The sequence below is a fragment of the Tamandua tetradactyla genome, chromosome 1 (assembly GCF_023851605.1).
Source record: "Tamandua tetradactyla isolate mTamTet1 chromosome 1, mTamTet1.pri, whole genome shotgun sequence".
NCBI classification, from domain to species: Eukaryota; Metazoa; Chordata; class Mammalia; order Pilosa; family Myrmecophagidae; genus Tamandua; species Tamandua tetradactyla.
This window is the reverse complement of record NC_135327.1, coordinates 149645994-149718082: the sequence shown is the minus strand read 5'-3', so window position 1 is coordinate 149718082 and position 72089 is coordinate 149645994. Positions and strand designations below refer to the sequence as shown.

Below are 72089 nucleotides of genomic sequence, written 5' to 3'. Positions count from 1 at the left end.
CGGAAAGAAAGAAAAAAAAAAAAAGAAAGAAATTAACACAACATTTAGAAATCATACCGTTCTACATATGCACTCAGTAATTCTTAACATCATCACATAGATGCATGATCATCGTTTCTTAGTACATTTGCATCGGTTTAGAGGAACTAGCAACACAACAGAAAAAGATATAAAATGTTAATATAGAGAAAAGAAATAAAAGTAGTAATAATAGTAAAAAAAAAACCCTATAGCTCAGATGCAGCTTCATTCAGTGTTTTAACATGATTACTTTACAATTAGGTATTATTGTGCTGTCCATTTTTGAGTTTTTGTATCTAGTCCTGTTGCACAGTCTGTATCCCTTCAGCTCCAATTATCCATTATCTTACCCTGTTTCTAACTCCTGCTGGACTCTGTTACCAATGACATATTTCAAGTTTATTCTCGAATATCCGTTCACATCAGTGGGACCATACAGTATTTGTCCTTTAGTTTTTGGCTGGACTCACTCAGCATAATATTATGCTGAGTCAGTGCATTTTTCAGCCACCTGCATTCATCAGGGATCGTGTACAGTGACCAAAGCCCATAGTCCATCAACACTCTCAATTTTAAATAATTTCATTGTTCCCAAGAGAATGAATACCAATAAACACACCCTCCACCAAATAGGAAATCTAAACGTCCTCTTAACTCTTGTCCTTCCCTCCCATTATTTACCTCTGCGGTTGCTGTGGTAGTACTGATGTTTTCCTTTTGAACGTAGCCCATAGCATGCAGTAGTAGTTTTCCCTGTACCCTGGACTTAAAAACTCTTTATACACAAATCATATCTTTGAAGTAATTCTTGCAAGAATGAATTCACATTTCCATTGTTAACCAGTGAAACACGCAGGTGCATACAACCCACCTCAATCCCACCAGCCTCAACACAGCAACACCACTGATAGACCCAGTAGACAGCCACTTTCACTTCTATTTCCTTACATTGGAGTTCAACCTCATTAGGTAACCATTTACCCATCTCTAGCTACTATGTATCTCTAAATCCCCTACATTCTGTATGATAAGCTTCTGATTTTATCTTTTCCATGGTCATAAAAGTGGAATCATACAGTATCTATCCTTTTGTGTCTGGCTTATTTCACTCAGCACTATGTCCTCAACACTCATTCATCTTGTCATGTGCTTCTGGCCATCATTTTGTCTTACTGCTGTATAATATTCCATCATAATTATATATACCACATTTTGTTAATCCACTCGTCTGTTGATGAGCATTTGGTTTGTTTCTATCTTTTGGCGATTGTAAATAATGCTGCGTGAGCATCAGTGTGAAAATGTCTATTTGTGCCATTGCTTTCAGCTCTTCTGCATATATACCAAGTAGTGCTATTGCTGGGTCATAGTGCAACTCATATTTAGTTACCTATGGAACTGCCAAACAGTCTTCCATGTGGCTGCACCATTATATATTCCCACCAGCAGTGCATAGTGTCCCAATTTCTTCACATCCTCTCCAACATTTATTGTTTCCTGTTTGCTTAATAGCAGCCATTCTTATAGATGTGAGGTGGTATCTCATTGTAGTCTCTATCAGCATTTCCCTTATAGCCAATGGAAATCAGCATCTCTTCATGCACTTTTGAGCCATCTGTATTTGCTCTTCAGAAAAATGCCTATTCATATCTTTAGCCCATTTTATAATTGGGTTGTTTGTTCTTCTGTTGTTGAGTTGTATGATTTCTTTGTGTATACAGATATCAAACCTTTGTCCAATATGTGAGTTCTAAATATTTTCTCCCATTGAGTTGGCTGCCTCTTCAACTTTTTGACAAAGTCTTTTGAGGCGCAGAAGCATTTGATTTTGAGGCATTCCCATTTATCTATTTTTTCTTTTGTTGTTTGTGCTTTGGGTGTAAAGTTTAGGAAGCTACCTCCTATTACTGGGTCTTGAAGATGTTTCCCTACATTTTCTTCTAGAAGCTTTATGGTGCTAGTTCTTATATTTAGTTGTTTGATCAACTTTGAGTTAATTTTTGTATAAGATAGGGGTCCTCTTTCATTCTTTTGGCTATTGATATCCAGTTCTTCCATGCCCATTTATTGAAAGGGCTATTTTGTCCCAGTTCAGAGGATTTGGGGGCCTTGTCAAAAATCAGTTGACCATAGATTTTGGTGGTCTATTTCTACACTCTTTATTCAATTCTACTGCTCAATGCTTCTGTCTTTGTGCCAGTACCATGCTGTTTTGACCACTGTGGCTTTATAAAAGGTTTTAAAGCTAGGGAGTGTTAATCCTCCCACTTTGTTCCTCTTTTTTAGGATGATTTTAGCTATTTGGGATCTCTTTTCCTTCCAGATGAATTTGGCCACTAGCTTTTCCAAGTCTTCAAAGTAGGTTGCTGGAATTTTGATTGGTACTATGTTGAATTTATAGATCAATTTGGGGAGAACTGACATCTTAACTATATTTAGCTTTTCTGTCCATGAGCAAGAAATGACTTCCCACTATTTAGATTTTCTTTGATTTCTTTTAGCAATGCTATGTAGTTTTCTGTGTACAAGTCCTTTTCATCCCTAGTTAAGTTCATTCCTAAGTATTTAATTCTTTTCATTGTTATTTTGAATGGATTTTTTTTCCTTAATTGGCACCTCAGTTAGGTCATTCCTTGTGTATAGAAACATTACTGATTTTTGCACATTAATTTTATGTCCTGCCATCTTGCTGAATTTGTTTATTAGCTCAAGTAACTTTGCTGTAGATTTCTCAGGATTTTCTAAGTATAGTATCATGTCATCTGCAAATAATGAGAGTTTACTCCTTCCTTTCCAATTTGGATGACTTTTTATTTCTTTGGCCTGCCTAATTGCTCTAGATAGAACTTCTAGCAGAATGATGAATAATAGTAGTAACAGTGGGCATCCTTGTCTCGTTCCTGATGTTAACGGGAGAGCTTCTAGTCTCTCTTCATTGAGTATGATGCTGGCTATCAGTTTTTCATATATTCCCTTTCTCATATTGGGGGATTTATCTTTGAATCCTATCTTTTGAAGTATTTTTATCAGAAATGCATGTTGAATCATGAATTGAGATGATCATATGATTTTTCCCTTTCAGTGTGTTAATGTGCTGTATTACATTAATTGATTTCCTTGTGTTGAACCATCCTTGCATTCCTGGCATAAACCCCCACTTGGTTGTGGAGTATAATTCTTTTAATGTGCTGTTGAATTCAATTTGCTAGTATTTTGTTGAAAATCTTTGCATCTATGTTCATTAGGTAGATTGGCCTGTAGTTTTCCTTTCTTAGAGCATCTTTACCTGGTTTTGGTATTAAAATGATATTAGCTTCATAAAATGAGTTAGGTAGAATTCCTTTTTTCCTCATTTTTTTTGGAAAAGTTTGAGCAGGATTGGTGTTAGTTCTTTTCAAAATGTTTGATAAAATTCCCCTGTGAAGCTTTCTGGCCCTGGGCTTTTCTGTGTAGGAAGATTTTTGATGACTGATTGAATCTCATTACTTGTGATTGGTTTGGCAAGATATTCTATTTTTTCCTGAGTCAGGGTAGCTTGTTTGTTGGTTCCAGGAATTTGTCCATTTCATTTAAGTTGTCTAGTTTGTTATCATATAGTTGTTCATAGTATCATTTTATGATTTCTTTTATTTCTTCGGGGTCTGTAGTAATACACCCCCTCTCATTTCTGATTTTGTTTATTTGCATCCTCTTTCTTTTTTTCTTTGTCAGTCTTGCTAGTGGCCCATCAACTTTTTTGATTTTCTCAAAGAACCAACTTTTGGCTTTATTGATTTTTTAAATTATTCTTTTGTTCTCCCATTCATTGAACTCTGCTTTAATCTTTATTATTTCTCTTCTTCTATTTGCTTTGGGGTTAGATTGCTGTTCTTTCTCAAGTTCCTCCAGGTGAGCAGTTAGGTCCCTGATTTTTGTTCTTTCCTGTCTTTTTGGGGGGCACTCATCTGGGAATCAAACCCAGGTCTCCCACATGAAAGGCAAGCATTCTACCACTGAACCACTCATGCACATTTCTTGTTTCTTAATATAAGCATTTAGGGCAATAAATTTCCCTCTCAGCACAGCCCTTTGCCACATCCTATAAGTTCTGATAAGTTGTATTCTCATTTTCATTTGTCTTCAGATACCTACTGATTTCTCTAGCAATTTCTCCTTTGACCCACTGGTTGTTGAAGATTGTATTATTTAATCTCCATGTATTTGTGAATGTTCTCATTTTTAGTGGTTATTGAAATCTAGCTTCATTCCATTGTGATCAGAGAATGTGCTTTCAATAATTTCAATGTTTTTAAATTTATAAAGCCTGTTTTATGCCCCAGCATATGGTCTATCCTGGAGAATGTTCCATAAGTGCTAGAGAAGAATGTATATCCTTGTGTTTTGGGGTGCAATGGCCTATATATGTCTGTTAGGTGTAACTTATTTATAAAATTGTTTAACTTCTCTGTTTCCTTGTTGCTGTTTGGGCTGGTTGTTCTATCTATAGAGGAGAGTGGTATATTGAAGTCCCCTACTATTATTGTTGAAATAGCTGTTGCTCCCTTCAGTATTGCCAATGTCTGTCTCATGTACTTTGGAGCTCCCTGATTGAGGATTGGGAACACATACATTTATGATTGTTATATCTTCTTGGTTAATTGTCCCTTTAATTGATATATAGTGTCCTTTGTCTCTTATGATGTCTTTACATTTAAAGTATTTTTTTTTCAATATTAGTACAGCTACTCCTGCTTTCTTTTGGTTACAACTTTTGTGGAAAATCTTTTCCCATCCTTTCACTGTTAATCATTTGTATCCTTGTGTCTAAGATAAGTCCCTTATAAGTAGCATATAGCTGGATTATAGTTCTTAATCCATTCTGCCAATCTGTATCTTTCAATTGGGATGTTTAGTCTGTTAACATTCAGTTATTACTGAAAAGGCATTTCTTGAATCCACTATCATATGTTTTTAATTTTATTTGTCAGATCTATATATTCTTTTCCTTCTTTCTCTTTTTATCCTTTAAGTTACCCTTATTGGTACTCTTCAATTCAGTGACCTCCTCCAGACCTCCTTCTCCTGTGTTTTTTTTGAACTGGCAGAACTCCTTTTAATATTTCCTATAGGGCTGATCTCTTGTTGACAAATTCTTTTAGGATTTGTTTGTCTGTGACAATTTTAATTTCTCCCTCAGTTTTGAAGGACAGTTTGGCTGTGTATAGAATTCTTGGCTGTAAGTCTTTCTCTATCAGGATCATAAATATATCATACCACTGCCTTCTTGCCTCCATGGTGTCAGTTGAGTAGCCTGAACTCAGCCTTATGTGGTTTTCCTTGTATGTAGTAGATTGGTTTTCTCTTGCTGTTTCCAGAATTTTCTACTTTTCTTCAACATTTGATAGACTGATTAGCATGTGTTTTGGGGAAGGCTTATTTGGATTTATTCTTTTTGGAGTTCATTTGGCTTCTTTGATTTGTATATTTATGTTCTTTATAAGGGTTGAGAAGTTTCCCAGATTATATCCTTAACTACTCTTCCTAGCCCTTTACTCATCTGTTCTCCTTCTGGGACACCAATGATTCTTATATTTGTGCACTTTGTTTTGTTTATAATTTCCCTGAGATCCAATTCAAATTTTATCCATCCTTTTTGCCATTTGCTGTTTTGAGTGTTCAAAATCAGTTATCCTGTCCTCTATATCACCTATTCTTTTTTCTGTTTTTTCAAAGCTGCTGTTGTGTGCTTCTAGTAGAATCTTTTATCTCTATGATATCTGCTATTTTTCCATTTATTCTTTCAAATTCCTCTTTATGCTCTTCTACTATCTTCTTGATCTCCTTGATGTCATTAGCCATCCCACTTATTTTATTATGTAAAGTTATATGAACAACTTTGATTAGTTGCTCCAGTATCTGTGTCTCCTCTGGTGTTTTATTTTGGTTATTAGGCTGGGCAATACCTATCTGTATTGTGAGATGCTTAGTGATCTTCTGTTGTTTTCTTTGCATGTAAATATCTTGATAGACTTACTTTGGGAGTTGAGTTTTTTCAGTAGTCTAAAGCCTTGTGTTTGCACAGTGGGTGTGTAGCTGGATGCAGGGTATGGGGCAGGGCACAACAGTGCAGTGATGCATTGCAGCATAGGAATAGGCACAGGTTGGGGATGTTATGCTGGTGTTTGTCAGTTGGGTGCCCAGTGGCCAGGGAGGATGTAGCTGTGTGGGTGCATGGGTCTGGGTGGTGTATCCCTGGTATACACTGGACTAGGGTGTGGGGCCCTCTGTGTGTGTGTGCAGAGCTATGACAGCTGGTTGGCATTATTCCTTCCTGGGCTGAGGGTGGATGTACCCTGGCTGCATAGGTCAGCATTTTCTCAGAGCTGGGAAGCATGTCTGAGGGCCATGTGCATACACAGGTCTAGGAGTGCCATAAACTGATGTTCCTAGAGCAGAAGGATGTGATTGGGGGCCATGTACATGCACGGGTCTAGGAGTGCCATAAATTGATGTGCAGAGCTCAGGGAGGGGTGGGGTGAGGCTGTGCGACACGATGGGTGGGTGGCAGGTGTAGCCTGGGTATGGAGGTTAGTGCCTTCAGCCTTTATGTACTGGCAACAGCCTGTAGGGAACAGGGAGGGAGAGGGAGTACTCAGGAGGGGTGCAGGAAAGGTGGCTTTGGCTTCACTTGAGGTGGAGATGTGGGGTAGGTAGCGTGCTCTAGGTTGATGGGATGGGGTCACTTGGAGTGCAGTGAGTCAGTGTGGGTGACAGGGTGCATGGGGTATGAGGTGAATCGCGAGTCATGTGGCTGCACTGATGCAGGTAGTGCATTCAAGGAATGCGGCTTGGTTTACTCCCTAGTCCCTGTCTCCCTATCTGTGCACTCTTTGGGCTCTGCACTTCCATGTTAGGCTCCAGTTTTCTTCTCAGCTCCTCAGCCCCTGCAACCAGGGTCACCCTATGTGGAGCAGAAGGCTCTCTCAAGTCAATTGCACTCTTGAATTGCCATCGCAGTCACCCTCCCGTCCCTTCTCTAATGTTTCCTTGGAGCAAGACTTAACTCAACCTACCCTATTTGGCCATCTTCCCAGAACCCATCCATTTTCTCTTATTCAGATATTTGATTTTATTGGTGTCTTTGTCTATCCTGATTTGATGCTCTTTTCTGTCTCTCCTCCCAAACAGCTCTCACTACCTTCTAGCTGTATAGTCTTCCTTTCTAGGCTTCAAATCTACCAAATACTTTTGTATTTTAGTCTTGGTACTTGCAATTCTCTCTCTGAAAGTTTGACTCCTTTTTTGGCACACTTCTGTTTCTCTTCAGTTCTTTAGATCTTTCCAGTTTACAGAGTGTCCACTTCTCACTCAGTTGTTCTTCATTGTATCTTCATCTTTGCCTTTATAATGATTGCACTGTGTAATTGCCTACTTGTTTATTTTACATCAACTCATCTCCTCTGTCCTCTCTCCCCAGAGTAAACTTTTTAGGCACAGAGAGTTGGTCTGTCTTGCTCACAATGATATTCCAAGGAACTAGCATAGTTTCTGGTGCATAGAAGGTACGCAACTGAAACTTGAATGAATGCATGAAAAATTAGGCATAACTACATCTGGCTCTCTGGGATAACAGACTTTATTTTCCATTTATGTGAATAAAACTTTTTCTTTCTTCCCTTTTTCTCTTTCTTTGAAGGAGAGAATGCTAAGAGAGTATTAGCAATTAGAACAGTATAAGGGTACATTGAGATCTTTGTCACATTGAAATAGATTGTAATCTAAATATATTTGGAAACTTCTGTATAAAGGGCTTATTGTTCATCATTGAGGAAGTGTTAATGTGTTTCTTGTATTTCCTCAGACCACAAAAATAACAATTCACAGCTCAGCAGAACCTGAAACAAGGCTAATTTTTAATGTAATACTTCCAGATAGATGAAGATTCAGCTGCAAGAAAATGATGATCAGAGTTAATGAGGAGTTAACTGTGCAAGCCAATCTATTGAAAAGCCAAACGCAAACAAATATCTAGTCCAGGTTGTCTGTAATACTGAAATTCAAAAAAACTCTGGACAATGAAAGTTTTGTTGAAAGTTCGAAGCAAATCCTTTTAACAACCAATCCTGACCTGAACTGACATGAAGCAATTTTGAGTCTTTTATTTATCTGAACATTCATATATGGTCCTTAAATCAATGTTTTTAGTCAATATAACAAGATATTTGTAGCTTGTGTGCATGCATGTCCACATCTTTCAGGTGTTATAAAGGGCTTTCAAAAATAGCAGTCCCACACATTCTGGGCTGGACTCAGAATGGTTCTTCTGTGGTGTTCCAGAATCATTATTGTTGGATTCAAAATAGGCCCTACTTCATTTCATCACTTATTATATAAATAACGAAAATATTGAATTATACCTGAAGCCCGTGATCCTGGAAAACAGCATAGGTTAAGGCATGCCCCAGTCATTGTATTACTGACCAAATGACCTTAACATCTCCTTAACTTGACTAAACTTCAAACAAGCTTCTCCTTGCCTCTAAGCCCCTGACCTTGGCCTTTTAGAATCCGGATAGGGTATGTTCTACCAGGCCTCCACAGTAAGCTCAGGAGATAACATCATGCATTGGAGACACCCATTGTTTGACTTCCCCCTCCATTTCTCCTCCATCAGCTCATCTCAGTCCTTAAAAACTCTCCTGCCCTCTGCTTTAGCAGAGTTGAGCCCTCTCTCTCCCCCCTACTGTGATAGCCTTCTGGTCTCTCTCCCTTTATCAAAATAGCCTTAGGTTTCTCTCGTCTCTATTATATATAGCTTTGAATAAAGTCATCTTGGCCTGCTTCATGTAGTCCAGTGCAAAATGTTTTTCTTTCACAGTGTGTACCTGTTAGGGAGAGAAGAAAAGGTTTTTTGTTCAGAAAATTAAAACATGCAAACTTCTGATGCAATTTATTTGGGCCAAGAAAATAAGTTTCTTTTTGGTAAGTGACATGAATAGCTATATAGGAGATTGCAGTGGATAGAGGAGGAGGTAGTGCATGGGGTTAACAAGTCCAGGCAGTAATAAAACAGCTCTTATAGTCTGAATGGCTCTTCAAATGAGTGATGGGTAGTGGCAAAGTTTGGGGAGGATTCCAAATTGAACTAGCCATTGCTAATTGTCCGGCGCCGTCTCGCTCAGCTTCTGGTCCCCGGCCGGCGGAGGGAACAGGAGGGAGAGAGAGACAGACGCAGACAAACCGACTCAAGTGACAGACACGGGTTCGAGACACGCTGCAGTTGTGAGCACAGACCTTTACTGGAGCTAAGCTTGCAAGCTCTGTTACAAATTCCGCGCGGGACAGAATACCCCGCGGGGGAACAACCTCTATGCGGCCGTCAGGTACGGCTCCCTATGGGTCGTCTCCACCCACCCTGTCCGGGTAACCTCTTATATACTGTGCCCAAACCCAATAGGTTAGTGCCACGTATACAGAGGTGATTGGAAGATAGGGTTGGTGGGCGCGTACGTCATACGCGGAAACAGGATGCGGGCGCCATCTTGACTCACTCGATGGGCGGGGGGAACTCTAGAGCAGGCCGCAGCGTGTCCACTAGGCCAGACCCGGGAGGCGGCTCTCCACATCTCCCCTTTTTTTATTTATTTTGACCCAGTGTCTCCATTGATGAGTGTGCTCCCGTGGGCCTGAGTGGCCCACTACATGTTTTGGTGCTTTGGGGAGTCTGGACTAGGCTTGCTAGGCACCAACCAGAATGCCACCTCATATAGAGACCGGAGAGCCCGTGAGCTGGAAACCACGTGACTCTCCCTGCAGTGCTTCGCCTCTCAACTGGGTTATGTAGGGGGGCAGGAGAGCGGCAACCAGAGTCGAGAGTGTCGCTAGGTGTCTCTGTGCAATGGCTGGAGTCTAGTCTGGCCAGGACTGCGACTTCGCCTAAGAGATCAGCCTACGACCAAAATTATGACTGCTGGTGCCGCCTTTTATACCCGGGACACAGCCATGGGCCTTGCAGCGGGTCTTGCTTTCGAGCGTCCCGCCCTGAGTGGCCGGGACGGGCCACGCAGTGGGGGGGAGGACAGGGCTACGGTGCGGGTGTCGCCAGGGGCATCAGGGGCAAGTGACATAGCCAACATAGTGGTGACGCGTAGCTGTTGCTGCGTCTGGAACAAGCGTTCTAACAAACATTTAACAATGAGCAGAGTTACTAAGAGTCCCACTGCTAAAAGAATCCAAGTGGTCAACCTGGGCCAAGAGAACCATGAGGTGACTTGGTCCCACAGTAGCTCGTAGTGGGAAAAGTGGGGTTAAAGCTAGTTTCTCTTCTACTCGGTCGGAGGGTCACTTGCACTGTTGTTGTCATCTTTTCGGTCGTCGCCATCATCAGTAGGGCTGGAGACCGGGCCTGATGGTTCAGGTCGAAAGCTTGCTGACAGGTCGGGCAGCAGTTTCTCGGCGCCCCCGGGCGGTGTCACGGTTCTCACCAGTCTCTCCGGAATCCACACCGGCTGGCGTCCTGGTTCCTGGGGAAAGACACAAACAGAGCCTCTGGCCCAGCTGAGCACCGGGTCAGGGCCTTTCCATTGCCCCGACAGGACATCCTTCCAACGAACTAGATCGATCAACGGAGGCGCGTCTGCCCCATTGGTCTCATCGCCATCTGACTCTGAGTCAGAGCTGTCTGAACTAGTACTTGACTCCTGTGGCTTGCCCTTACAGGAGCCGTCCGCAGACGAAACTGACTGAGTTTCTTGGAGCGCGTGCCGTGCCTGTAGCAGGGCGGGAGACAGACTGAGGCCTGAAGTAGACTCTGCCTCAAGGCAAGCACGGACGGTTTCCCAGATAGGGACCAGGATCGGGTCCATACAAAGGCCCGTCCGGCGCGCCCGTTCTATGTCATTACCAAGTTTCAGCCAAGAAGGCAGGCTGAGGCTCCCGGAGTGGGCGAACCAAGGTGCAAAAGTAGCAACATCTTCAAGGAACCGCAGGAGGGAACTCTTCCTAACCGAGATGCCCCGCTGCTTCAAAAGGGTTTTTAAAGGGGGTAATAAAGGTGAACTTCCTGACTGCCCCATGCTTGCAGTTGGCACTGGACCTTAACCAATCGGGGAGCTCTCCCGACTCACTGGGGCTACCTGAACGCCCACAGCCCTTAACTCTCACGTAATAGGAAGCACTTACCCTCTCACGTTGATCAGGCGCGGAGGGTCCGCCGCGAACCTGAGAAGCACGTCCTCACCAGCTCGGGGAGAGGCAGCAGAAGGAGGTTCCCCGTACGGGCCACCACTTGTCGGTAGCCGTCTCGCTTGGTGTCAGGTCCCCGGCCGGCGAAGGAGACAGGGGGAGAGAGACGGGCACAAACAAAACGACTCGGGCGGTAAAAACGGGTTCGAGACACACGGCGGTCGTAAGCACAGGCTTTTACTGGAGTCAAGCTTGCATACTCTCAGGCAGATTCCGCGCGGGCGAAATATCCCGCGGGGGGACAACCTCTATGCGGCCGTCAGGTACGGCTCCCTGTGGGTCGTCTCCACCCACCCTGTCCGGGTAACCTCTTATATACTGTGCCCAAACCCAATAGGTTAGTGCCACGTATACAGAGGTGATTGGAAGATAGGGTTGGTGGGCGCGTACGTCATACGCGGAAACAGGATGCGGGCGCCATCTTGACTCACTCGATGGGCGGGGGGAACTCTAGAGCAGGCCGCAGCGTGTCCACTAGGCCAGACCCGGGAGGCGCTCTCCACAGCTAATTACCAGGTATTTTGTTTGTGCTTGGCATTCATACAGATTGGCTTGCGATATGCCCAGATTCAGTCCATTGCAAACTCGAATTCAACATTTTCCAGCACCCACAACTCTTCATCAACTCTGACCATTATTGCACTGCAGCTAAATCTTCATTTATCTGGAGGGGAAACATGAGGAACCAGCCCCGTTTCAGGTTCTATTGAGAGATATTTATATCCTGAGTTGCTACCACTGGAATTAGTCAATCTCATGTTTGGTATTTCTTATTTCTAAGGGTTCAAGACTGCATGTTTGATGGCCAGTAGAATGTTTGATGTCTGATATTATAGCAAGCAGTATTTGTTCCAAGGAAAAAATAATAGACTGTCAGTGTGTTTTATTTTCTTTGTTATATTCAGTGCTTTATTCCTTTATTCTTTTTCTGCTTTTTCAATCTATCTCTAATAGACCCTGGTGAACTTAGAAATAAACAGTTAAATAGGAGCTTTCAAGGGCAAAGAAGAGAAATTTACTTTAGGTTGGTAAATATAATCTGTTCTAAAGAAGTGAGAATAAAGTGCTCGATCCAGAACATGTAAATGGAATTTATGAGTTTAGTGTATTCAAATGACAGACTCCTAGATGAAAAAACAAAACAAAACAATTGTCTTCTGAATGAAATACGAAGAACAGTTTACTGTTTCCTCTATTCTATTATGTGTTTTCCAAGAACAAAGAAAACAACCTTTTTTTTTTTGGATGGGCAGGCACCAGGTATCAAACCCAGGTCTCTGGCATGGCAGACAAGAACTCTGCCACTGCGCCATCATTGCCCACCCAGAAAAAGATCACAAGGGATCTTAAATACAATCGCTGTTATTTTTTAACCCATACATGGGGCCTTGGTAAAAACCAAGACCTTCAAAAAATTGAGTAGTGACTCATAACCGTTTCTCTCCACGGAAATCTTTAGTAAAAGGCGAAAGATTTATACGATTTGAAGAGAAACTAGAGTATACAGTGAAATGACTCTTAAGTGAATACTTCAACGAGTTTTGATAAATGCCTAAACCCATGTAACCCATACCTCTATCAAGATATAAAATATTTCTATCAACACTGCAAGTACTCACTTTCCAATAAATCCCCTATTCCCAAGAGGTAACCACTGTTCTGATTTCTATCATAATAGATGAGTTAAAAAAATATATTTTTATTGATAAAACAACATACAAAACACAAACATTCTGAACATACCAACATTCCATACATGGTGTACAATCAATGGATCACAATATCATCATATAGATTATATTCATCACCATGATCATTTTTAAAAAAAATATTTTTATTGACAAAATAACATACAAACAAAAGCATTCTTAACATATGAATATTCCATACTTGGTGTACAATCAGTGGCTCACAATATCATCACATAGTTGTATATTCATTACCATGATCATTTCTTAGAACATTTGCATCACTTCAGAAAAAGAAATAAAAATAAAAAGAAAAAACTCATACACATCATACCCTTACCCCTCCCTCTCATTGACCACTAATATTTCTATCTACCCAATATATTTGGTTCCTTTTTTCCCCCTATTTTTTTCCTATAACCCTTACTACTTCCTTTCATTGATCACTAGTATTTCAATCTACTCAATTTATTTTAACATTTGTTCCTCCTGTTATTTGTTTATTTTTTATCCATATTTTTTTACTCACCTGTCCATACCGTAGATAAAAGAAGCATCGGACACAAGGTTTTCACAATCACAGTCACGCTGTGAAAGCTAAATCATTATACAATCATCTTCAAGAAACATGGCTACTGGAACATAGCTCTACAGTTTCAGGCACTTCCCTCTAGCCTCTGTAATACACCTTAAACTAAAAAGGGGATATCTATATAATGCGTAAGAATAACCTCTAGGATAACCTCCGACTCTGTTTGAAATCTCTCAGCCGCTGACACTTTATTTTGTCTCATTTCTCTCTTCCCCCTTTTGGTTGAGAAGGTTTCCTCAATCCCTTGATGCTGAGTCCCAGCTCATTCTAGGATTTCATTCTAGGATTGCCAGGGATGTTAATACCCCTGGGAGTCATGTCTCACATACGGAGGAGATGAGTTTTATCTATTCTTAAACTTCATATAAGCAAAATCATATGTGGGGTAGCCTGAAGCTGTATGTACCTAGAAAAAAGGCATGTCCTTAATGTTAACCCATTCCTATGGGTGTGGACCCATTGTAAGTAGGATCTTTTGGTGAGGCTACTTAGGATGTGGCCTACCTCATTCAGCAGGGGTCTTAATCCTCCTATTGGATTCCTTTATAAGAGAATGAAATTCAGACAAAGAGAAAGAAAGCCTCAGAAGTAAGAAACTGAAAGGAGCAGAACCTGGAAGCAAAAGGAGAGACAAGAAGACACCACCATGTGCCTGGCCATGTGACTGAGGAGTCCTGGATCACTGGCAGGCAGTCTTCAGGAAGAAAGCATTGTCTTGATGATGCCTGGTGTGATAGTTTCCCCAGAAAAGATCATGTTCTTTTAATCTATTCCTGTGGGTATAGACCTATTGTAGGTGGGACCTTTTGATTAGGTTATTTCAATAGAGATGTGACCCACCTTAATAATCTTGGAGTCCTATACAAGAGGATGAAGGACAGGAAACAGAGAGAAACACCCAAAGCTGCTGAAAGAGGAAGCCACTGAAGCCAGAAGCTGAAAGCAATGAAACCTGGGAGAGAAGAACCAGCAAACATTGCCATGTGCCTTGATATCTGACAGAGGAGCTCCAAATCACCAGCAGCCTTTCTTCAGAGAAGATGTCATACTGTTGAAGCCTTACTTTATACATTTTCATGGCCTTAGAACCGTAAATTGTAGATGAAATAAACACTCATTGTAAAATCCAGCCCATTTCTGGTATATTGCATTTTATTGGATTTAGCAAACCAAAACACCTAGATTTGGACATTATTACAGCTTCAAAACTGTAAGCTTGTAAGCTAATAAATTCTTGCAGTTAAAGCCAACACATTTCATGCTCTCTGTTTTGAGCAGTTTAGAAAACTAGAACAGTATGGTATACAGTTTTGTGTCTGGCTTTCTTTGCTCAACATAATGTTTTTGAGATTTATCCATATTGTTTTGTGTATCTGTAGTTTTTACATTTTTATTGCTGAGTAGTGGAACTATAACACAGCTTTATTTTTAAATGTATTCTCCTCTTAATTGACATGCGGGTTATTTAGTAGGATGCTGTGAGCATTCTTGTAAAAGTCTTTTTGTGTATTTATGTTTTTATTTTCTCTGGGGGAATATCTACAAGTAGAATTGTTGGATCACAGGGTAAGTATATGTTTAACTTTATAAGTAACTGCAAAACAGTTTTCCAAAGTGGTTGTATCATTTTCTATTCCTGCCAGCAGGATATAAGGATTGCAATTGCTCTATATACTTACCCATTCTTGTCAGTGTTTTTTTCTTTCCTGATAGTTTTAATTTGCATTTATCTGGTGAGTCCAGGGATGGCTTCTACATCACTGCTGTGACATTGGCAGTAGAGGTTCATAGAAATAGATAATGTGAGAGGAAAAAATGGGAAAGACTTTAGTTTTGAATATGTTAGGTAGTTGGAAATATGACACTGGATTTCAGGAGAATTTAGGAGACACAGGTTTAGAAATCTGTGAGATGTTCATGGTGAAAGCACATCAGAGTAACAGGGCCAAAATCCAGTTTTATAATTCTAAAAATTGTCACAAAATAATTCTTTCCACCCTTTCTCTTCCTCCCATTGGATTGAAGAGGCTTCTGGTTAGGAAAAGAAAAGCTCTTGTTGTGTTAAGGGTGTGAGCCTTCAAATTATCTGTGTCCCTTAAAGAGAATAAAAGACATAAGTTTTGCAAAGAATAAGCCCTTTCTAAATTAAAGTCTGAATATTTAAAATTGTTCCTTTCCAGGACTCAGAATTCCCTGGCAAAGATGACCTACCAAAAAGTATGTGATTCTCTCAAATGTGGGCTTTTTGAAAAGCCCTAGCACTTTTTCCTGTCATTATTCTCCAAACTTCCCCCTTACCCACTGTTCTCATTTGCAAGTTGCCAGAATGCTATATACTAGAAATTGAACGGCTTTTAAAAAGGGGAATTTATTACATTGCAAGTTTACAGTTTTAAGGCCATGAAAATGTCCAAATTAAGGCATCAATAAGAAGTTACCTTCACTCAAGAAAGGCCGATGAAGTTCAGGGTTTCTTTCTCAGTTGGAAGGGCACATGATGAAGTCTGCTAGCTTTCCCTCTTGACTTCTTGTTTTATGAAGCTCCACCGGGGGCATTTTCTTTCTTCATTTCCAAAGGTCTCTGGCTGTGTGGGCTCTGCAGCTTTTCCCAAAATGGTTACCTCTTAAAGGGCTTGAGTAAGCAACCCCACCTTGAATGGGTAGAGACACATCACCATGAAAACCACCTAATCAAAAGTTACCACCCACAATTGGGTGGGCCACATCACATGGCAACAATCAAAAAGCTCCCACCCAGCAATACTGAATGAGGATTAAAGAACTTGGCTTTTCTGGGGTTCACGAGAGATTCATTCTGGCACACCCACAAAAGCTTCTTCCATCAGGTAGTAGATAGATAGATTGTTCTCAAATGCCACCTCTCAACAAACCATATGTGGAATTAGATAAAGAGGAAATTCATGAGCCTCCCAAAATCTTAATTTACTGGCCATGAGATCAGATGTGGGGATCTAAATTTTAATTAACTAACCACAGCTAATTCTGAGGCAGGCAACCTGCAGAACATACTTTAAGAAAAAACGGTGTTGATAAATAATGAGAAATTTTTGTTCTTGTTCCCTTTTGACCTTTCTTCTTTTGATACTCAGAGAGTGTGAAAGTGAATCTCGTAGGATTTCATATCCTGATATCCTTTTCAGTTCCAGCTCTTCTCATATTAAAATGTCACCTTCCCTTTATAATTAAGAATAAACTAATGCAAAAAGCATTCCACCTATTCTAGTGTTCATCAGAGGCCATCCCACTTGAACCCTAGGAACAAGTTTTGTTTCTCCGGGCTTTGACCAGGACTGGGCTCAGCCCCTTTGTTAAGAGCTGAAGTGATGAAGTAAAATTCACCCAGGATAATCTCCCTTTTGATGAACTCAAAGTCAACTGCTTTGAGTCTTTATTTACATCTTCGAAATCTCCATATCTTTTTCAAATCATGTAGCCTTGTGCCAGGAGCAAAACCTGTCACATACACAGGTACACAGTTTATGTACCCCAGGAGGTAGGGATCTTAGAATTCAGGGCCATCTTAGAATTCTGCCTGCCATACTTTCTCTTGATGGCTAGTTAAATGACTTATCTTTGTTTAGTGAAAATAAATAACTGATTGTTGCTAGGGAACAGTTGGTCAACAGGCAGATAAGTAACCCTGTTAGCATGTACCCTATATCGTACAGATACTATATTTCCCAACAGATGAAAACATGACGAATACACTTTTGCATTATGAAAAAGTGTCAGTCGCTTTTATCCCTTCACAAGTAAACCATGCAAACTGCAGATGATTTATTGTAAAGGCGATAGAATTTTAATGCTGGAAATATGAGGAGATATTTGTTTTTCTTGTTATTATTTGTTGGAAACTATTTTATGTAAATAATTTCTGATGTGATCTTTTGTGACATCAGATAGATTGATCTCACAAGTTTCTTGCCCTGAAAGTATTCTTTAGAAGATGTCAGGAAATACTCCTGGTGATGGATGCTCACTGAAATTTTTAAAGAAAAAAAGATGCTTACATCATTTGCCTAGGAGAAAATGTTTTTTAAGCATCTTCTAAAATTCTCATCAATAATTCTTTGGCACTTACTTTAAAAATGTTCAAACACTTTACAGCTGCATATTAGACAAGTAATTATGCAGTATTGAACACATCTTAAAATTGAGTGGAGGAAACAGTAAGAAACAGTGATCCAGACAGAGACATAGCTTTAACACTCATTGTTAAATAATTTTTAATTAAATGCATTACATCATGCTGATTACTTGGCTCTCAAATATGAAATTTTAATTAAACAATTGAGTAAAATGGTGAAAATACTGGTATTTGGAGGGACTTTGAGTAGCACTCATTTCTTGGTGGTTTTATAGGCTTTATGCATAGCAGTACTAGTAGCAGTTCATAAAACTTTGCCCTCTAGGTGATTCACCTTATGTTACAAAACTGCAACTTAAGAGAAGACAACAAATATCAACAACAAATATAAAAGAATAAGTAACACTTATAAAGATTTTAAAGTTGCATACATAACACTTTAACAGGTTTAGGGGAAGAAATAAAGGTAACTGAAAATTAAGTATCCTCTTTCCTTTCACTGTTTTCATTTCTTGTCCCTCTGCCAGTACAGCTAACATCATTTCTGTAACAAAGGGTAGTTGTAGAGATTCATTAGCTACAGTGGGGGGGGGAGGGGGAATGGGGCTGGATAATTAAGTATTTGAAGTGAGAGTGGGCATCAGGATGTTTGTTTCAGTATTTGCTCGTAGCTTTTCTAACAGTGAGGGATTATTTATTTAGTGTATCTTTATATGGAAGGAAAACATGTAGAAAAGGAAAAAAAAGCTGGAAGCACTAAACAAAAGAGAATAATAGTAAGTTTTAATTTTTCCCTTTCCTAATTAGAGGTGTTCAGGGGGATTCAGCAGTCACAAGAAGCAGAGGCACTGGGCAGTCTCATAGTGATAGAAGTGAGTGTGGGTCTTTGGGTTTGTCTTAGTTTTCCAGGGCTGCTAGGACAAATATCACACAGTGGGTTGGCTTAACCAACAAGGATTTATTGGCTCTAGCTTTCCTATTTACAGTGAGTTTGCATCCATAGGAACTCAGAAGATTGAGAACATACCTTAGCTGATGTACATAATTCAATCTACACAGCATTGGAAACTGGACGTGGAAACAGGGCCCAGGGAGAGCTTGGGTAGCCGGGACCTGGGTGAGATGGGCCCAGGAATGGTCTCAAAGGGCCTGAGTGGGGCAAGTCCTGCTGGCTGCTCTCACTACATATGGTGAAACAGGGTAGGCAGCTTTCAGTTAATACTTGGAAAAATTGTGCTTGTCAAAGTTGTAGTAGATACAGTCAAAAGATACACTCCATAATGTTATTCGTGTTTAAAGGGAACATTATGGACGGGAAATTAAGATTCTTAACTGGATATGAAGGCTAAGAGACATGTCTGCTTTCCCTGTCATGGTGCAGTGTGATGAAATCATTGCATGTTTCTTTTTAGTTCCTTATAAGAAGTTACTATTTCCATAACATGTTGTCACATGTATCAGGATGCATTCTATTTATGGCTATGTAATATTCCATTAAGATTATATACCACATTTTGGTTATCTGTTCATCAGTTGATGGATACTTTGGCTGTTTTCATCTTTTGGCAATTGTGAATAACACCGCTGTGAATATTGGAGTGCAAATATCTGTCTGAGTCACTGGTTTCAATTTTTGGGGGTATGTACCTAGTAGTGGGATTGCCAGATCATATGGTAGTTCTATACTTAGCTTACTGAGGAACTGCCAAACTGTCTTCACAATGGCTGTACATTTTACATTGATCCAGCAATGAATGAGTGTTCCTATTTCTCCCCATCCTCTCCAACACTTGTTACCTTTTCTTTTGCTAATAGTGGCCATTCTATTGGATACGAAGCAGTATCTCTTTGTGGTTTTGATTCACATTTTCCTGATGGCTAATGATGTAAGGCATCTTTTCATGGGCTTTTTGGCCATATGTTTGTCTTCTTTGAAGAGATGTCTATTTAAGCTTTTGCCTATTTTTAAATTGGGTTGTTTGTGGTTTTCTTTTGGGGTTGAAGGAATCCTTGATATATTCTGGATATTAATCCTTTATTGGATATTATGTCCCATTGTGCAGGTTATCATTTTACTTTCATGATAAAGTCCTTCGAGGCACAAAAGTTTTTTATTTTGGTGAAGTTTCAATTATCTGTTTTTTCTTTTGTTGCTTGTGCTTTGAGCATAAAGTCTAAGAAACCATTGCCTAATACAATGTTTTAAAGGTGCTTCCCCATGTTTTCTTCTAGGAGTTGATAGTTCTAGCAATTATATTAAGGTCTTTGCTCGATTTTGAGTCAATTTTTGTATATGGTGTGAGATTGGGGTCCTCCTTTTTTTTTTTTTTTTTTTTTTTTTGGGAAATGGAGATACAGTTTTCCCACACGAATTGCTAAAAATATTTCTATTATTTCTGAATTCAGTGGCCTTTGCCACCTTACCAAAAATCAGTTGGCCATAAATGTGAAGGTTGATTTCTGAGCTCTTAATCCTATTTATTCCATTGGTCTATATGACAGTTCTAGTGCCAACACCATCTTGTTTTGATTACTGTGCTTTTGGGATACATTTTAAGATCAGGAAATATGAGTCTTCCAACTTCATTCTTCTTTTTTTGAGATGGCTTTAGCTTTTTGGTACCCCTTATTTTTCCATATAAATTTGACAATTGGCTTTTCCATTTCAGCAAAGATTGTTGGACTTTTCATTGGGATTGCATTGAATATACTTATTGCTTTGGGTAGTATTGATAGCTTAATGATATTTAGTCTTCCAATACACAAACATGGAAATACTTTCATTTATTTAGGTCTTCTTTAATTTCACTTAGCAATATTTTGTGGTTTTCTGTATATGTAAGTCCTTTTCATCCTTGGTTAAATTTACTAGATATTTAATTCTTTTAGTTAATCATGAATTTTGAAATCATGAAAAATCATGAATGGATTTTTTTTTTCTTGATTTCTTCTTGCAATTGTTCATTCCTTGCATATGGAAACATTGATTTTGGGGTGTTGATCTTATAACCTGCCACTTTGCTGGATTCATTATAATGTTTCTAGGAGCTTTGTTGCGTACTTTTAGAATTTTCTGTATACAGGATCATATCATCTGCAAATAGGGAAAGTTCTGCTTTTTCCATTATGATATGGATGCCTTTTATTCTTTTTCTTGCCTAATTGCTCTGGCAAGAACTTCCAGTACACTGTTGAACAACAGTGGTGACAGTGGGCATCCTTGTCTTATTCCTGATCTTAGAGAGAAACGTTTCCGTATTTCTCCATTAAGCTGGATGCTAGCTATGGGCTTTTCATAAATACCTTCTATCATGTACAGTAAGTTTCCATCTATTCCTAGTGTTCTAAGTGTTTTTGTTAATTTTTTCAGATGGACTTTACTGCATCAATTGAGATGATCATGTTTTTATATTCTTTAGTCTGTTAATATGTCATATTACATAATTGATTCCCTTATGTTGACCAAATCTTGCATACAGGGATAGATACCACTTGATCATAGTATAATGTATAATTCATTTACTATGCTGTTGGATTTGATTTGCTAGTATTTTGTTGAGGGTATTCATAAAAGATATTGTTCTGTAGTTTTCTTTTCTTGTGGAATCTTTTGTATGAGAATGATGACCTCATAGAATGAGCTGGCTCTTCTAGTTTTGAGTTTAGTCTTCTGATTTGAGTTTAGTCTTCTTTTTAGTGTCAGCATTCAGAGTTATGAATTTCCAACTTAGTACTCCCTTCGCTACGTCCCACAAGTTTTGGTATGTTGTATTTTCATTTTCATTCACTTGAACATATTTCCTAATTTTGCTTCTGATTTCCTCTTTAACCATTGGCAGTTTAAGCATATGTTGTTCAATTTCCACGTATTTTGAATTTTCCATGTCTTCCTCTGTTATTGATTTCTAGCTTCATTCCCTTGGGTTCAGGGTACATATGTTTATGATTTCAATATTTTAAAATTTATTAGGACTTGCTTTGTGACCCAACATATTGTTTAATCCCTGAGAATACCCAAGTCCATGTATCCTCAAGGAGAATGTGCATTCTGTTTTCATTGGGAGCAGTGTCTTATATGTGTCTGTTAGGTCTGATTGGTTTAATGCATCATACTACTCCTGTACTTCCTTATTGATATCTGACTAGATGTTCTATCCATTATTGAGAGTGGTGTGTTAAAGTCTCCTGCTATTAATGCAGAACATTAATTTCTTCCTTCAAATCTGTCAGGATTTGCTTCATATATTTTGGGGCTCTGCAGTAAGGTGGATATATACTTATACTAATTATATCTTCCTGTTGAATTGTCCCCTTTATCACTATAAGATGACCATCTGTATCTCTTGTTTCTTGTTTCTACCGTAGTGGTATATTTTTTGCATTCTTTCATTGTCAATCTACTTGTATCTTTAACTTTAAGCTGAGTCTATTGAAAACAGCATGTAGTTGTTTATATCCATTCTTCCAGTCTCTGCCTTGTGACTGAAGAGTTTTTGTTTTCTTATTTTTTCTTTTTGTGACTGAAGAGTTTAATCCATTTACATTTAAAGCCACTACTGATAATGCAGGACTTCTGTTATTTTGCTATCTAGTCTTTATAAGAGTTATACCTTATTTGTCCCTCATTCTATTATTGCCTACTTTTACATTTATTTATTTTTTGTGTTGTATTATATTGAGTGCCTTATTGCTTTTATATGATATATTTTCCATCTTTTTTTGTGGTTACCATGGGGTTAAAATTTAAGATTCTAAATTTATAACAACCATATTTCATTTGATATCAATTTAACTTCAATAGCATACACATATATTTTTCCTATTTTCCTCTGTCCCCACACCATTTTTGGTACTTGTACCTCTTTAATCTTTGTACAGTGTGTGTCCAGAAAACTATATTTATCATTACTTTTTATGCTTTTGCATTTTAGCACCTGTAGGCAGTAAGAAATGGAGTTATGTACAAAAATAATACAACAATACTGGCATTTTACTACTCAAATCGTTGTCTTTACTGCAGGTTTTTCTTTATGCTACTTTGAACCCCTGTCCAGTGTCCTTTCCTATCAACCTGAAGACCTCCCTTTAGCATTACAGGTAGGGATGGTCTAGAGGTGTTGAACTCCCTTACACTTAGTTTTCATGAATTGTCCTATTGCAGAAAATATACTTTCTATCCAAATGTTAGACTTTTCTTTTAAATTTTCTAACTCAGAGTGATCCACTATTTATTTATTTATCATCTGGAATTTTCAAAGTTGCAGAAAAAATATAGAGTCTTTTTAATTCTAGAATTTGCATAAGGAGTTTTGTGTTTGAGTGGGGATTATTTTATCTTGTGATAAAATACCAAAGCAAGTATTTATTCAATTAAAAATATTTATAGTATTCTCAGTTTTTTTTTTTAAACTTGTATTTAGGCACAGGAAACACTGATGGATGAGATTGTTCTTATATTCAAAAAGTTTCAGTCCAATGGAGAAAATAAAAAAGTAAGTGATCACAGAGCAGTATGGTTGGAGTGACACAGTACTATGGACATCTTATTTAAATGCCAGAAAGGAAACTAGGGAAGGATAGTGGTAAACAAAGCAGAAAAGTGATATGCAGCATAGAAAGGACAGGGACTCAGGTAGGTAGAGGGAGCAGGGAGGGCAAGTTTAGGGACTTGCCAATAGCTTGGGTTGATTAGAGTCTTGAATTGTAAAAGTGGGAGCAATACAAGATGACTCTGGAGAAATAGGCATGGATCAGATCCTTTAAGAACTGGAGGCCATTCTAAGGATTGTGCTCTCTGTTTGAAAGCATTGGTCAGTAATTAAAGGTATTTAAAGGTTTTTAACAAAATCTCATTTGCATGTGCCCATGACCTTTCTAGTAGCCTTGTGGGAAATGGGATGGCAAAAAGAGAAGGCAGGAGAAGACTACTTAGGAGGCTGTTACCTCCTGGTAAGAATAATAGGGTCAGGCTGAGGGCACTGGCAATAAAAATGGGGATATGGGGAAGGATTCCAGAGATATTAAAGATCTGGGCATGGAACATTCAATTACTGTACAAAGGACTCTTCCTTTCAGGATAAAAAAAAAAAAACTTAAACAGAAAAGTCATGGTGTTTCAGCTTTTTCCACCTCCCAATCTACTAAAGTAACATCCATATGTATTAATTGCATCTGCACACACCTTCCTATTGTTTCTCCTAGCTCCAAAGAGACTATTTTAGGCATTTAGCAATAATTACTTGCTATCATAATCAAGGGTGGAAATGTACATTATTTGAATTTATTGGATGCTGGTCCAACTCCATCAGGTGATAAAACTGGCCATGGAGAAAAATCTTTCACTTAGTTAAATCTGGCCCATTACAATCTTAGAATTTTAGAGTTTGAAGGTTTTGATGTAAACCAATTGTTCAAATGAGTATACTGAGGTCAAGAGATGTTAAGGAGTTTGTCAGTGATAAAGAGGTATTAAATTCCAGGTAGCCTAACTTAGTTTGCAACACTTTGTATCCCAACACACTGCAGCTATTATTAAATTTTATTTGAAAATAATCTTTGCTTGGATTAAGTTGTTTTTCTTATAATCCTTGAATGGGTGTTTAATGATCTGTTTTTATTTAGTTTCAACATTGTATCTCTACTCATTTTTTTCATTGTGTTATTAGTTTCACTTGATGATTTTCCTTTCATGGAATAAAATTTAAGTTTTACTTTGTACTGCAAAAGAAACGAATAGAAACAAAACTTTTTAAAAGAATAATTTAAGCCTCAAATACATCCCACAGTAATTTGATATTAAAGTACCTTTAAATAAATTATAGTTAATTAAGCATGCAAATACACTAACTGCTTTAAGTACCCAATTAGCTACCTTAGCTGAAGTAATTGTCCTGAATAGCACATTTTAAAAGGCATTTTTCGAGCTGCTGCATAAATCTTTGTCTGTGGTATAAAAAATATATAACTACTCTTGGAAGAAAGAAGATGGTAGCAGTTGATTTTCCAGGAATAAAAATGTTGTAGCATGAATTCGTAGCCTCTTTATACTCCAGTGTCTTCATTTGTTAAATCAGGAGCCGACCTAGAAATTTAAAAAGGTTCTCCACTTCTCTAAAGTCTTGCAATTGTTCATGTATGAATTATGATCTATGGCTTACTTTGTCTGCAGGATCCTATACTTTCTCCTCATACTGAATTCTTTTATACCAACAGTTATACCCTACTCGTCCTCTCTATATCTAGCATTTAGATACAGATACACACACAACGCACACATATATTTGTTTACTTCTGTGTTTCATTTAAATAACCTGATAAAAGCTTTCTGGATTATCTAGGTGATCCTTCATAACTGGGCAGTGCCACATGATTTCTATGTCTGCGTTTACATTTGTGAAGTCATGCTAAATGACAGTTGAAAAAACTACTCCCTGCTACCCAAGAGCTTACATTGTGTTTCTGTTATTTTAGTATTGTCTTTAAAAGTGCAGCAAGCCTTCTTGCCTTGATACAGTCTAAAGTTAATCATTATCCTTATCTTCCTCTCAAACATTACATATAAAAATGTCTTAAATATCAACAATGCCCTTCATCTAACTTGTTATTATATAGTATTCCACTTCCATTTGTTTTTAAAATCAACTTTCTGTGGTATAATTTATATAAGATATAATGCACACATCTTAAGTATACAATTAGATGAGATTTGACCAATGTATGCTTTGGTTTATTAAACCCTCAAAATTCATCATTATTATTAGGTCAAATAATATGAAATTACCAATAGAGTTCACCCTAATTTTTTATTATATTTGAATTTTATAATCAATGCTTATTTAGATTTACTTACTTTTTTTTCAGTCCCTTTGCTCTTCATTGCTTCTTTATCCTTTATCCTTTCTTGTCTTCATTTTCTTCTTGAGGAGATACAACCTTTAGTCCATTGTATTTAGAACTGTGGTTTTGACAGTTAACTGCCTTTAAGTACATTAAGGATATTTTTCTGTTGTCCTTTTCCATTGTTACCTTAAGTGAGTGGTCAGTTTAATTGATATTCCTTTGTTATCTACAAAGGTAAATAACGTACCTTTGTCCTTTAGCCACTTCTACACAGATCCTGCAGTTTCACTATAATCATATTGTTGTGAATTTGCTTTTCTTTCTTTTTTCTTTTTGCATGGGCAGGCTCTGGGAATCGAATCTGGGTCTCCGGCATGATAGGTGAGAACTCTGCCACTGAGCCACTGTTGTCTGCCTTAAATTTGCTTTTATTTATTTTGCTTGGTATCTACTGAGCTTCTTGGCTTGGGAACAAGATATTCCCATCAAGTATGGAAAATTTTTCTACACAGTTCCTTGAGTGGTGACCTCCGGTCTCTCTACTGTCCCCTACATTTTCCATTTAGCTATTGTTAGGCCTGCCTTATTATTTATACTTTGTATCTTTTACTCTTGATTTAAAATTTTAATCTCATTATCTCTCTATGCTGCATTCTAGGTAGTATCTTTAATTGTATCTTGATGCTTATTAATTCTTTACTCTCTTGTTTTTGGCATGATGTTTAGCCATTTTATGGAGATTGCTGGGGAAGTCACTGACGCAACAAGTGGCCCTCTCCCAACCCTTGCCAACTTCCCCCACGCCTTTTCTTTGTGTGCAGGTGTTTCAATATGTTTCCATTCAGCTGGGAGAGATATTAGGTCTAATGGAGCAGGCCTGACCTTAACTGGAACCCAAACCCATAACAATCAGTTTCAGCTGCTTAATAGGGCCGGCATGCTCACCGGCAGGGCCCGCACGCTCACCGGCAGGGCTCGCCTCCATCCTGGGTTGTATAAATACTCCCTCTTTCCGTCAGCGCAGATTTGTCTCTCCTCTCTGACTTGAGGTGGGCTTGGAGAGCTGCCATCCACCAATCCTGACCATAGCAGTTGGCCTGTCCAGGAGACGGACCATGAAGGGATATCTACCCCTGCTGTTTTTAACCCTTTGTGTTGGGTAAGTAAGCACATTTTACTTATGTTGGGTCATTTGCTTTGTTGTGTCTGAACCTGAGTTCCCATGATTCACTGTGTGGCAATTGCTCCACAGAGATTTTAACTATTAATGCCCATATTTCTCCTTTTTGAAGTTTATTATTTTAATTTATTAATTTTTTATTAGAGAAGTTGGGCATTTACAGTACAATCATGCATAAAATACAGCTACTCTATTATTAATACCTTGCTTTGGTCTGGAACATTTGTGGAACATTATTCTCATCAAAATATCTTCTTTTTTGTATGGTTTCTTCACATGTTTTAAATATCTCTTTAGTTGTTTAAAGCATACTTATATTTTTTATCTCTTTATTGCAGTAACTGATATAAAGCACAAAATGTCCTATTTAAACCACATTCAAGCATATGATTCAATAGTATTGATTATATTCACAATATTGTGTTACTATCACTGACATCTATTACCTCTTCATTTTCATCTCCTCAAGCAGAAATCATTTATCCATTAAGCCATAATCCCTAACCCCCCCTTCTTCAACTCTGCTCTTGGTAACTTGTTCTAGTTGGTAAGCTGCCAGAATGTAATATATCAGATATGGAACGGCTTTTAAAAAGGGGGATTTATTAAGTTACAAGTTCACAGTTCTAAGGCTGTGAAAATGTCCAAATTAAGGCACCAACAAGAGGTTACCTTCACTCAAGAAAGGCCCATGATGCTCAGGGGTTTGTCTCTCAGCTGGAAGGGCACGTGGTGATGTCTGCTAACTTCCTCTCCCAGCTTCTTGTTTCATGAAGCTCCCCCTGGGAGGGAGGTGGGGGCATAGTCCTTCTTCATCTTCAGATGTCTCTGGTTGTGTGGGCTCTGCCAGTTCTGGTGACTCTAAAACTTTTTCAAAAAAGGGTTCCCTCTTAAAGTGCTCCAATAAGCAATCCCACCTTGAATGGGAGGAGACACATCTCCATGGAATCAATCCGTCTAATCAAAAGTTAGCACCCCCAATTGGTTGGGTCATATCTCTATTGAAACACTAGAAAAGATTCCACCCAGCAATATTGAATGAAGATTAAAGGACATGGTTTTTCTGGGGTACATAAATAGCTTCAAACCTGCACACTCGTAAACCACCATCTGTCTGTATGATGTTTGATTCTTCTAGGTATTTCATATAAGCCAGATGATACAGTATTTGTCTCTTTGTGTCTGGACTATTTTGCGCAACATGATATCTAAAAGATTTATCCATATTGCAGCAATTAAGCATATTTATTTTATAGTCTTATTTAAATTATGGCTCTAAGGTTTGAGATCTCAGGGTAATAGCTGTCTGGTTTTCATATCTGCTGAGTCCTTTTAGTGAATTGTTTTATTTTGGGTGTTGAAATTTTTGAATATGAATTTAAATTTTCAGTGAGGGCATTGTTTTATTTCTGTGGGAATATTACGTGATTTGAGTAAAGGGAAGATCCCTCCAGCAGTTTATGTACTTCTGCCGTAGGGAGGTTGGGGGTGGTCCCACTTCAAGGACACCTTTTGTTGACTTGGTTATTAGTTCTGGCCTTGGGGTTTCCTGCACCACATACATGGTATAAATTTGTACTCCGAACCCATGATAAATGCAAAATAGGAGTTTAAAATTCTCTCTAAAAACACTTTCATCATTTAGGGTCAGGTTAGAGAGCAACTTCTCCCTGGGCTGTAAACCCTGAGACTATTTTAGACCTTCCACAAACAGCACTGCTGCCTTCAGAGAGTGCTGGATTTTTGCAAAATTATATGCCCATTTCCATCATCAAGAGCCCAAGAGCTCATAATATATTTCACGATGGAGGAGTTAAAAGTCCAATTTCCAGCCATTCTAACTCCAGAGTGACACTTGGGCTTTCTACTTCTTTCCTCCCCTGCCATCTGGAGATTTTACTTCTTTTTCCCATTCTCTTTTAAAAATCATGAGCTTGATTTATAAATTATTTTTTATCCAGTATATGTATACAGGGAGGGTTGCTTATCTGCTATTTGCTGAAACCAGAAGTCCCAATCCCCTCTGTGAAGACTTGGACATAAATGCTCCTACAGGTTGAAGTGCCTTAGCTAGGGGCTGAGAGTCTGAGTGTATAACTGGTCAAGAGCAGACCACATAGAAAATAGAACTCTGACCCACAGCCCACAGCAAATAGCCAAACCACACCTCTGCAGCAATTGGTCTAAAGTGCTCAGGACTTGTTCAATGATTGACAGCTTCCCTAATTTTTGATGCCTGCTTCCCAATCAGAGAAAGCCAAATATGCTCTCGTAAATAACACAAAGGATGCCCAGCTTCCAGTTAGTGCGCCTCCAGCTTCCTCATGCCAGTAGCCTCTAATCAGGGCATACTTGAGGTCTGCCTATTTTTCCATTATAAAGATTTCCCACTCCTTTGCCTGCCTTTGAGTCTCTACCAAATGCAAGTGATGGTGGCTGACTCCCTTCCTATAGCAACCTCTGAATAAATGGCCTTTGCTTGTTCTCATTTGGGCGATCTTCATTTATTTCCACAGGGCGTAGCATTATTTAGAATTCTAGTCTTTTGACTTCCTGTTTGGTGACCTTTCACCTTCTCCCTCGTTACCCTCTGATTGCTCTCTTTTTAACCCACCTTTATCTCCTCACTCAACAAAGCAGCTCATAAGTTTTCAGTGTGGTATAATTTTCTCCAGATTCTCGGCTAACTCCAGAGTTTTCTGAATCCCAAAACCCCCACTAGTAAATGGCTTGAGCACACATCCACTAAATGTCTTAATAGTGTTAATAATTATCATAGGGAATAATCTATCCTTTTCTTTTCTCAACATTGACTGCCTGCCAAGCAATCCTATGACCTTGACAATATCTCATTTTTGTTGAAATCATGTATGCCTTTAATAGTAAATAATTCCATGCTGTTTTAAGGTATATGTTTATTTCTTTAAAGTTGAAGAAACATTATTGGCTGAGCCCAAGGCAGATTTAGGTGATTCTTTAATTGGTGTCCCACTTTATTTCCCTTGGGGAAATTGTCATAGATTTGGCCATAGAGATAGCTCCTACAGTGAGACTAGAAGGAATGGGACTTTGTAGAGAAACTTGGGGAGATGAGTATGATTGGGAGTTGTATTTATTAGCATTTGCATCTTGTTCTCATTCTTCATGTCAAATAAAAAATTAGCTTAAATCTCATTCCATTAAGGCAGGCTGACTTTGTCATGTCAGTACTCATGTCAGCCTCTCCTGTGTTTTTCATGCTTAAGAATCTTGGATCAGAGTTCATGGATTCCACATAGGAATCAATTAAAAATTGTAATTAGTGTGTAAAATTAATACTCAGACACTGTATAATACATTTTCCCATCTATTAATTTCTAACTTCATCCTCTAGGAAAGAGATTTTAGTGGCTTTTAGAATGAACATAAACATAATTCTGCTCTGTGAGCAACACAGGGGTTTAAGAAAAAGAGCCCACAGGGAGACAGGAAATAACCCTAGATAAACAGACTGGCAGTGTCTACAAAAACATGAAATCCCACCAAATTTTGTAATAATGAATTATTGATAGAAGTGTTCCTAGAAGGCTTCCATGGCTATTTTTTGACCAGGAGCTGTGTGTGAGTGTGTGTGTATGTGTGTGTGTGTGTGTGTGCACACTCATGGGCTCTTGGGCTGCAATTCCTTTGGCAAGTACTTGAATCTATATTTCTGTTGAACGTGAACATAATCTTTCTGTGACAGCCATCGTATCAAGGAAAGCCAGCATTGAGCCAGATGATCTGTTTGGTAGACTATGCTCCCAGAGTTTTATCCTTTGCTGAAGAGGAAGATTTTTTTTCCTGCAACTTCCTTGTAAGCTTTGCTATACCCTCTAAATCTACCAGATAAACAGAAGTAATATTTATAAGATTAAATATTTTCTATTAAGTTGTGAGGCAATCAGAAATTTAGGGAAGAATTAATCTGTACACCACACTACAGAGCACAAAATGCCGTTGCCTGTTAATAAATAGAATAAGTAGGAAATTATATTGGAGTTGCTCAGATTTCAGCATGTTGTCATTTTGAGGAGAAAAACTATCACTTTGTTAAAGAGAAGACCTAAGAAGACTTTTAGGATCTCATTCAAGAAGGTTTCTTTCATGTTCATTGTTGCAAAAGAATACTAGTGATTAGAAAGAGAAGACAAAATCACAAGTGTGCACTGACTGCAAATGAGATGCTCGGTAACCATTCTTAAAGTTAATGAATACGGATTTCTTATGCGGTGTTAGTAGTCATCCCACTTAATGTATTTTAAAATTTAGACCATCTGGGATGATCCTAAGAAATAGGTTTACTACCAGGTTCTGCATTATATTCAGAATTCACTGTTTTAATGGAATCTTCCTTTTATTATACTATATTTCAGTATTGAATACTTGGCATTTTGCCTTTCCTAAATTAAGGAGACTTACCCAAATGCAAAGAAAAAACCATACTGTTCATCAGAATAGAGAAAGAGACTCACTGCATCATTTTGTAATAGAGTTCTCATTTTTTACATTAAGTTACTTTGTTTCCAAATAGTACATCTAAAGAACAACTTGCAAATCATGTTTTTCTTTGCACTTCTTTATTGGTATTAGTTTGCCAGTTAGAGTGAAATGAAGGGATACTTAATAAGACTTTTAGACTTTTTGTTAGCTTACTTTTTCTTCCTATGATAATTGAATTATGATGCTTCTAAATTGTTAATATTCAACAATCTATATTTAGTAACAGAGAAATATGCTATCTTGAATTGTTCACTTGGTGAACCGTGCAGAAAAAATTCTGTCCTAACAGTTGGGAGATTCATGAATCTCAGTTTATATTGAAATGGACATGAATTTTTTCTTTTCTACCCTCTCTTCTTTTCCTTTCTTTTCATTTGTTCATCAATGTAACAAACATTTATTTCACTCTTGGCCAGAAGCAATGACAAAAAGACCCTGATTCTTTCCTTCAAAGGCATATAATTTAGCCAGCAACACAAAATAGCAAACATGATGAAGAATTCCATTATAGATGTAATGCATAGGGGGCCATGCCAAGGGGGCAATATTAAAACCCTTGTAGGAACAGACAATTCTTCATAAAGGCAAAAGCTCCTAGTTGAGTTTTAGAAGACAAGTAGAAATAATGAAAAGTGGTGGATGGGCATTCTAGACTGAGGAAAAAGTGTGTATGAAATCACAAGGACATGAACAAGAGTGATGTATTTGAAGAAGTACAAATATCTCCTTATAGTTTGAACAAAGAATTCAGGTTGGGAAGGGAAGTGACAGGAGATTATATACTAGCAAAGCTGACAGGATGCAGATCATGAAGGACCTAGCTTGCATTTTAGAAAGATCATTCCTTTAGTAGCATGAGGACGCTGTTAAGAGGAGATGGAGAGACCTGTTAAAAACCAATGTAGGAGGACTGCCACGTCTCCACCCCAGAGTTTGACCAGGCCAATGTTATGGCTCTTGTGGCAGTTGCTGAACATTCAGGAGAATTTGAAAAGATTATGCAACTCTCAGAAAGGTGCTACGTCTAATTAAGATTTTAAAGTGTGCTAATAAGGAGGTGGTTATAAGGTACTGTGGGTTTGTCTTGCCATGCTTAGGTGTTCACCCAGTTCAAGGGCTATCACCAGAAGATCAAAGAAATGTCACATTCAAGCGGCTCTCCAACCACCACCGTGCCCTCTTCTGCCTTCACTGGCTCCTCCGCCACCGTCCTCGACAGCCTTGCCATCCTCACCTTTCCTCCTCCAGAACAGCTACTAGGGGAGTAGAAACGATACAGAGCAGCTCCCAGAGCCATGACAGAGATAAAAAAGACAGCATACCCCATCCTGGAACGGCTGACTGGCTGGGAGAACCTGCTCCGGTGAGATCGCCGAGGGGCGCAGGCTTCCCCGGACGGGGCGGCAAGCGGCCAGACTCCCTCCTTTCCTCCTTCCCGGGCCAGCTGGCAGAATTGGGCAGGCGGTCCCCTCAAGCCGCAGTGGCTGGCGCCCCCACCACGCGCGGCCCCCCGGACCAACTGAGAGAATTGGATCGGAAATCTCCAGGCCACGGAGAACGGTGACCAGGGGGGTCCCTTCCAAACACGTGACTCCCCGGTCCGGCTGGGAACAGTGCACTCTTCCGGGCCGCGGCGGCTGGCGCACTCCTGCCACGCTTGGCACCCCGGACCGTCTAGGAAATTCGGACGGGCGCACTCCCGGGCTGCGGCGGCCGGCGACCCTCCCCGCATTCGGACCCCCGGGCTGGCTGGCACTCTTCCAAGCCGCTTCGGCTGGCAAACCTCCCCCACGGCGAGAGTTTTCCAAAGTTAGAGGACCCACAGCACCTTTTAATGGTGGGACCTGCAGATAAACGTGTGCCACGAGCGCCACCTACTGGGCAGGATAAGAAAAACAGAACCCAGAGATTTCACAAAAAAATCTTTCAACCTGTTGGGTACAACACCCAGGGAAATCTGACTAAATGCCCAGACGCCAGCAGAAGATAACGGATCATGCTCAGAAAATTGAAAATATGGCCCAGTCAAAGGAACAAACCAATAGTTCAAATGAGATACAGGAGCTGAGACAAGTAATGCTGAATATACGAACAGAAATGGAAAACCTCTTCAAAACGAAATCAATAAATTGAGGAAGGACATGAAGAAGACATGGGCTGAACAAAAAGAAGAAAGAGAAAAACTGAAGAAACAAATCACAGAACTTATGGAAGTGAAGGATAAAGTAGAAAAGATGGAAAAAACAATGGATACCTACAATGATAGATTTAAAGAGACAGAAGATAGAATTAGTGATTTGGAGGATGGAACATCTGAATTCCAAAAAGAAACAGAAACTATCAGGAAAAGAATGGAAAAATTTGAACAGGGTATCAGGGAACTCAAGGACAATATGAACTGCACAAATATACGTGTTGTGGGTGTCCCAGAAGGAGAAGAGAAGGGAAAAAGAGGAGAAAAACTAATGGAAGAAATTATCACTGAAAATTTCCCAACGCTTAGAAAGACCTAAAATTGCAGATCCAAGAAGTGCAGCGCACCCCAAAGAGATTAGACCCAAATAGGCGTTCTCCAAGACACTTACTAGTTAGAATGTCAGAGGTCAAAGAGAAAGAGAGGATCTTGAAAGCAGCAAGAGAAAAACAATCCATCACATACAAGGGAAACCCAATAAGACTATGTGTAGATTTCTCAGCAGAAACCATGGAAGCCAGAAGAGAGTGGGATGATATATTTAAATTACTAAAAGAGAAAAACTGCCAACCAAGACTCCTATATCCAGCAAAATTGTCCTTCAAAAATGAGGGAGAAATTAAAACATTTTCAGACAAAAAGTCACTGAGAGAATTTGTGACCAAGAGACCAACTCTGCAAGAAATACTAAAGGGAGCACTAGAGTCAGATATGAAAAGACAGAAGAGAGAGGTATGGAGAAGAGTGTAGAAAGAAGGAAAGTCAGATATGATATATATAATACAAAAGGCAAAATGGTAGAGGAAAATATTATCCAAACAGTAATAACACTAAATGTTGATGGACTGAATTCCCCAATCAAAAGACATAGACTGGCAGAATGGATTAAAAAACAGGATCCTTCTATATGCTGTCTACAGGAAACACATCTTAGACCCAAAGATAAACATAGGTTGAAAGTGAAAGGTTGGGAAAAGATATTTCATGCAAATAACAACCAGAAAAGAGCAGGAGTGGCTATACTAATATCCAACAAATTAGACTTCAAATGTAAAACAGTTAAAAGAGACAAAGAAGGACACTATATACTAATAAAAGGAACAATTAAACAAGAAGACATAACAATCATAAATATTTACGCACCGAACCAGAATGCCCCAAAATACGTGAGGAATACACTGCAAACACTGAAAAGGGAAATAGACTCATATACCATAATAGTTGCAGACTTCAATTCCCCACTCTCATCAATGGACAGAACATCTAGACAGAGGATCAATAAAGAAATAGAGAATCTGAATATTACTATAAATGAGCTAGACTTAACAGACATTTATAGGACATTACATCCCACAACAGCAGGATACACCTTCTTCTCAAGTGCTCATGGATCATTCTTAAAGATAGACCATATGCTGGGTCACAAGGCAAGTCTTAACAAATTTAAAAAGATTGAAATCATACACAACACTTTCTCGGATCATGAAGGAATGAAGTTGGAAATCAATAATAGGCGGAGTGCCAGAAAATTCACAAATACATGGAGGCTCAACAACACACTCTTAAACAACAAGTGGGTCAAAGAAGAAATTGCTAGAGAAATTAGTAAATACCTCGAGGCGAATGAAAATGAAAACACAACATATCAAAACTTATGGGACGCAGCAAAGGCAGTGCTAAGAGGGAAATTTATTGCCCTAAATGCCTATATCAGAAAAGAAGAAAAGGCAAAAATGCAGGAATTAACTGTCCACTTGGAAGAACTGGAGAAAGAACAGCAAACTAATCCCAAAGCAAGCAAAAGGAAAGAAATAACAAAGATTAGAGCAGAAAGAAATGAAATTGAAAACATGAAAACAATAGAGAAAATCAATAAGACCAGAAGTTGGTTCTATGAGAAAATCAATAAGACTGATGGGCCCTTATCAAGATTGACAAAAAGAAGAAGGGAGAGGATGCAAATAAATAAGATCAGAAATGGAAGAGGAGACATAACTACTGACCTCACAGAAATAAAGGAGGTAATAACAGGATACTATGAACAACTTTACGCTAATAAATACAACAATTTAGATGAAATGGACGGGTTCCTGGAAAGACATGAACAACCAACTTTGACTCAAGAAGACATAGATGAGCTCAACAAACCAATCACAAGTAAAGAAATTGAATCGGTCATTCAAAAGCTTCCTAAAAAGAAAAGTCCAGGACCAGACGGCTTCACATGTGAATTCTATCAAACATTCCAGAAAGAATTAGTACCAACTCTGCTCAAACTCTTCAAAAAAATCGAAGTGGAGGGAAAACTACCTAATTCATTCTATGAAGCCAACATCACCCTCATACCAAAACCAGGCAAAGATATTACAAAAAAAGAAAACTACAGACCAATCTCTCTAATGAATATAGATGCAAAAATCCTCAATAAAATTCTAGCAAATCGTATCCAACAACACATTAAAAGAATTATACATCATGACCAAGTAGGATTCATCCCAGGTATGCAAGGATGGTTCAACATAAGAAAATCAATTAATGTAATACACCATATCAACAAATCAAAGCAGAAAAATCACATGATCATCTCAATTGATGCAGAGAAGGCATTTGACAAGATTCAACATCCTTTCCTGTTGAAAACACTTCAAAAGATAGGAATACAAGGGAACTTCCTTAAAATGATAGAGGGAATATATGAAAAACCCACAGCTAATATCATCCTCAATGGGGAAAAATTGAAAACTTTCCCCCCAAGATCAGGAACAAGACAAGGATGTCCACTATCACCACTATTATTCAACATTGTGTTGGAGGTTCTAGCCAGAGCAATTAGACAAGAAAAAGAAATACAAGGCATCAAAATTGGAAAGGAAGAAGTAAAACTATCACTGTTCACAGACGATACGATACTATACATCGAAAACCCGGAAAAATCCACAACAAAACTACTAGAGCTAATAAATGAGTACAGCAAAGTAGCAGGTTACAAGATCAACATTCAAAAATCTGTAGCATTTCTATACAGTAGTAATGAACAAGCTGAGGGGGAAATCAAGAAACGAATCCCATTTACAATTGCAACTAAAAGAATAAAATACCTAGGAATAAATTTAACTAAAGAGACAAAAAACCTATATAAAGAAAACTACAAAAAACTGCTAAAAGAAATCACAGAAGACCTAAATAGATGGAAGGGCATACCGTGTTCATGGATTGGAAGACTAAATATAGTTAAGATGTCAATCCTACCTAAATTGATTTACAGATTCAATGCAATACCAATCAAAATCCCAACAACGTATTTTTCAGAAATAGAAAAACCAATAAGCAAATTTATCTGGAAGGGCAGGGTGCCCCGAATTGCTAAAAACATCTTGAGGAAAAAAAATGAAGCTGGAGGTCTCGTGCTGCCTGACTTTAAGGCATATTATGAAGCCACAGTGGTCAAAACAGCATGGTATTGGCATAAAGATAGACATATTGACCAATGGAATCGAATAGAGTGCTCAGATATAGACCCTCTCATCTATGGACATTTGATCTTTGATAAGGCAGTCAAGCCAACTCACCTGGGACAGAACAGTCTCTTCAATAAATGGTGCCTAGAGAACTGGATATCCATATGCAAAAGAATGAAAGAAGGCCCATATCTCACACCTTATACAAAAGTTAACTCAAAATGGATCAAAGATCTAAACATTACGTCTAAGACCATAAAACAGTTAGAGGAAAATGTAGGGAAATATCTTCTGAAACTTACAATTGGAGGCGGTTTTATGGACCTTAAACCTAAAGCAAGAGCACTGAAGAAGGAAATAAATAAATGGGAGCTCCTCAAAATTAAACACTTTTGTGCATCAAAGAACTTCATCAAGAAAGTAGAAAGACAGCCTACACAATGGGAGACAATATTTGGAAATGACATATCAGATAAAGGTCTAGTATCCAGAATTTATAAAGAGATTGTTCAACTCAACAAAAAAAGACAGCCAACCCAATTACAAAATGGGAAAAAGACTTGAACAGACACCTACCAGAAGAGGAAATACAAATGGCCAAGAGGCACATGAAGAGATGCTCAATATCCCTGGCCATTGGAGAAATGCAAATCAAAACCACAATGAGATATCATCTCACACCCACCAGAATGGTCATTATCAACAAAACAGAAAATGACAAGTGCTGGAGAGGATGCGGAGAAAGAGGCACACTTATCCACTGTTGGTGGGAATGTCAAATGGTGCAACCACTGTGGAAGACAGTTTGGCGGTTCCTCAAAAAGCTGAATATAGAATTGCCATACGACCCAGCAATACCATTGCTGGGTATCTACTCAAAGGACTTAAGGGCAAAGACACAAATGGACATTTGCACACCAATGTTTATAGCAGCGTTATTTACAATTGCAAAGAGATGGAAACACCCAAAATGTCCATCAACAGATGAGTGGCTAAACAAACTGTGGTATATACATACGATGGAATATTATGCAGCTTTAAGACAGGATAAACTTATGAAGCATGTAATAACATGGATGGACCTAGAGAACATTATGCTGAGTGAGTCTAGCCAAAAACTAAAGGACAAATACTGTATGGTCCCACTGATGTGAACCGACATTCGAGAATAAACTTGGAATATGTCATTGGTAACAGAGTCCAGCAGGAGTTAGAAACAGGGTAAGATAATGGGTAATTGGAGCTGAAGGGATACAGACTGTGCAGCAGGACTAGATACAAAAACTCAAAAATGGACAGCACAATAATACCTAATTGTAAAGTAATCATGTTAAACACTGAATGAAGCTGCATCTGAGGTATAGGTTTGTTTTTTTTTTTTTTACTATTATTATTCCTTTTATTTTTTTTCTCTATATTAACATTCTATATCTTTTTCTGTTGTGTTGCTAGTTCTTCTAAACCGATGCAAATGTACTAAGAAACGATGATCATGCATCCATATGATGATGTTAAGAATTACTGATTGCATATGTAGAATGATATGATTTCTAAATGTTGGGTTAATTTCTTTTTTTCTGTTAATTAATAAAAAAATAAATAAATAAAAATAAAGGTTGACTGTAAGGTTTTATTGATCAAAAAAAAAAAACCAGTGTAGGAGCAGTGAGGCTCTAATGAGGCAAATTATTTGAAAGATATTAAGAAGGAATTTTGGTCAGGTCAGGTGATAGCTGCCTTGGCATTGGGGTAACTGAGCAGATTCCCTAAATTCTAATAGGTCAGATGGGAGAATGGTTGAGCTATTCCCCAAGGAAGGCACAAGGCAAGAGTGTGGGTGAAAGTAATACAATCAATTGGTCTTTTTTTTTTTTAAGCACAATTTTAGTGAGATATATTCACAAATCATATGATCATCCAAAGTGTACAATCACTGGTTTATAGTATGATCATACAGTTGTGCGTTAAGTACCACAACCAATTTTTGAACTTTTTCATTTCTCAAAAAAATACATACAAGAATAAAAATAAAAATTAAACGAACACTCAAAACATTCCATACCTTTTATCCCTTCCTATTATTTATGTATTTTTTTGTCCTTTTTTAAAATTCATCTGTCCATAAACAGGATAAAGTGAGTGTTAGCTACAAGGTTTTCACAATCACATGGTCATACTGTAAAAGCTATATAGTTACACAATCGTTTTCAAGAATCAAGGCTACTGGTATACAGTTGAGTAGTTTTGGGTACTTCCCTTCAGCCACTCCAATACACCATAAATTAAAAAGGGTTATCTATATAATGCATATGAATAACTTCCAGAATGACCTCTTGACTAATTAAAATCTCTTAGACACTGAAACTTTATTTTGTTTCACTTCTCTGTTCCCCTTTTGGTCAAGAAGTATTCTTAGGCATAATTATCAGTAGGCTTAGCTTCTCCTTTGCAGGGATAAATTTCATAAGGGCAAACCCCAAGATCGAGGGCTTAGCTTATTAAATTTGTAGTCCCCACTGCTTATGAGAATATCAGAAATTCCCCTGGTGGGTAAACTTAATATTTTCCACTTTTTTCCCCAGTTCCCCGAGGGGGCTTTGCAAATACTTTTTTATGCTCTGCCTAAAGTACTCTGGAGTATATTGGGGTATCACACTAATCTGTACAAACCAATAAGATCTCACTCGCTGTTCAAGTTTCCATATAATTAAGGTGTTCAAATAAACAGACCATATAGGTTAAATTAGACATTGTGCTTCCAAAAATACAAATTTTGCATAAAATAAACATCTCTTCCTTTGGTCTCATGTAGAAGTTGATATTCTAAAATACAGTCAGTAGCATCCTTTACCCTTTAGCCTGATTTTACCTAATGCAGAACAGATCTGCACCATTCATATCCTTAATTGAAATTTAATCTCTTTTTCAGCTCTTTAAATAGCTGCTGTGTGGAGTAATGCTGACTTTCAGAGCTGCAGGACTCTAGCTCTTTTTTCTGGTGTTACACAGATGCCCAATGTAATTGACTGGTCTTTAACTTGTATGGTTGGATGTGTCTATGGTATATCTATGTAGATATGCTGTATAACAATGGGAAACAGGGGTCTGGGGTATGAATACAATTGTGGGAGTCATTAGCATATTCTGTATGGCCCATGCATCTTGAAGATGTGTTTTGAAACACAAGATAAGTTTTGGAAAAAAACACGTTACTTACAATTGTATAGTAGCTACCACTGACTAAGTGTAGTGGGTTAAGTGCTTTCCATAAATCTGTATTAAATCCTTGCTACAATCCTACAGGATAGATATTTACTAAGGCTTAGTAAATTAGTAACTTGTCCAATGTCACACTGCTTGCAAGTACTGGAGCATGAATTTGAACGTGGGCCTCTCTGACACATGTCTGTGCTGTGAATCACTGCATCAGTGATCTTCTGATTTACTTCGCCACAAAACATAAAGTATTTACACTTTGCTTGACAACTAATTTGATAGTCTTTCAAGTTTCTGCAAAAGTATTAAGGCACCAGTAAATATTAGGCAAATTTCCATTATGAGTTTACAAATTCGTTCTTTCTGCCCAGACAAATGAACAGATGATGAACTCATTGGAAGTAGCACCTTTTAAAAACTGCTGTCAGTAAATCTAAATATGTTTAACTTCCATTTGTACAGAATAGTTGATGAAGAGGGTGCTATTAATAGTTTCATAGAACTTCATGTGTTACAAAATGTCCTAATACATCGCTAATGATTCTCAAAGAAGACCTGTGAAGCAGATACTCTTCTCATTTTATAGTTGAAGAAACTGAGGTACTTAGGCACATCAAATATTTTGACATATTATCTTCCCCTTTTTGCATATTACCACAACAATGGCATTGAAAAATATAATGCTTGCATATAGATTTATTGGAACAGTTTATAAAGGAAATAATACCCACTGAAATTGTTGTGCAAGTTTTAATTTTCTAAAATCTCCCAAGTGATCAGTTTTTCTTTTCCTTCTAAGAATGATGATTTTTCCTTTAGAGACTGAAAACTTAATTAAAGTTTAGTTGCTGCTTAGCTAAACTACAACACCATTTCATTGATTAGAAGTGATGAATCATATGCATACATTCAACAACATTAGGAAATGAAAACATATAATGCAACATTTTAGGAAAAGTCACATTTTAGAAAGAAAGCAATTGCCAAAGAAGTTGCAAAAGCAAAAATTACAACATTTGTTTGAGCATTTTGTGTATTTGCTAACAGGTCAATGTTTTATTATCCTAATAGTTAACAAGAGAGATTGGCCAAATGGCCCATCTATCTAAGCAAGTAGCCATAACCTGATGGTGGGGAAAATTTTTCAACACTCAGCTCCCATTTCACCACAGTAGAATGATGTGTGTTTTCTGTTAATAATAAAAAAAAAAACATGTGACCTAAAGAGTTTGACATAGGAGTACCCTAAAATTCCATGTTTATATTTAGGTAACACACTGCTTTAGGAAAATATGTACTGCACTGCTTGGAAAAACATTTTAACGTTATATAAGAGAAAGATAAAAGTGATATTTTTAATATACTTTGCATATTTAATTCAGAATTAGAGAGATCATAAATGATGTTAAATGGCAAAAAACCTAACTGAACTATATTCAGTAAAATCCAGTGGGGGCTCTGATTGCAATAAGAACATGATTAGAGTAAAAAAAAATCGTGGTGTCTTATTGTCTTCAAAGTAAGAAAAATCTAAAAGCTAAGTACTTTAAAATGGTTTCCTTTAATTTACTAATTGCCTTGGAAAAAAGTAAGATATGAAATGGCAAATTGAGAGTCTGAGGTTATTTTGGGTTTTATATAAAGAGACATCAGTGCTTGGGAATAGAAGCTCTAGTCCTTTACTATGTGACTGGAGAGACTGTATTCATTAGGGAAGGGTCTGTCTCCTTGGGATAAAAGAAATGCTGGAAAATAGAGAAGTTTCAATTGAGGTTTTAAAGAGCTCAGAGAATTGCTTTATGAAGAAAGGCTAAGTCAAAATCAGGAGCCAATCTCATTGTCCATTTACTTCAAAATCTTTGGGCCCCTAGGATTCAAATCAATTTAGCAGAAATTCCATTCATTGTCTAATGTACAATTCCAGGAGCCTAGTAGAAGAATTGCAGAGGCACCTAGATGCGTCGGCTTCATTCCATGTTCTCAAAGAATCTACATTCCTGTTGGTGAGGTAAAAGAAGGGCAGAAATCAAAGTAATACAAAGTACAAAATGAGAAATTTCTCAAGAGCCATACACAAAAACACTGTGCAAAATCAGAGGAGGGAGAGATTCAACTTAACAGAAGAAGGGCTTCTAGAGGAAGAGGGCTTTTAATTTTGGCCTTGAAGAATGGGTAGGATTTGGAGAGGGGAGTTAACCTGGGAAGAGTCTAAACAGAGGTCAGCTGCTGCAATGAATTAGTAGGGTTGAGAATGTTGACAGAGTTTGATTGGATTTTTTTAAAGTTTTTTTTTTTTTTTTTTTGGCATGAGTAGGCTCCAGGAATTGAACCCAGGTCAGATGAGAAGTCTACCACTGAGCTACCCTTGCACCAGCCAGAATTTGATTAGATTGTAACTATATGGAGGAAAACATGAGAGATGAGGCTGGGAAGGCATATTGAGACTTTGTTGACAGGGGCAATAAAGTGCCATGTGAGGAGAGCAAGCAAGGAAGCCCTTGATAATTTCTACAGGCAGATGATTCAATCCATGGGCATGAGTGTCTGATATACCATGGTGTAAATCCAGAATCTGCTTTTTACTTGATGCATGAACTTGAACATGATTAAATTTCTTGGAACATTTATTTCCTTTGCACAATAAAAATGAGGATATTTAGTACCTAACTCCAGGAGTTATGAGCCTTTGATAAGATAATGATGTGGTTCATCCTACAAAGTAGGTGATCTTAAAATGTTTATGATTGACGATGTTATTGATGCCTTGATTAAGAAAGATTTATCTGATGACATTTTATACAGTGCATATGGGTAGGAAAACACCAGCAGTGGAAATACAATAAGGAAGCTGGAGAGGAGAGAAACAATAAGATACAACTTGCAGGACTTGGCAACAGGTTTATACAAGGCATTATGAAAAGGGAGGAGTTCAGGGTGGCTTTAAGATTTTAATCTTAATTTAAAGAGAAGAATTAGGAATCCGTAATAGGTTTTTCTTAGGTAGAAGATGAGTCAGACTAAAGACATGCTGAGTTTGTGATTTGGGTAAGTTTTAAAATTGAATATATTCAAAAGGCAGTCAGAAATGTAGATCTGAGATTTAGGAGAGAGGTTGAAGTTAGTGACATGAGTTTAGGAATCATCTTTAAGCAGGGGTTAGTTGAAGACTTGGTTGGAAAACGAAATCACCAAGGAATCTTATGTAGACACAGAAAAGAGGTGAGGACATAGTCCTGTGTATTGTCTACATGTAGGGTACAGAAGGGAGTGGAGGCACCATCAAAGAAGGGGAACTTGGGATAACCTAAAAATTCAGTCTCCTGAGAATAATCAATGGAATAGGGAATTTTGAGGAGAAGCAGATGGCTACTGTTTCAGAAGATGCAGAAATGTCAAGGAGAATGAGGATTTTAAAAAAACGGTTCTTAAATTTGAAACAGCAGTGTGGAAAAGTATTGGGAATGGAAGTTAGATGATAAGAGACTTAGGAGTCAATAGGAAAGTGAAGATAGACTATTAAAAAGAAGGTTTGTATCAAGGATAAGAAAATAAGGCTGAGCTTGAAAGGATAGCAAGAAGGAAGGAAGGTTTTTAGAGTCTGTTCTATGTGCTGGACGTGTTAGGTGGGGGCAGGGTTGGTGAGATTTGTATGTTCGTAGGCAGAGAGTTTGAAGAGAACAAAATCAAAGAAGAGGAGGGAAGAAAGCTTTTCCTTGCAAAGACTTTTGGAATGGAATTAAGACCTTTAGAAACAGAATTGTGAGATCTTGTGGCTAGTCCCCACTGGCATTGGATTTTAACAAAAAGTCTCATGCTACCTAAAGGGTTCAATTATATTATAACTGAGTGAGTGAGGCTGTATTGAGCAGTTTGCAAAGTGAGACTGTAGAGAAACAGCAATATGTGCTGTCAAAACAACGATAGATTAGGATTCATGCTGAAACATTGTCTCTGCAACTTACTAGCTATGTGAGCTTAAAAAAAAATTTCTTAATCTTTGGAAGTTTCACTGTCCTCACCCATGAAAGAATAAAGAATTTTCTGGAACAGATACACAGTAGTTGTGAAATTTTGGGTGTTACCATTAATATCATTAGATATACTATTTATATTGTAATTCATATTATAATTTCTCGACTAATGCTTTCTTACTATGTTTTTCCTGACCATTAAGTTACTCCATCATATACTGAGGTAACAATTTAATAAATGCTTTCCAAGTGAACTGAGAAGGCCACTGTATTTTTCAAAGGTAATTGATCAATTGCCTTCCTTTTTGTAGTCAGGAACTAATCTAGGAAATCAACTTGTATGCCTCATATGCAAAATATTGTGCGATAAAATATAACATGATTAAGTCAAAGTGAAAATATCCCTCCTTTCTCATTAGCGGGGTCACATATATGATTAATACCTTTTAATGTTGAGTTTTATCATCTTAATTTTACATATGTAGAATGACAGTGATCTCCTCAGAGCCCAGACATTCCCCACAGGAGTCTGGCAGAGAGAGTGGTTTCCCACTGTTCTGTATTGGACTCTTCTTCTGAGGGTTTCAGGAGAATTGCAGATAGTTAGTCTTCATATGTAGTATCCAGGGGTCTTTTAAATTTTTTAAATCTTTCTTCATGTTGAATTTGAAAAAAAGGGTTCAAAATCCTTTTTTATAAATCCACATCAATGACACCAGAAGGAAAGAGAGAGGATAAAACTTGGGGCTATATAACTTAGCGAAATCTAGAGTGGACAATGATGGTAATTAAATGCAGAAATTTAGAAAGTTTTTACATGAGGGAGAACAAATGAAGGTCACCATTGAAAATGGGATGGTATATGGAAAAAATACAATCAATGTAAGTAGGGTCTATGGTTAATGGTACCATTGTAATATTCTTCCATTAATTATAGCAAAGTAACATAGCAAAGCTAAATGTCAATAGCAGGTGGATAAAAGGAAACTTTATGGGTTTCATGTTGTTGTTGCTTCTCCTTTTTAAAATTCTTTCTCTTTTTCTCTTTTCTTCCTTTGCAGAATAAATGGAAATGTTCTCATATAGATTGTGGTGGTAAATGCATAACTATGTGATTATAGTAGGAGCCATTGATTGTTCACTTATGATGGATTGTATGGTATGTGAATGAAACTTTTAAAAAAATAAACAGAAAGATACAAGTGCTGGAGAAGATGAGGAGAGAGATGTACCTATTCACTGTTGGTAGGGAAGTAGAGTGGTGGAGCCCCTCTGAAAGGCAGTGCGGTGGTTGCACGGGAGGCCAAGTGTAGGGTTGCCTTCTAATCCTGTAACTCCATTACTTGGTATATACTTGGAAGAACAGAAAGCAAGGACACAGATGGACATTTGCATATTGGTATTTATGGTGGCAGTATTCACAATTTGTAATGGATGGAAGTGGCCTTAGGGTACATTGACGGATGAACAGTAGGGTGAACTGTGGTATATATAAACAAAGAAATATTGAATTGGCTGCAAGAGGGAATGACATTGTTAGACAGGCAACTAGGTGAGTGAAACTTGAGGACATTATGTTGAGTAAAATAAGCCAGAAACGAAAGGACAAATATTGTGAGGCCTCAGTAATATGGACTGTCATGTGCAAACTCTGAAAACTGAATTGGAGAGCATGAGTTGTCAGCCGATAGAATGTGGGCAGAGATTGGGCAATTGATGACTGAAGAGTGTGGGATGTTCAATAAGGCTTACTGAGAAGGTTCCTGGATTGTAGACTCTTATAGCAGTCACTTCTGTTCCTGAGTTGTAACTGTTATTTCTAAATTCTGAGATGTTGAGCTCTCTGTGTATAACCTGGTAGTTCCCTGGAGCTTTGGGTATCTGTATGACACCTGAGACTCAGAGTTCGAGTTCTGCAGCTCTGAAGGTCTGTATTATTCCCAAAAGCAACTGTCCGAGAAGCTGAAAAAGAAATCAGACTTCAGTTAGAGATATGAATGAAATGACTTTGGTTAGGACTAGAATACAGTGTAAAGGATGATATGACTATGTTTTGAAACTTCAGCATCTGTGTGAGACCAAAGGAAGAGATGTTTATTTGGTACAAAATTTATATTTTCTGTAGCACACCATCTAATTTATCCTGTATGGTCAGTTGATATAACAACATATTTACAAGGAACCTAGAAAATAGAATGAGAGCTTTTTATTCTATATAGTTTTATGTACTACCCTGATACATCCCAGAGTATGTTGAGCAGAAAATAAAAATGTATTTGCAAAGTCCCCTTGACAGATTGGGAAAAAATGTGGAAATATTAAACTTCCCCACTTGGGGAATTTCTGATATTCTTGCAAGCATTAGGGACTCCCAATTTAATAAGTCAAGCCCTCCATCTTGGAGTTTTCCCTTAAAAAAACTTATTTCTGCAAAGGAGAAGCTAAGCCTACTTATAATTATGCCTAAGAGTCACCCCTAGAGAACCTTTCATTGCTCAGGTATGGGCTCTCTCTCTAACCCAACGCTGCAAATAAACTCATTAACCTCTACCCTATGTGGGACATGACTCCCAAGGGTGTAAGTCTCTCTCCCTGGCAACATGGGGCATGACTCCCAAGGATGAACTTGGACCTGGCATCCTAAAATTGAGGAAGCCTTCTTGACCAAAAGGGGAAATAGAAATGGAACAAAATAAAGTTTCAGTGTCCAAAAGATTTCAAGGAGAATCAAGATGTTATTCTGGAGGTTATTCTTATGTCTCATATAGATATTCGTTTTTAGTTTCCAGAGTATTAAAATAGCTAGAAGGAAATACCTGAAACTGCTGAACTGTAATCCAGTAAACCTGATTTTTAGATAGCTTTCATTGTGTGACTATGTGATTGTGAAAGCCTTGTGACTGACACTCCCTTTAACCAGTGCATAGGCAGATGAGTAATAAAATAAAGACAATAAATAAGTAAGTAAATAATAGGGGGATGCAAAGGGTATGGGATGTTTTGGGTGTTCTTTATTTTAATTTAATTTATGTTTGTTTTTGGAGCAATGAAAATGTTCTAAATTTCACTGTGGTGATAAATTCACTACCATTTAATGATTCTGTGAACCATTGATTGTATATTTTAGATGATTATATGGTATGTGAATATATCTTAATAAAATTGCATTTAAAAAGAGAGATGCAAAAAGATCCATATCAAACTAGTCATTAAATATCCATCCCTTTACTTCTTTCTGTTTGCACCTGGATAAAGAGAGTTCCCAAGTGAAATACCTAGTGAAGAGGGCACAATCTAAAAATAATAGATTACTAAAACTGGGGCATGTGTTATGTTCCAGACAGGGCCTCTTAAAATCTACAGTGGATTGATGAGAATGGCTATTATTTTATGATGTCTTCATCATAAAATAGAGAAACGCTACCACTTCTCTCTTGGACTCACTTACAGAGATGGCGTATTATCCTATAGTGGATACTAAGATGCTCTTCTATAAGGAGAGGTTAAGAGAAAATGGGCTTGTAGTGAATTAAAGAGGATTGTAATGCAACTTGAGAAACTCCCAGATATTATAAAGCAGAATCTCTCTCTCTCTGTTGCTCTCAGTTTTTAAAATAGCAGAGTGTGTACTCTAAAATCTTATAAAACTCAAACTATAATATTTCAAATTGACGAAAGGGATGATGCTCTGCTAACGGTTGGGGTTCCTTTCTGTTTTCTGGGCTTCTTTCTTCAGTCATCTGTACAGTCTCCCTTTATCACTACAGCAGTTTGAAAAGCACTGGGGATGGTTTAGATATTTTTCTTAGGGATTCCCACAAAATGTTAGCATTATCTTTTTTAGGGATCTTAAAAAAAATCACAAAATCATAGGTTTGGTTGAAGTCATTTAATGAAAATACACCTTGATAATATATTTCAGATTCCAAGTCAGTCTGACTAACTTGTAAAATCTTTGAGGTTGGGGACAGTATCTGGGAAGGCTGTAAAACTGGGAAGGCAGTTTTCTCTGTGACCTTTGCACTATGACAAGGTCACACACCAGTATTAAGGTAATCAGTGTTTTGACAGATAATGTGTAGAGAGGAAGAAGAGGTAATTTTATTTTAGGAAGAAGAAGCTGTTTGTGATAAATGATAAATGGACAGGTAAGGAAAACTTGGTCATAACGCTCTGAGCAAGTAGGGGGCAGTAGGAAGATTTCTGAATTTGATTGAGATATAGGAAGGGAAAAGGAGAGGAAATTATATAGAAAATTTATTAGAAAGCCTGCAGGGTGCCAAGCATACTCATAACATTTAACCTTCACAATGTTGTCCTGAGATAGACATCATATCCATTTTACAAATTGGGAAGTTAAGGCTTCAGAGTTAAATGGCTTGCCTGTTGTGTTAAGTGGTAGAGTAGAGATTGAAATTCAGTGTGTTTAACTCCTAGCCTAAGATGCTTTCTACCATACAGTGCTAATTTAAGGGAGAAGTAGGATGTTTCAGTCTGCTAATACTACCAGAACACAATATACCAGAAATGGATTGGCCTTTCAAAAGGGATTTATTAGCTTACAAATTTCCTGTTCTAAGGCTATGAAAATGTCCAAACTAAGGCATCAACAAGAGGATACCTTTACTCAAGAAAAGTCGGTCACCTCTAGGGTTTCTCTATCACATAGGAAGGCATATGGCGATGTCTGCAGACCCTTTGCTCCTGGGTTTTGTTGCTTTCAGCTCCTGGTTCCAGTAGCCTCCTCTCTGAATTTCTATCTGTCTCCAAGCATTTGAACTTTCTGCTCTCTGTATCAGCTCTCTCAGCATCTCTAAGCATCTCTGTCTAGATATCTGCTCTCTGTGTTGGCTCTTTGAAAGCCTCTGGCCAACTAATTAGGACTCACCTTGAATGGACAGAGTCATAGTTCCATAGATATAATCTAATCAAGAGGTCCCACTCACAACTGGGTGGCTCACATCTCTGTGGAAACAACTTAATCAGAAGATTCCACTCACAATAAGCCTGCATTCATAAAATTGGATTAGGATTAAGAGAACATGGCTTCTCAGGGGTAAATAATAGTTTTAAACCAGCTCATAGGGCAAGAGGTGGAGAGAAGGTAGATTTATTGACACTGAGGGTTTTTATTTATATCTCATTTACGTTTGGAGCTGACTCTAAATGTTATGCCTCATGAAGAGGTGAATGCAAGTGTGTTACCCAGAGAGTATTAGGCTAGTACTAAGTGGCCACTTCCTTGAACTGGCTGGACAGGCGGGAGCTGTCTCGAGTCCTTAGCTGACCCTGTCCCCCGCCCCTGGGAAGAAGAGCGAAGGGCTCCCTGTCCTATTCCTTAAACTCTTCGAACTGCCAGCACATTCTGCTCTTCTCAGTAACCTTGCTTTGACTCCATACAACCATAACTGTAGGATAAACCTTTTCTTTTGCTTGCTCTAATAAAATACGTTTCTTTCTTTTACACACACACACACACCCCTTACCCTGTGAATGTTCAGGTTCAAAGAGTTAGAAGCACCTTTAGAGATGATCTCATTACACCTCAGATCAGCATCTAGAAGGTTCAGTTATCTGCTGAGGGACAACAGTTGGGTGAGGGAGTTCTGTGGTCTCATCCACCCCTAGGTTGATGCAGACATTAAGGACGCATGTCAAGCTACAGTGTCTACTCACCTTGGTTGGTGTCAGGCTCCCATCCAGGGAAGACCTACCCAAAGGAACGAAAGCCAAGGTGAGAGCCTAGGATATTAGACAACTTTCTAAGGGGCTCAGATGTGGGAAACACAGAACGGGAATCTGGGTATCAGTTCTAGAACATAAATGTGGCCTGAGTCTTATGAGAAAGTCAGAGATAATGGTTCAGAGTATTGCAGGCCCAGACTGAGAAAACAGAAAAGGTGGCTCAAGGGTGACTATTGGGTTATTTTCCTGAGTTCCTGGCTTAAGGCCAGGATTGGTTCATGACAGTGAAGTGGGCAGGGAATGAGTGGTCTCAGCACCCTATTTGCTGAGTCTGGGAGCCAGTCAGGACCTAATGTCTTCTTCAGAAGTGAACGAGCAGGGCGGGGATTCCAGGTAGAATTTGGATCCTATCTTTAGCTTTTACTATCCACGGAGGAAGTTATTTAACATCTCTATTCCTCAGTATCCTCTATCTGCAAAATAAGAGTAATAACAGCTCACATTTCACAGGACTATTGAGAAGATTAAATAAAATAATACTTCCAAGTGCTTGGAACACATGATCAATATTATATACCTGTTATTACTATCTATTAATGAAATTTGTTAATATGAAGATGTTCATTTAGATCAGATTCTAGATAGGATGACAAATGAATACATAAGCCCACTGTCATGTCTTGAGAGATTTTTGCTAAGAGAACATGGCATTGTTCCCCAATAAGCCTAGTCATAGCTTCAGAAACTTTCTCCATATAGAGAGAGACTCAGGCAGTCCCTACCAATCAATTAGAACTGAAAATCTACTTTCTGTCTTTGTTCTCGTCCAGTGTATGAATTCCCCCCTCACAGTCCTAAAGGCTAACATCCAGCTTTTTCACCAAGCTTTCACTGTCAGGGGGCCTATTGTCTCAAAAATACATTCATTTCCTTATTTATAAATGCCTTTACTACACAGTTTTGGTGGGGGAACAAAATCTACCTATGGATTTATAGAATAAAATTTAAAAACTGAAAATCCACAGTTTTTTCTCAAAGTCTCAAAAAAAGAGATTTGCTTTTACTACCATATCACATGCCTAAAGTTGCTTTAGTCGTCTCGTGAATATCCGTCACCCTTTAGGTTCATAATTATCTTATTCAAAGAAATTGTCAGATATTTCTTTGTAGGTGTTAATTTCCATTTGGCAGTTGGCCTTGAATAAAAAGTTCAATGTTCTTCTTTCTGATATGACTTTGACATTTATTCTTGGCAAGATAAATAGTGTTCTAATGCTTTCCTTCTTACAAAAGCACATGCACATAGAAAAGTAGCAGCAACAGGCAAAGAAAATGACCTGAGCTTTCTATAAAATATTTTTGAACTTGTATACTCTCTTGTGATTCTAAACATGAACTTCTAATTTAATCATAAGGTTCAATAATTTAAAAAAGAAAAGAGAAGAAAAACTGAAAACCAAAACCTACAACTTCAGCAGTGATGGACAAGTCTGATTATTTTAGTGGGAAGTTAAGGGCACACATCTTCATTTTAGGTTGTTAGTTTCATTTAGACAAAGCATTAGTACTTCAGTGGAATAAAAAACAAAAAGACACCTACATACTTGTTTTCTATGTCTTTTATGCTAGGTCTGCTCTTCAAGAGAATATGGGTGAAGTGCCTTTTATTTTCTGTTTTCTGTTTTGTTTCGTAACTCCTTCATGCCCAGTGGTTTCCAACAGTCAGAGCTCCAGTCTAGTTTCATCCTTCCTTCTGCTCCTCCCGGAGGTCTGTGTCCATGTGACACTACTGTAGCCAGCTAAGTTGACCTTTTCAGTAGAAAAACTGAACGTATTTAATGACATAGAAATAGAAATAATTTGGGTTACTACACACAGTATTTTTTTTTCCAAACCAAAAGATAAAATGATTATTGATATTAATGATAATAATAAGCATTGATTAAATACCTTTTGTGTGCCAGGTATTTGAATATATTTATTTCTCAAATTTTGTCCAGTCTTCTTTACAATATGACTTGTGTAGTCTTCATGTTATAGAAGAGGAAACTGAGGCTCAGAGATTTTAAGCCACTTGCCCAATGCCTCTTTGTTAAGTAGTAGAGCTTGGGTTTGAGTCCAGATCTGCCTAGTGTGGCCAAAATTCACTCACTCTTCCCCTTCCACTGAACCACCCTGACTCCTACCCAGATTGAAGAACTATTTGTTAAAACTGTGGACCTATAGAGGAAAGGTACATTAGATCCTCAGAGGCCATTTTTATATGGGAATCACACATGCTACGCATCTGATTGCGCATGTAAAATTCATGAGGAAGAAATGCTTACAAGGAAGAAAATTCCCTAAAATGGATAAAATCTGTACAAGACCATGGAAGCCCTGAGATTCATTATTTTTCGAAAGTGTAAGATCTAAGACAGAGCTATAAGCAGCTTTCAGTTTCTAGACTTCTCAAGAGGATTGTTATTTTTTCCCTCTATTCATTTTACAGCTAGCTGTCTGTGGTTTTATTACAACTTTAATTGGCTAGAGCCTTTAATTATAGTAGGTGAATCCATTTGTGTGAAATAACAAGCATAAACTTTCTTCAGTTTTCAAATGTGAACATTTGTGCAAATTCAGATTGTCTCTTTTTTTGCCACTGTGTTTATCCTTTACTGTAGTCTCCCATTTCTATGTAATTTGTGTCTTTTAGACTTTATATTATTAACTGTGGAATGTGACAAGTAGAAAGAAGGTGCAAGGTCATTTCATTATCCTTTCTTCTTCTTTTTTATTTTTTCTTAAAAAAAATATGGAACACTTCATGAATTTGCGAGTCATCCTTGTGCAGGGGCCATGCTAATCTTTTCTGTATCATTCCAGTTTTAGTAATATGTGCTGCCGAACTGAGCACCATCTCATTATTCTTTGAATCTGTTTTAGGCACATTACTTTCTTGGTTTAAAAAAATCTATATGATTACCTACAATTTGTGTTCTGCTTTAGATGTCTGCTTTCCTAATGACGTTCCTTCAGTTGCTTGGTTTATTGTAAAGGCTAAAGCAGAAATCAAACTTCTCATTGAGTGCCCTCTGCATTTTACTTTAAAAATGTAGGCAAGAAATGAAAAAACCTCCTGTTCTGGGACAATGGTGTCATTGGTAGCGCAATATTTGGATCTTCCTGAATCCTTGCATAAAAATAGTCCAAGTGACTAGAAAGAAAAAAGTTAACCCCCTTAACCGCATTCCCCCATCCCCCCAAAATAAACAAACAGAAAAACATCCTCAAAATTTACAGTGATACTAGATGACACCATAACCCAGAGAACCCCAAAGTACAAGAAGTGGGGACTATCTATCAAGAGCCACAAAACCTGCATGCAGTTGGCATTTGTACAGTAGAAATCATTCCTTTGTGGCAAACAAGAGACATAGTCCCCTCTGATCACCTTTAAGAAAGGGCCTATTGCCTCACTGGAGAAGTGTGTTTAGCTGGAACCCGCCAGGGTTAACTTTCTTCACATTTGCTTTGCTTTGGAGTGGAAGCCACACTTTATTGGGGTGACCCCAGCTGATGACAGCAAGTCAAGGGCTTACCCATGTCCACCTATAAGGGGATACCTTTAACAATGAATGTAGCCCTCAGGTCTGCATTGTGGTTTGATAGCTCTTCTTTCTCAATCTTGTTTTCTTTCTTTTCCTTTCAAGGTGTTGCACTTTTGCATTTGTAACTCTTGTCTGTTCTCCAGGGGACTATACTTACAGAGGGCAGCCAGGGTTGTTCTGAGAAAGCAGGCAGTAAGATGGGATTCTGATAATGGATCACTGTATCCTATGACTGACAATGAGGACTCCATCCTGGATGGTGAGTGGGACTCCATAATCCCAGGCACAAAATGATCAATCAATTGCTAAAACCTTCACTGGTAGTGACTTGGGGAAATGTTATGGTAGAGGAGAGCTGCAGGAATAATGATTCAGAATTTGGAAATATATGGGGGAACAATTTGCAAAGACAGTGGAATTGGCTTGTTATTAAATTGCCTTGACTTACAAAGGGTTAATGAAAAGCTGACAATAGTTAACAAACAACTAAATGAAGTTGGAGTTAGCAGAACATATAAACAGGTCCTTAGCTCCTGTAGGAAGAAAGCAAAAAATAACCCTCTCTCTTCAGGGAAGATTCTCTGTCCCTTAAGGCAGAGAGGGGACACTTTAAGGCAATAAGAGTTCCCCAAAGGTCGTCTTCTACCTCCTCTCTTGGTTGCCAGGTCCTTAACTAGGCTTTAGTTGCATCTTAACCCATCTGGGGAACATGCTGAGCCCAATAAGGGAAGAAAGGAACCATCCTCCAAAGAAGCTACAAGAGTTAGTCATGATGAACTAGAAGGAGCTGGGAGAACATCCATAGAACTGGATTTTGAGTGTGCGAGCCCGAGGGGTTCAGAACATAAGAATGGATATGGGAAACTTTATTAGCTCAAAGGAACGCTCTTGGGATATGTGATGCAACACTCTGGTAACAGCAGCAGAAGATAATGCAAACTTACTTCTTGTATGGCTCCTTTGAAACATAGAGAAAGTGCTTGTCCATGCTGAGTGACATTAAAATACCTGAAAAGCTATGGCAGAAGGCAAAGAAGTGATTACAATGTTCTTGGAAGTAGGTATGCTAGCATGGCTATATAATGTGAGGCCAGAAGCCCCACCAGAGGGTTGCGTTCCTCAGAAAGTCCCAGAAAATATATCATTCAACAAGGCCATGAAAAATATGCTGGTAAGAAAGACCCTAGCATCACTAAGAAATTCAGTGGTAGCTTTTCTGTGGAAAGTAGTACTGATTGTGGGGGAAAAAATGTTACAGAGCTTGATTTATTGATGTGAATTGGGATGATGGAACCACAACATAACAGAGGTATGTAACCTCCAGAAGTCATAAAGAGGCACCAAGTGGGCTGGACCCACAAAAAATTATAAAAAGAGTTAAGAGACATGGCGTCCTGAGGGGAAAAATAGATGGACAGCCAGCAGGGTTATTTCTGAATATCTATAATGACAAGAAAGAGGACGGGTAGGAAATCAGAATGTTTAAGAAGAGATTAGGAGAAGCTGCCCCTATAAATAGCCATGATTCCTGTCCAGTTTCTGGACATTAACCATTTTTCACACTTAGAATTTGAATGAAGTGGTGGCTGGGTCCTCAAAAGGAAGGATCTTGCAACCACATGACAAATATTTACTATAATGATTCCCCCAGCCCTTTCCCAAAGAACATTTGAGTCTATGGGTTCTCGACCTAAAATCTGAGTTTGTACTGAGGCAATTAGAAAGAAAATTCCATAAATGTCTTAAAAGTCATATACCCACATCAGTCAAATCTAAATTTGGTACATTAAAATGAAATTTATTTGCATTAAAGTGGTTGGTTCTGAGACAAAAATCACCTGATTGATCTTATTGAATAGACTCATGTGACTCCACTCTGCCAATTTGTAAAAAAGAGCTACCATTTTCAGTATGCTACTTTTTATAAAGTAGATACAATTCTTTCAGAATAGTAGTAGTTTACCTTGTCAGGTGTTGCTTCTTCTTCTTCTTTTTTTTTTTTTTTAAGATTTTTATTGATAAATCTTCACACACATGCATCCCATATATGGTATACAATCAGTGGCTCACAATATCATCATGTAATTGTGTGTTCATCACCATGATCATTTTTTAGAACATTTGCATCACTCCAGAAAAATGAATATATATATATAGTACTCATATGTCCATACCCTGGATAAAAGGAGCATCAGACACAAGGTTTTCACAATCCCACAGTCCCATTGTGAAAGTTATATCTTTATACAGTTGGCTTCAAGAATCAAAGCTACTGGAACACAGCTCAACGGTTTCAGGTACTTCCCTCCAGCCACTCCAATACACCATAAACTAAAAAGTATATGTATAATGCATAAGAATAATCTCCAGGATAACCTCTCAACTCTGTTTAAAATCTCTGTCACTGTAACAATTTTGCCTCATTTCTCTCTTCCCCATTTTGGTCAAGAAGGCTTTCTCAATCTCTTGATGCTGGATCCTGGCTCACCCTGGGAGTTCTGTCCCATGTTGCCAGGGAGATTTACACCCCTAGGAGTCATGTCCCAGGTGGCAGGGAGGGCAGTGAGTTCACCTGATGAGTTGTCTTAGAGAGAAAGGCCACATCTGAGCAACAAAAGAGGTTCTCTGGGGGTGACTTAGGCCTAATTTTAAGTATGCTTAGCCTATCCTTCACAGGAATAAATTTCATAGGAACAAACCCTGAGATTGAGGGCTTGGTTTGTTGATTTGGTTGTCCCCACTTTTTGTGAGAATATCAGAAATTCTCCAAATGGGGAAGTTGAGTATTTTGTTCTTTTTCCCCAGTCCCCCAAGTAGATTTTGCAAATACTTCTTCATTCTCCACCCAAATTATTATGAGGTATATTATTCTGGGGCATCACACTAACATGGACAAACCAACAAGATCTCATACCCTATTAAAGATTCCATGTACTTATGGTATTCAACTAAATTGACCATACAAATTAAATTAGGAAAAGCACTACCCAAAATATAAATTTTGCACCAAATAAACATCTCTCTCTTTGGTCTCAAGCAGAAGTTGAAGTTTTAAAATATGGGCAATATCATCCTTTACCTTATATTCTGATTTACCTTAGTCCTATCCAGATCACCTTCATTCATATCTCTAGTTGAAGTCAGATCACTTTTTCATCTTTTCAAACAGTTCCTGTATGGTGTACTACTGACTTTCAGGTGTTGCTTCTTTTCCACTGCCTTTGTCTTCATAATGAATCTAAAGAAAGCTCCAGTAACAGGTCCTGGCCCACTCACCTGCTAAGCTAGTCCAGGATGGCGCAGAAAGATGTTGGAAGCCTCAATCACAGTCCATCATTTGGCAGGTCAGGTGAAGTCCTGGGATCTGTAGAGCTTCTGAATCTCTCAAAATTCCCCACATTTTCCTTGTTTCTCTTTAGCCTAGTCCTGCATTTGAGCACCAGTTTTTACATCATTTTGTTTTCTGTCTGGTAAGCCTGGTCTGTTTTCCAATGTTCCTCCCGGCTTAGAGTTGTAACTTGAATTTGTTCCACTGATATAGTCTATCTAGTTAGCTCCTGTGGGGATGGAGTGGATTATATAGCTTTCCCTTAGGTGCTGCCTTATTCAACAACAACATCTATTACCTTGCCAAGCACCAGGAGCAACTCCTACCCTTTCAATGTCCTCTAGCCCTCTTTACCTGGAACTAAACACAGTGTGTCTGCTTGTTTCCTCAGCTTGATTCATCTTTAAGATACTGTGCCTTGAACTACTAACTGGTATTTTTGGATCCCAACCCAAGCACAGATCATTTTCCTTACATTTTGGCTTGACTCTAGCATGTATCATACAGTAGTGTGGTATTTTTATGATGTAGCAATTGAAAACAGAAGTTTGTAATTTATATGAATTTTACTTGTTAATATTTGCATGAATAATAACAAGAGGTAACATCTCTTTTTTAATTTTCGTACTATGGTAAGAGAAAATCTAGAATCATCTACTGAATGATATTTTCCCCATGTCAAGAACTGTGAAGGTTTTAGGATTTTACATTGTTTGCAAGCTTACAAACTTGCCTGCTATAGTTTCATGGACGCTGGCAAAAGACATGGGACTCTTGGGTCACAGACAAAGGACTCTTCTTTTTATGCGTGGGCAGGCTGAGGGAATGGAACCCAGGTCTCTGGCACAGCAGGCGAGAATTCTGTCACTGAGCCATTGCATTGCCCCAAAGGACTCTTTTAATCAGAACAACAGCAAGTGGAATGAGCATCATGTTTGTATAAGTTCCCCTTGTTTCTCTGGTCCAAAGGGGGCTGTATGGAGAGCCCTAGGTAAATGCTGCATGGGCAGGTTTGCATCACAGCTGATGAATTCTGAACTTAGGGAACCTGAATCTTTTACAATGGGCAAAAAACCAGCCTGACTTCTTTACCTGGAGGAAGATATATCTTTATCTTTATATATATATACAAAAAAGAGGATATATATATCCTATATATATATATATATAGGATAGTAAACCTCTTTTTTGTTCTACTGCAAGCTAATATTTCTTTCTTCCAAGGTGGTTTGCTCCATAAATACCTTTGAAAAGATTGCCTAGACAAAAGACAGCCAGTGCCTCTTCTCATAAGACATGCAGAAACATAAATCATCCATGGAGAATTGTCTCCCAACAGCCCACACCTCAGTCTGGAATACAGAGTTGCCAGTGCAGGATCAGTAGCATACCTCCTGTGCTGCATACCTATAGGAGCAGAGTTTAGGAAGAACTGCTTTGAGAGTGCTGCTCTTTAAGTGATCAATTGATCCTTTTATTGTTCTTGAGAATCTTCTAAGATTCTTCTGACTTCCCAACATGGATAGTTTTTGTTTGCTTTTCTTCTTCAAGGATGATAAGAGCAGAGCATCTAGGAGGAAGTCCTAGGAACAATCACCTCTTTTTAACTGTATAAATCAAACTATTATCATCTATATCTTCTCTCTAAACAGAAGAAGATAACTGCTTTGATGCATCCTTGATAACTGCTTTAAGGCAGTCATGGCATATTTTCCCCATCAAGAACTGTGAAGGTTCTAGGATTTTACCTTGTTTGCAAGCTAACACACTTGCCTACTATAATTTCACGGATGCTAGCAGAAGACATGGGATGCTTGGGTCACAGACAAAGGACTCTTTTTTTTATGTCAGACAGTTAATAAACCTGTTCTTTGCTTACTTTCCCTGTCAACTACCCCAATCTCTTGGAATGGGGACATTTACTGCAGTGAAGCAAATTCGTTGCTTTCAATCCCTTCAAATTTATTGTGGATTCTGGAAGGTGGAGGCTCCAGTGGCAGAAATTTGTGACACGATATTCACTTGTTCTGCTTCCTTCAGTATTCTCAATTACCTCATTTTTGTTCTCATTTTCTCTGGAGCTAGGACTGCTGAGTGGTTTGTCTGCATTTGGCTACAAACCTACATTTGTAGACTCAGGAATGGTATTTGTCCAGCTCTGTCACTGTCCTGAAGTACCATAATATCTTTGAACTTCAGATTTCAGTTCTGAGAAAAATGAGGGTGTATGAGCTGGGCCATTGGGTGAGCACAACTCCAGAGGATATCTAGTCTATGCATATAGAAATTCCTGAAGCATAACTATGTGAACTATGCCTTCTGAAGTGATGCATCTTGAGGACAGTGTCAACTGGAGTACTTGGCAGGCAATAGGGGATGTAACATTACACAGTGTGATGGCCCATGGCCAAACCCAAGAGGTTGAAGGTGTGAGAGTCTTTAAACTCTGGTGTGGACTGTCTCTATGCTTGTCGGGTCCTAAATTTTATGGTTTCTTTGGTTTGCTACCTTTTCAGGAGCTCCTGTGTTCTAGTTTGCTAGTGCTGGAATGCAGTATACCAGAAACAGAATGGCTTTCAAAGAGGAGAATTTAATGGGTTGCTAATTTAAGGCTGAGAAAATGTCCCAATTAAAACAAGTCTATAGAAATGTCCGATCAAAAGCATCCAGGGAAAGGTATCTTGGTTCAACAAAGCTGATGAAATTCAGGGTTTCTCCCTCATCTGAGAAGGCACATGGTGAACACAGTCACAGTTTCTCTCTCTGCTGGAAAGCACATGGTGAGCAAGGTGTTATCTGCTCGCTTTCTCTCCTGGCTTCCTGTTTCATGAAGCTCCCTGGGAGGTTGTAGGAGCCAAGGGTTAAAACAAGACCTGCAGAATTTGTTGGGAGCAGCTGGTGTTAAAGTGGTGGCAAGAAATTGAGGACAGTTATTTGCTTAATGGAGAACAGTCTGGGAGAGAGAGAATGTTTGTTTTGTCTTAGCCCCAGGTTCTTTGTGGTCATCTTAAGTAAACACTCTGTATTCTCACCAGGTGCATACATACTCTTTGTCACGTGAACCCTGCGGTATATAAGCAGGAACCAGTTAAGAATAAAGTTGTCTGATATCTCTGGTCTGTTATTGCTGAGCTTCAGACCCCCTGAACCCATCTGTGTCTATCTTTCATTCTTTCTTTCTCATCATTCCTTAATATCATTTGAGCTTTGTTTCATAGGAAGCAACAGAGGTGTTTTCCTTCTTCATCTCTAAAGGTCGTTGGCTCATGGACTCTGCTTCATGGTGCTGCAGCAATCTCTGTTCTCTCTGAATCTCCTATTCTCCAAAATGTTTCCTCTTTTATAGGACTTCAGAAACTAATCAAGACCCACCTGAATGGGTGGAGACATGTCATTACCTAATCCAGCTTAACAACCACTCTTGATTAAATCACATCTCCAGGGAGATGATCTGATTACAGTTTCAAACATACAGTATGGAATAGGGATTATTCTATCTTCACAAAATGGGATTTAGATTAAAACATGGCTTTTCTAGGGGACATACATCCAAACCAACCTATCTTGTTTCTCTTGTTTCCCTCTGAGGAGGACTGCTTTCTCTGAGGGGCACAATTATTAGAAAGTTGTGGGGGAAAAAAAAGGATAGATAGGACAAACTGCTCATTGGTACTCAACGTCATTCCTGCTTAGAGTGAGCTATGACTGGTTTCCAAAGATTGGTTCCAACAGCAGCTGCAAAAGAATCACCTAGATAACTTAATTAAAAATAATCAAAAACTTTCTGGGCCTGTATCTGCTGAATTGGTATCTCTGGGTGTTTTAGTTCAAGCTGCCAGAATACAATATGCCAGATATGAATCAGCTTTTATAAAGGGGATTTATTCAGTTGAAAGTTTACAGTTCTAAGGCTGTGAAAATGTCCACATTAAGGCACCAACAAAAGGTCACCTTCACTAAAGAAAGGCTGATGCCATCTGGAATACCTTGACAACTGGGAGGACAGGTGGCTGGTGTCTGCTGGTCCTTGTTCTTGGTTCCATTGCTTCTAGCTTCTGATGCCAGTGGTTTCCTCTCTAAGTGTCTGTGGGCCTTCACTTAGCTGCTCCCAGACAAAACTCTTGGTTTTGTTGCTTAGCTTAGCATCTGCCAGGACCAGATATATATTTTTTTCTTTAGGTTCTAGCTACTTCTGTGAGTCCTTGCTTAGCACCTGGGCTTATTTCTGTATTGATTTCCAAATGTCTACATTGACTCTGTCAGCTTTGAAGCAACTGCCCTATAAGCATCCTTATCTGCTCTGCTCTGAGATCTCTCCAAAATGCTTCCTCTTTTAAAGGACCCCAGTAAACTTAATCAAGACCCACCTGGAATGGATGTTGTTCCATCTCCATCCAATCAGGTCACACCCACGATTGGGCGCATCACATCTCCATGGAGATAATCTAATCAAAAGTTTTCACCCTTTTAATCAAGATTAAAAGTATTGCTGCTTCCATAAGATTTGATCAGGATTAAAACATGGCTTTTCTGGGGTACATTATAGATTGAAACCAGCATACTGGGGTTGAAGGCCAGGAAGCTGTGTGCTTTGAAGTTTTGCCAAGTGATTGTAAAATGCAGTCAGTTTCAGGAAGCAGTGACTGCAGAAATGTCTGTGGGAAGCAGAGACCTACTAGATTCTACCACCTCCATCTGCTTAACCTGAGCAGAAATCAGGAACTGTGACATGGGGAGGATCAGATCAAGGGTCACACTCCTTGCTCCAGAAAACTGGTTTAAGAAACACAGGTGCTCCAGTGAGCACAAGTTTGGATATACCTATTGAGCTGTATTTTTGTTTGTTTTTGTTTTTTCATTTTTTTTTTACTTTTAAAATTATATAATATAGGGTGAACCACAGTGGCTCAGCAGGCAGAGTTCTTGCCTGCCATACTGGAGACACAGGTTTAATTCCCAGTCCCTGCTCATGCAAAAAAGAAAAGAAAAGAAAAGAAAAAATATTGTATAATATAACATATATATAAAGCAAAGAAAAAAGCACTCTTCAACAAGTAGTTACAGGGCAGATCCCAGAGTCATGTGCTGCCATACCATCATCTCAGATTTTTCCTTCTAGTTGCTGCAGAACACTGGACACTAGAAGGAATAAATATTTTTATTTTTATCATCACAATTGACTTTTTTTTTCATTTTTGTAAAAAATAACATATACAAAAAAGCATTAAGTTTTAATGCACATCACAACAATTAGTTATAGAATAGATTTCAGAGTTTGGTATGGATTACAATTCCAGAATTTTAGGGTTTTACTTTTAACTGTTCCAAGATACTAGAAACTAAAAGAAATATCAATATAATGATTCAGCACCCACTGAGCTGTATTTTGAGACTTTTAGTTTTAATGGGTGACTGGGATTTTGAAAGCTGAAGATTGGCTCAAGTTTAGCAAACACGTGTTTTAATGCAATTGCTTCAACTGATTTCAGTTGATACCTTGTTGTCCTCAGTGTTTTTATTTTCCCCCTTTTGATAAGGCTGTAGTTGGCCCATTTGGGATTTGATTCTTAATAGGACATTTATGTATAGAATTTCACTGAAAAGAAAATGCTTCTGTTCAGATCAGATGTCAGTGGAATTCATTCTTTTAGTTCTCTATGTCTGGGTCTATGCAGCATAACTGAATTGGGTGCTGGACCATGAAAATTAGCTCAGGAAGGTCTCTACAGGGTATCCTGATGACAGATGAATTGAAGCCTATTTCTGCTTTTCAGTTCATGGCTTAATCATGTGATGAATTGTGGTCATTTGATGGACACTATTTTGCCAGCTGCCCTGGGGTTAGCCTTCGCATGGTATTTATGCCACCATTGCCTTCGTCAGAGCCTATGGAAGACACGGCCTATTAATCATGGTGTATGGGCCTTGATGTGACTACAGAATTCCTCTGAAGGAATTCTAGACATCACTGACATTTGACCAGAACTGCTTTATAAAATGAATTGTCATTGTGGTATAGTAGAAAAAGAGTGTCAGAAGAAGAGAAAAGACTACTTGTCTTACCTTGAACAGACCATGTCCTAGTCTCGTATGATATGAGAAATGAGAAGACTGTTTCCTTTAAAGTAGGTTTTTTTTTTTTTCATTTTCAGTGAGTTCTTGTTAGTCTCTAGTTTTTTTGACTTAGTAGTTGGAGGAATTAGTTAATGGTTGTTCACTAGTTTTTAAAACATGTAAGACTATTAATTCCATACTTACTTTTACTTCCTCAGATTAATACTAGATGATCTCTAAGATATGTTTCTATTCTAAAAGGGCAATATCTATGACCTTACCTCTTGAATATTGTTGCAACTTTATAGCTTAGATTTATAAATGGAAAATAAATTTGGAGACAGGTAGAAATAAATTTATGAGAAAGTCAGAGTTGAATACTTAGGAAGAACAAATTCTTCCTGACACTTTTGCCCTGAGCCTTCTCTCATAACTTTTCAGTTCTCCGAAACTCTAATGTACTCCATTCTCACTAGGTTGGCATATTTTCTGTTACATTCAGCTTTTAGATTATTGGCCAACTTCTGGATAAGAACTTCCAAAGCTGGAAGTTGACAAAGAACATGGAAATATGGGAAGGCAAGGTTGGCCTGAAACTCTTCCTGGATTCTTCCTCTACCTCAATTAACACTTGGTCCAGGGGTTTCTACTCTACAGTAGCATACAATCCATTCAAGCCATTGTTTGAATGAAACATTTTGTTGAGTAGTTCTGTTCTACCAGGGATCTGTTTCCTATGGGGGACAGTTTCAATGTCTACAGGCCTGTTTTAGCAACTTACTGGTATAAGCACTTAGTGGTATAGTAGTAACTCCTCCAACGCCGCCCCCCCCCCCCCCCCCCCCAGAAATAATTGAGTAAAAGGCAGAAGCAAATCAATCAGTATACTAAACCTTACTCTTCAACTTCTACTATGGGTGATGACACTGACCATAAACTGCTAAAACCTTAAAAACCTTAAAGATCCCCCTTTAAATCTGAATGAGCTATGAATAATCCTTTTTGAGATGTACTGCATGTTCTAGTTTGCTAGCTGCTGGAATGCAACACACCAGAGACGGATTGGCTTTTAATAAAAGGGGATTTATTTTGTTGGTTCTTCAGAGGAAAGGCAGCTAACTTTCCACTGAGGTTCTTTCTTACGTGGAAGGTACAGGATGGTCTCTGCTGGTTTTCTCTCAAGGCCCCTGGGTTCCAACAACTTTCCCCAGGGTGACTTCTTTCTGCATCTCCAAAGGCCTGGGCTGAGCTGCAAGTGCTGAGATGAGGAATGCCGAGCTGCTTAGCTGTGCTACATTGTGCTCTCTCATTTAAGCACCAGCCAATTAAGTCAAATGTCACTCATTGCAGCAGACACGCCTCCTAGCTGACTGCAGATGTAACTGGCAACAGATGAGGTTCATGTACCATTGGCTTATGTCCGCAGCAACAAGATTAGGTATGCTCACCTGGCCAAGTTGACAACTGAATCTAACTAACACAGTGCATGAATAAAGTACTGTGCTCTTTGAGGGTGTTATTCAAAATACAAAAGGTGTTATTCATAATACCACTTTTGCTATAGAAAATGCATGCTCACTAACATGGTCTTCAGCTGTTGTTAAAAGAAAATCTGCAGATAGAGCAAAAGGGCAAAAGGGTGGCATCTGGCATAACAGACTTTCTAAGATGGTTTTGGCGTAAAGCCTCCATTAAACAGCAGGAGCAGAAAAAAGTCTATTGAAATAAAAGAAAAAAATGAGGACAATGCAACATTGACTTCTAATCTTTAGTAAACCTGTTTAAAACCAGTGCAATGTTTTGTTGTTGCTATGACTTGTAATGGCCCATCTCCTCTAATGTTGGCTCTGATAGACAAGAGAGTATGAACGTGAGCTATTTTTACAAGTGGAGGAGGTTGAGTTTTTAAATAAATTCTAGCCACTGTACACTTGACTTCACCTTTTCACCTGAGTGAGTAATGTGCAGAAATATCCACATTATTATAGTATTTCCTCACTTGACTTGTTTGGATACTTGCTAAATGTAATGCCTCAAGTGCTGCTTGAAGCGATAAAGAATATACTTCATCTTCAAAACTACAGTGAAATAGAAATTATGATCACTGTAGGTTGAGAAGAAAATAATATACTGATTGATACAAAACAAGGGACAAATTAGGATAAACCTTTCTAAATCATGTAATTACTCAAGGCACAGAAAGATAAGAATCATTGTAGAGAATTACCTTTGCAGGAAACAGGTTTCAGACTGGCAATTTCATGGGCTCCTATTTTTTGTAAACTACTATTTTGCCTGCATCATCTCAGCTGGGAACTGCGTAGAAGAGAGAGAAACAAGAGCATAGCTATCCATTCTGGATGATCAATAACCCACTGTTTGACAGCTCCAATGCAGTAATTCTGTTGAATTTGGAGTGTCTGTGTCCTTTGGTTAGTTCTAATATGAGTAGGCCTGATCAATTTGTGCCTGTTGCTTTGATCTGCATGCACATCTGTGAGGTGACCAAGCCATGCCAAAGATTTTGTTAAAAATCAGCCTTTGTGTTTGGTCTTAGGTGATTCATTTACACTGGGGACTGAACTTTAATGATGTAAAAGACTTATGCCTTCACCCTAGTTTCTCACACTGAGATGAAAGTGAGAAGATTATTCATGGTGTGACCTTCATCTGCACATGACTGAATCTCAGTGGGAGTTTGGTTTTTGAATTGGGGATACAATATGGCCTTTTAGAGTTGTTTATAAGTAGAAACTTGCATGATTTATAGTCATGATTCCAGAGAGAGATTGAGCAATATTTGTGATTGAGAAGGAGGGAAATACAATGCAAATAACAGAATGCTACTTTTATACCGTAGCTATTAAAATCTTTCTAGGACTGAATTCCTTGGCCCAGGCATTGAATTACATGAATTACTATTCCTAATCTTCCCTTAATTCTAAAAGTAAAAATTTAGGCCTCTGCATTGGTTTATTTTAAATGAGAAAGAACGACAAAAGGAGATTAGATGGGGGGAGTGTTAAATGAAAGCAGAATAAGATTCTGAAAACTTCATTTATAGGAGATATATCTTTAGCAATAATGAATAATGCAGTTATCCTGAGTGTCAGGTTGACCTGATAATAAAGAACATGTATTGAAAATTTTCTCTTAGCAGTAAGAGTGGTTTTCCTTTTATAAGTTGTCTGGTGTCCCAGGACCTCCTCTCGCTCTGTCGGTCTAGGTCTAGGGAGACAAACAGTAGATCAGTAGACACATATTAAAGCAACAGACACAAATTATCAAGGTCTACTCACATCAAAATGAATGTAGGTCAGTAGATCTGAAATGGAAAGAATCAGAGTCAGGTATGGATGGGTGTGAATATCTGAGAATCAAAAAGGAAGCAGAAAAGTGTGCCCGAAGGCTAGGGTCTGAAATTGGATTGTTTCTAAACTTAATTCTGCCACTTAATATTTTTCTGAGTTATGCCCAAGTATGCTTCCCTGCACAATGGAGATGACATGAAAGAATATGTGGATTGGTACTCAAAAATCATTTTACCCTCCTTCTAGTTTGCTTTTCTCCTCTGCAGAGTATGGAAAGCTACAAATTGTGTTTCTGAGCTCATTTTTGCTTTCTCATTATGGCTTAACTTCTACAACATTGCTTTTTTGCCATTAACAACTGGGAAGGTGGGAAAAAATTATAAAAACAATTGATCTCAGAAATTGGACAATAGGCACTGTAAGATTGTGACTAGAGAGAGAAGGAAACAAGTGAGGCAAACCACACCGTTTTCCTGACTTAATGCCTAAATTCCCAGGCTACAGCATAAGGAGGAGAAAACAAAGACGGCCTGGTGGATTTATTGAATAGAGGAGATAAAGATCAGGGTTCAGGGAGGCCAAAGTGGCTTTAATTTGCAAGGCAGAATACCATAAAGAAGGAAACTGTGAAGAGAAAGAGCTTCAGAGAATTTACAAGGGGTCCGCGTCAGCCTTTGACTGAGTCATGATTTCTGTAAGCACAAAGTGAAATTTCACGAGGCTGTGGGAAACAACAACAACACTGGAAGTCGGTAAACCAAATAATCCAGGAGCACGTAAAGCTAGAAGCAGTGTACTTTCCTATCAGCCGGAGAGGCTGACCTTCATAACACATGAATCATTGAGTCCTCAGAATGGTATGCTATTGTAGTGAGGATAAATTAGCTCAGAAGAAAGACTTCTCTGAACATGCCAGAAAAAAAAAGAATACTTAAAGAAAACCATAAAAAGATTAAACAGAACTGAAAGACCTGTATTGCGTAGCAGAACAAAGTTGGCTATACTTTAGAGGAACACAACAAAATCTAGCACCAAAAATCTTTAAATAGTCTGTATATCTAATAAAAAAAAATACCTGGCATGCAAAAGGCAGGAAAATATTATCCACAGACAAGGAAAGGCCAATCAATGGAATAGATCCAGAAGAAAGAGAGATGAAAGAATTGAAAACAGCTATTATGCATCTTATAAATATGTTCGAGGATATAAAAGAAAGCAAGAATATTAGGAAAGAAATGGAAAATATGAAAAAATCCAAGTAGAAATTATATAAAGATTAAATAAATAAGTAAAGATTAAATAAAGATTAAATATCTGAAATAAAAAATATACCAGAAGGGATTAAAAACAAATTAGTCAGTGCAGAAGAACTTGAAGACTTAGCAATATAAATTATGGAAAATGAAGAATATAGATAAAAGACTGAACAAAATTTAAGACATCAGTGACCCATGGAACAATATCAATATAATAGATATTTAATATCCAGAAAGAGAAGAAGGTATAGGGCTGGGAAGATGTAGGAAAGATTTAATATTTGAAGAGAAAAATGGCTAAAACTTTAACAAATTAATGAAAACTCAAACCTATGAATCCAAGAATCTAACAACGCAAAGCAGAATAAACACACACACACACATGCACACACCAAGACACAATATGATCAAATTGTTAAATACCAGTTGTAATGAGAAAATCTTAAAAGCAGCCAAAGAGAAGACATAAATATCGTTCAAAAATGAAGGTAAAATAAAGATACATTTCAAACCTACTGAGGCCAAGAAAATTCATTGTCACAGACCTGCACTAAAATGAATGTCAATAAAATTCATTGTCACAGACCCGCACTAAACTGAATGTCAAAGGAAAGGCAAAAGAAAATTGATACCAGATAAAAATTTGGAAGTGTAAAATAATGATTGTCAGAAATAGTAAACATGAGGGTAAAAAAACAGAATCCTAAATAAATACTCATTCCAAAAAATGCAGGTGAAGACAGAAGAAAGAGCAAAGAACAGACAGGACAAAGGAGAACAAATGCCAAAATCATTAATTTAAAATATCCATATTTGCAATCTCATTAAAATTTAATGGTCTATACATTCTAATTAAAGATAGAAAAACAATTGCCACATTGGATACAAAAAGCATGATACAGCTGTATTGTGTGTAAAAGAAGATATTTTAAATGTAAAGGGATAAATGAGTGAAAAGCAAAAAGATAAGAAAAGATGTATGTCAGCATTAATCAAATGAAAGTGGGAATGGTTATATTAGTAGACTTACGAACAATATATTTTACTAGAGATAAAAGGGATATTTCAAAATTATAAAGACATCAATTCGTGAAGAAGATATTATATTCCTAAATGTCCAGACTTCAAAATACATGACTCAAAGGCTGATACGATTGAAAGAAGGAACAGAGAGATCAAATATAGGTGAAGATTTCAACCCTTTTCTAAATATTTTAAGAAACAAATAAAAAATAAGAATACAGAGCCTTAAAGAGTACTGTCAGTGTGTCCCAATTGATATTTATACAACATTATACCCAACAACAGCATAATTCATGTTGTTTTCAAGTGCACGTGGAACATTGACGAAGATAGACCACATACTGGACCATAAAACAAGTCATAGTAAATTAAAAAAATTGAAATTATATAAAGTAAATTATCTGACCACCCAGGAATTAAGTTAGAAATTAGTATCTGGAAAATTTCCACATATTTAGAAAATAAACTACAATGATCTAAACTCATGAGTCAAATAATACATCAAAGAAATTTAGAAAGTGTTTGCAACTGAATGACAATAAAAACATATAACATTAAAAAATTTGTAGCAGGCACCTAAACAATGCCTATAGGAAAATTAATAGCTGTAAATGCTTAGATTAGAGAAGGATAAAGCCCTAGAATAGATGATCTCCACTTCTATCTAAAGAAAGTGGAAAAATAAGGGTAAACAAACATAAAACAAACAAGGAAATAATAAAGAGCAGAAATAATTGAAACAGAAAATGGAAATACAATAGTGAGAGGTCAATGAAACTAAAAACTGGTTCTTTGAAAAAAATCAGTAAATTGATAAGCTTATAGCCAGACTGTTTAAAACAAATGAAAGAAAACACAAATAGCAGTATTAGGAATGAAAGAGGGGACATCAAAACAGACCCTATAAATATTAAAATGATAATTATGCCAATAAAGTTGCCAACTTTGATGAAATGGATGAAATCCTTGAAAGATACAAATTATTAAAAAGGCTATGATAGTTAAAAATATATTAAATTGTACATGAAAATATTTGAAAAATGAATTCCTGCTTCAGACTCCTTCACTGGTGAATTCTACTAAAAATTTAAGGAAGAAATAATATCAGTCCTATATAAACTCTTACAAAAATAGAAGAGGAGAGAGTACTTAACAAAGAATTTTGTAAGCCAGTATTAGCCTGTTACCAAAATCAGATGAAGACATGACCAGAAAGTTATCAACCAGTATCTCTCATGAACATAGATGTAAGTCTTCAGCAAAATATTAGTAGATTGCATCAAGTAATTTATAAATTCAGTAATTTATACAATATACATGAGCATTCTAATTTGTAAGCTGCCAAAATGCAATATATCAGAAATAGAATGGCTTTTAAAAAGACGAACTTATTAAGTTGCAAGTTTATAGTTCTAAGGTCGGAAAATGTCCAAATTAAGGCATCCAATGAAAGATACCTTGTTCAAGAAGACCCATGATGTTTGGGTTTTCTCTCTCAGTTGGAAAGGCACATAGGGACATCTGCTAGCTTTCTCTCCAAGCTTCTTCAGTGGCTTCCCCGGGGGTGTTTTCTTTCTTCATCTTCAACTGTCTCTGGCTGTGTGGGCTCTGTTGGTTCTGTTGGCTATAAAGCTTTTTCTAAAATGATTCCCTCTTAAAGGCTCCAATAAGCAACCCCACCTTGAATGGGTAGAGACACATCTCCATGGAAACCATCTAATCAAAAGTTATCTCCATGGAAACAATGAGAAAGATACCACCAGTAATACTGAAAGAGGATTAAAGGATATGGCTTTTCTAGGGTACATAATACCTTCAAACTGGCACAATGAGCAAGTTGGTTTTATCCAAGCAATGTAAGGTTGGTTTAAATAAATCAGTGTAAGTCACTATAATAATTGACTGGAAAAGAAAAACTATATGATCATCTCAATAGTTGTAGAAAAAGCGTTTTGCAAAGTCAATGCTTATTCATGATTAAAATAAAACTCAGAAAATTAGCAATGGAAGAGAATTCCATCACTCAGATAAAACTTATGGAAAACTTATTCCTAATACCATATTAATGACAAAAATACTGAATTCCCCTGTGACTCTAAGATTAGGAACAAGGCAAGGATGTCTGCTCTGATCACCTTTATTCAACACTGTTCTGGAGGTATAGACAGGGCATTAAGATAAGAAAAAGAAAGATTTGAAAGAAAAAAAGTAAATGATTAGATAAATAGAAAATGCTCATGAATGTACAGTAAAGCTACTAGAACTCATGAGTTATTAAGATTGCAGAATATAAGGCCAGAATAAAAAACCAATATTATTTTTATATACATCTTAACACATAAAAAATCACAAATAGCATTTACAATTGTATCCAAAAGTATGAAATCCTTAGGGAAAATTTAGCAAAATATGTGCAAAACTTATATCCTTTTATAATGAAGACTGTGATACATTGCTGAGGGAAACCAAAGACCTACATAAATGGAGATATATATCATGTTAATGGATCAGATGACCCAACATTGTTAAGATTTAATTCTCTGAAAATTCATTTATAGATTCAAAAAAAATTTCAATAAATATTCAAGCAGTCTTTTTTTGTGTGTGTAGAAATTGAAAGCTGCTTTTAAAATTTCAGTGGAAAGGCAAAGGACCTAGTATAGTAAAATCAATTGGGTAGGCAGAATTATGCTTCCCCCTCCCCACCAAAAGTCCATGCCCTCATCCCCAGACTTGTGTATATATTACCTTACGTGGTAAAAGGGACTTTGCAAATATGACTAAGGATATGAATTTGAGATGGTGAGATTATCCTGGATTATGCAGATGGGCCAATCTAACCCCAAGGATCCTTAAAAGTGAAGAACCTTTCAAGACTGGTGAGATAGATGAGACAGAAGAAGAAAGAAAGATTCAAAGCATGAGAGGTACTCAATCTGCTATTGCTGGCTTTGAAGATGGAAGGTGGGGGCCAAGAGCCTAGGAATTAGGGAATAGCTAGAAGCTGGTAACAGCTGAAAGCAAGCAAGGAAATCGTGTCTTCATTCCTGCAATCACATGGAACTGAATTCTGCCAACAACCTAAATGACCAGGAAATGGTTTCTCTCCTACATCTTCCACAAAGGAATGCAGCTGTGTGGGCACACTGATTTTTTTTTTTTTTCAGCCCTATGAGACCCATGTCAGCCTTACAATTTACAGAACTGTAAGATAATAAATTTGTGTGCTTATAAGAGCAATAAAAATAAATATACCAATGTTGTAAATGAAGAACAGAGTAGTAAGATTGACACACTTCAAGACTTCCTATGAAAATCAAGTAGTCAATATAGTATGATATTGGTATGGGGACAGATAAATAGATTAGTGGTTGACAATCATTTTGGTTTCAGGACCAAAACTTTAAACTCTAAAAAATTATCAAGGATACCACCAAAATGATTTTTGTTTGTATGATTATATGAGATATATCTGCTGTTATCTACCATGTATTTTATTTACCATACAGAAATTAAAACTAAGAAATCTATATATGTATTTGAACTGTTTGTTTAAAATGTTCATTTAAAATAATTATAGTAATTACAATTATTAAATTATTAAATAATAATTTTGCTGAAAATGCCTATTAATTCGTAAACAAAAAGTAGTGAGAAATGTGGCATCCTTATACATTTTTGCAAATCTTTTAAATTTCTGATCTAGTAAAAGATCACTGGATATTCATTTCTGCTTCTGGATTCAATTTGTTGCAGTAATACACATAATGTGGTCTCTAGTACAACTCCATTAGTATATACATGAGAGAGGAGAATGAAAAAAGCAAATAT

The 72089-nt window shown here is 37.8% G+C and overlaps 2 non-coding genes across 2 annotated transcripts; both read right to left on the bottom strand.

The window, feature by feature from the left end:
- Positions 1–12629: 12629 nt before the first annotated feature.
- On the bottom strand, positions 12630–12747 carry LOC143652431 (U5 spliceosomal RNA). Its single transcript, XR_013160652.1, has one exon. It is a non-coding gene; the product is annotated as a U5 spliceosomal RNA (small nuclear RNA).
- Positions 12748–52484: 39737 nt separating this feature from the next.
- On the bottom strand, positions 52485–52592 carry LOC143652655 (U6 spliceosomal RNA). Its single transcript, XR_013160797.1, has one exon. It is a non-coding gene; the product is annotated as a U6 spliceosomal RNA (small nuclear RNA).
- Between the last annotated feature and the right edge of the window lie 19497 nt (positions 52593–72089).